Source organism: Procambarus clarkii, chromosome 53, assembly GCF_040958095.1.
Source record: "Procambarus clarkii isolate CNS0578487 chromosome 53, FALCON_Pclarkii_2.0, whole genome shotgun sequence".
Lineage (NCBI taxonomy): Eukaryota > Metazoa > Arthropoda > Malacostraca > Decapoda > Cambaridae > Procambarus > Procambarus clarkii.
Genome location: NC_091202.1, coordinates 11797072 through 11869160, shown reverse-complemented (window position 1 = coordinate 11869160; position 72089 = coordinate 11797072). Strand labels below are relative to the sequence as shown.

The 72089-nt window shown below is 41.7% G+C and overlaps 1 protein-coding gene across 1 annotated transcript; it reads right to left on the bottom strand.

Moving 5' to 3' along the window:
* Nucleotides 1-43959: 43959 nt before the first annotated feature.
* On the bottom strand, nt 43960-66699 carry LOC138352323 (uncharacterized). The gene is made up of 3 exons (XM_069304704.1): nt 66694-66699; nt 64619-64878; nt 43960-44260 (listed from the first exon to the last, which is right to left on the bottom strand). The coding sequence occupies exons 1-3, from the start codon at nt 66697-66699 to the stop codon at nt 43960-43962; spliced, it is 567 nt and encodes a 188-aa protein (XP_069160805.1).
* Nucleotides 66700-72089: the final 5390 nt, after the last annotated feature.

Sequence of the window (72089 nt, the reverse complement as noted above, 5' to 3'; positions counted from 1 at the left end):
GAAGTAGAGAATCTACACATGTAGAGTGCTGCAAGGTGCGAGATGTTTATAGCGTAATTTCACCAGCGTCTCAAGTGGATGCAACCTTGCCCACTACCCAACTCCAAGTAAAGAATAAAGGGACCAAGATCACCACTCGTTGACTATTTGATCAAGGTTCCCAGAGAACTTTCATTACTCAGAAAGCAGCATAGGCACTCAACTCAAAACCTATCAGACAGGTAAAATTAAACCTGTCAGGGTTCATGATAAATTGATTACCCTAAGAATATTCAGTAGTACAATCCAGCATATATATCCTATCTTAAAAAATTAAAAATTTTTAAGAGTCTCGTCGTGGACGTGGTGGTGAGCAGACGTGTTTTGATTCGCTCTGCTACTGGCGTCTGGTGGGTGGACGTGTTTGTCGTCGCTGTTGGCCGGCGTGTTGACGGATGGGCGGATAACGTCACGCTGGGGGTGGTATATGTGCCATCATGGGCTCCTACACACCTGCACTAAAGCGGAAGGAGTCTATAGGACTCAAGTTTAGTTGTCATGCTGATCCCGACCTTGTATCCACGACGATCTTCGATGTGTTACAGATCAAGTAGAAAGAAATATTTGGTTACCAACCACTGCCAGGGAACAAGGTGGTGTTGAAATTTGAAAACAATGTGGCGTTTTCAGAGTTTCTTAAGAAGTATGATGATGACATTCTAAGTTTACCTAATTGGAAAGGATCAGTACAAGTGATTAATTTGAGCAAAACGTTTACATACGTTTCTGTGAGGGATGCGCCATTTGAAATGTTGAATGGAAGTATTATACACATACTGGAACAATATGGGAAAGTGGACAATGTTCGTTTTAATAAATATACTTATGGCCCAGGGAAAGGGTGTTTTAATGGAACACGAACAGTAAAAATGGAACTTCACCGTAATATTCCTTTATCAATGTCAGTAGCAGGTCATTATATTAATTTTTTTTTTTTTTTTTTTTTAGATATATACAAGAGTTGTTACATTCTTGTACAGCCACTAGTACGCGTAGCGTTTCAGGCAGGTCCCTGGAATACGATCCCCTGCCGCGAAGAATCGTTTTTTCATCCAAGTACACATTTTACTGTTGCGTTAAACAGAGGCTACAGTTAAGGAATTGTGCCTAGTAAATCCTCCCCAGCCAGGATACGAACCCATGACATAGCGCTCGCGGAACGCCAGGCGAGTGTCTTACCACTACACCACGGAGACTGTTAATTTTTATACAATTTATATACAATGGCCAAATGCAAACTTGTTTTAAGTGTGGGCGTACTGGTCACATGGCTGCTGCCTGCCAGGTGGAGGCATCAGAACGGATCAACATTTTTCATGAACATGACTTTCCGCCATTAATAGAGGATAGTGTATCAGGAAATGAACCCACTGTTGCAAATACTGTAGTTCCAGGTGAGGTAGATGAAGTAACCCACAACTCTGTAAGTGAAACGTCTGTGGGAGTGACTCCCTGTGCGAATGAGGCCGGTGAAAGTAACTTAGATCAGGACGATAAAGGTAATGCAGACAAGGAGGGTGCAGATGACACTGCTCAGGACGCTTTACCGGCTGTTGTTCAACCTGGTGAGGGTGAGGTAAGTCTGGACAATATACATGTGGACGCCCATAACATAGGCGCTGACGCAGCGAAGAGCGGCGAGGCTGACGGTGGTGCTGACCTTGGTGAGATGACGATGGAACAAGTAATTGGTTGTCAACTGGATGTAGAGAATGACACCATGGAGGATAGTGATGTAGAAATGTCTGTGCAGAGAGCAACTCCACCCTCTTCAGTAAGGTATGATAGAAAGGGTAAGGGTAGTGTGAAGGCTGGGGGTGTGAAGGCTATGGGTGTGAAGGCTGGTTCTGTAACCAGTCATGTGAAGAAACGAAAAAAATTTACTCGGAGTATTGATCTGGAACATATGAAGGACTACGCCGCTAAATTAAAAGTCTCTGAAATAATTGAGCAGGTTATTGCCGTTGAAGTTCACCGTGACCAAGGCCCCGAAGAGTCACCGAAACGTAGCGAGGGCACAGTACAACCGTTGAGTGGGGATCATGGTAAAGAGAACAGTGATAAGACATGGTGGGATCTTGTGGAACATGAACAGAATTGAGACGTGAGTGCAAATATTAAACTTAGATTTCGAAAAGGGAAAGATGACACTAAGATAGTGTCAAGTGAGATAATGACGGATAAAGAGTAATTTTAGTTTCTCTTAAAATTACATTTGGGAAGCCTATTAATTTTAATTGTGCTACTTTGAACATTAATGGGCTCAATTGTAGAAATAAACAGTTGCAGCTGTTATCATTGTTTAAATATCATAATTTTGATGTACTTTTCGTGCAAGAACACAATGTACAAGATGTTTAGAAACTTGATGTGCTGCTTCATTTTTTGAAATATTAATAAATCCAACGAACTTGTTGAAAGGTGGTACGATGATATTGATTGCTAAGCGAGCCCACATCAAGGTTCTTAATACTGAAATGGATGATAATGGTAATGTTTTATATGCGAGGATTTCCTTTTTTGACACAATAATTCCTCTGCTTAATGTGTATGCTCCCTCTGGCACCCGCAGGAAGAAAGAGAGGGAGGACTTGTTCTCTAACGAGTTATTGTATTTTTTCAGAAATGATACACGTAACGTTATTTTTGGTGGCGACTTTAATTGTGTCACTTCTGTGAGAGATTGTAGCATTCAGTCGAACGCATGTGTATCTCCTGCTTTAATTACACTTTTGAAATGTATTGGTCTCAAGGATGCAAATAGCATTAACGGAGGTGTATATGAATACACGTATGTTCGCCAGAATTATGGTTCTAGGCTTGACAGAATATATATGCACTCGTTACATGATAAAACTAGTTCTTGCAGTACTGTTCCGGTCAGCTTTTCAGATCACTGTATGGTTGTGGTGAAGCTTGTTATTGACGATCAGGTTAAAGTGGGGACAGGGTCATGGAAGCTCAATTGCAGTCTGTTGCAGAGTAGAGATGTTGATAATTTTCAAGTATTGTGGGAACATTTGGTTGGGCAAAAACATAAGTTCAGATGTCTGTTGGAGTGGTGGGACATTTGTAAAGTTGCAAGCAAAAGTTTCTTCGTGAAAGTATCCAAACGAAAGGCTGCTGAAAAATATGGTCTGTTAAACTTATTCCAACACAGACTAAAACAACTTTATGTAAAGGTCAATATGGGATTAGACAAGTATGAAGAAATTACCATTTTAAAAGACAGAATTAACAAATTGAGGGATGAAATATCTGAAGGAGTCAATGTTCGCCTCCAGATTAATGATAGGATGTATGGTGAAAAACTCTTTCCTTATTTGTTAAGAAAAGTCAAGAATAACAAGGGTACAGCACTTGTGACTAGTATTAAAGCAGGTGATGGGACGGATATGACAAATACGGATGGGATTGTATGTTATGTTCGGGGTGAATTAGAGAAATTGTACAAAAAAGTGAACGTAGACCAAGGTATGCGGGAGTATTTCCTTGGAAAATGTACACGGGTTTTAACCCAGAATGACAACACGTCATTATTGGCAGATATAGATAAGCAGGAAGTGTGGAGTGTGGTCAAGAGTTTAAAGAAAGGTAAATCACCTGGCTGTGACGGGTTCCCGGCGGAATTTTATTTCTATCTATGGGATGTCATTGGTAAAGACTTTGTACAAGTGGTGCAGTATAGCATACAGCATAGAAAGATTAGCATATCGCAATCTCATGGGATTATTAAGATGATACCTAAAACGGGTGATTTGCATATTCTGACGAACTGGAGGCCACTTTCCTTACTAAACCAGGATTATAAAATAGTATCGAAACTGCTGGCAAATAGACTTAGGATTGCAATGGATAAAATTATATCAAAGGAACAGTTTTGTGGTGTGCCTGGAAGATCCATAATCAATTGTAATAATGTAATTAGGGATGTTGTGTATTATGTGTCTGAGAATAATGTTCCTTTCTCCATGATAAACCTCGACTGGTCGAAAGCCTTTGACCGTGCTGATGTTCAGTTTGTATTAGAAATATTGGATAGGGTAGGAGTTGCACAAGAATTTATTGATTGGATCCGTATGTTTTATAAACAGTGTCGGAGCAGCGTCTGTATCAATGGAGTCTTAAGTAAACCTTTTTTCAGTTGAACGATCTGTACGTCAGGGATGTCCCCTTTCAATGATTTTGTATGTTATATTTCAAGAGCCACTGTACTTGGCAATAAAAAGCAATGACTTTATTGTTCCACCTCGTCTTCCTAATGCTATGACACTTCCTGTTGTTGGTTATGCAGACGATACAACTATTTTTGTGTCGACGGAAGACTCGGTGGTGAATGTTTAGAATGAGTTAGACAACTTTGAAAGAGCGACAGGTGCTATTATTAACAAGAACAAAACGTGTATGATGGGGCTTGGCAGTTGGTGTAATAAGGTTAACTGGAGAGGTTCATGGTTCAAGGTGGTGGAATCTATTAAAGCTCTTGGCATTTGCTGGTGTAAGACATATGAAACAACATTGGTTACGAATTGGCAAGTACTATGTGGGAATATAATAGTTGCAACGAATATGTTGTCAAATAGGAAATTGACCCTGTTTCAAAAGGCTGTAATAATCAATTGCAAAATTTTGTCTAAAGTGTGGTATTTGTCTCACAGCTTTCCCATAGACAAGAAAAGTGCTATAGAGATTGACAAAACTATTTTTAGATATGTATGGTATGGTAGATACCAACCAATTAAACGAACTAACCTATGTAAAGGTAAGAAAAACGGTGGAATAGGAATACTGAATGTGTACCGTAAGTCATTGGCAATCTTATGTGTTACTTTTAGAAAGGAGATAATACAGAGGAATAGTGTAAATGCACTAGGACATTACTATTGTAAATTACGTGTTAGCTATTTGGTACATATGCCAGAGTATACTGACCTTGCCTTTCTTTCACCGCACTTTTATTCATGTGCAATTGATGTTCTCAGGCGGATTTGTAATATTGAAGGTTTTTTAATGATGAACAGTAAACAAGTGTATGATGTTATACTGCCAAATATAGTTCCTAGAGTAGAGGAGGCATATCCACTCTTTAGCTGGCAAGTAATATGGGCAAACCTTCATGTTAAATTTATTGCCGCAAAACAACGTGAGCTATTGTATCGCTATATTCATGAGACCCTTCCTAATAATGATAGGTTGTTGATGTTGGGCATTAAGGACAACAATAGGTGTGACCAATGTACTGAAATTGAGAATAATATGCATATATTTTATTTCTGTAAGCAGAAAGTTGTTTTTGTAAACTGGATTAGAGGCACTCTTAAATCTTTATGTGGACCAAGTATTAGAATGGAGTTAATGAGGTTTTTAATGTTTCATATTGACATAAAATGCAAGAAAATTAGGAATACCATAATTATGTTAATTTCTGATTAAATTTTTTGTGTGTGGATAGGCAGGCAGGAAGGTTACTCAGTAGACAAAATATTGAAATTCTTGTGAGGCAGGATCAGGTATAACATTTGGGGTTTAAGGCTCATGCTCGGTGATGATATGGAAAATTTGTTTACTGAGAATTATATAAAATATATATATATATATATATATATATATATATATATATATATATATATATATATATATATATATATATATATATATATATATATATATATATATATATATATATATATATATATATATATATATATATATATATATATATATGTAATAATTTTCCTTGTATTTTAATGTAAATTTATTCTCCAGTTTTTGTAAATCGTTTATAGGTAAATAAGTATAACATTCAGGTTTTTTTTTTTAAAGATCTTGTTCTGTACTACTGAAACACTTGTTCACTAAGAATTGTAATGTATAATTGCCTTGTAAAACTTATGTATATGTAATTTATATTTTATTTTCTTAAATAAAGATAAAAAAAAGTAGTACAATAGTTCGTACGTATAGGTGGTTATGCCAAGGCTATCCAAGCCATAGTTGTAGATCAAATACCATTTGACCTGAATTTTAAGGGTCTGGGGTATACCGCCATATTCCTGCAGGAACATGAAATTAAATTGACTGACAACCAGTTAACGTCTGACCGCCTTAACAATGTAAATTTTCTATTAGGAGCAAACTACTACTACCAGTTCATCACAGGACATGTAAAACGATTGGGCATGAATATGCTCCAATCTGCAGGTGGCTACTTACTGAGAGGTAAACTTTTAAACCAAAAGAAGCCTATGCCAGCCAACAACAACATAAATTAATCAGCAACATTTAATTATCTAGCAACAAGCTAAAGGAGAAACCCAGCTGAGTAATAAACCCAGATTGAGTCTGGTACAATTAATATTTGCCGAGATGTTTCATGGTTCTCAGAGGACAATCAGTGGTATGTTGCCAAAAGAGGTACATGTCATAGCGACCAAGCCATTAAACCCACTTCAGATCCAGAATTATTCTCGACAGTAAAAATTGACCACACTCAGTCTCACTATGTAAATTAATAATAATAATAGGCTAGAGAATCATGCACCCAGCATTTTATGAATTTAGCAGTAACATGAAGTCATCAAGCAGCTTCCACACCTGTAAATTCACTAGGACCAAGGTCCATTATATCTGCACTTAAGGTCTGCCAAGAAAACCTTATAATTGTCTTAACTAGACTACAACATATACTAGTCTTAAACAGACTACAACATTTATTCAACGTTTTCTGCACTAGGATCTAGTGAGTTATTTGCATTAAGTTTTGTTTGAACTGTTTTTCTTTCGTTTCTGCTTATTATTGTAGAAGCGCAGCACAAACAAAATTGCAAACTTACAAATATGTAAGTGAACATACAAACTTACAAATATGTAAGTGAACATACAAACTTACAAATATGTAAGTGAACATACAACAGAGAACTTTTAAACTGGGAAACGTATAGGTTGGGATAAACGTTACAAATTATCTTCTAAACAAGTTTAGTGATAGTAACTATTAATTTTCCAGCAACCTTAGGTTTCCCCTCACTTAATGTATTAACATTCAACCTTAAGCATTGTAATCCAACATGCTTAATGAGCATACCACTGCTCACCCTTGAACCGAGCACACCACTGCTCACCCTGTTGAACTGAGCATACCACTGCTCACCCTGTTAATCCGACCATACCACTGCTCACCATGATAACCCTGCAATTATTATTGCTCACTTTGTTAAACCGAGTAGGACCTACTACTCATTAATGTAAAATAATGTTGATTACAATTTATACAGTATTTCATTCTGCCTTATTGCAGACCATAATCATTTGTTTTAAAAACATTTTTTGAGTTTGCAGATCAGTTCAGCGACTAAGTTATTCAACCATTACACGTCACAGCGTCACTAGTCATTGAATCTGCTGTAAGCTTTAGATTATTCTTGATTATAGATGAATTCAACATTTAATTTACGTTCCCATGTTGACTTAGTCATATTTGTGCTACAGATTCGGGACATTCGTTAGGTACGTACTAACTTCTTAACCCATGAATTTAATTTCAGGATAGAGAAACAGGTGTACGTTAGTATTAAGACCTGAACTATGACCCAAGTTTTCGCCTCCCGGAGTTATGTTGGAAATAACCAACAGTTTCATACATCTTGATTCCTGGCTGCGACACCAGAGGGTGCAGACGTCGAGCTCTGGCTGTCAGTGGTCTTCTGCCGTTGCTGAGTGGCGGTTGCTGTGGGGGGTGTGGAGCTCCCGCTGGTCGGGTCCCCACCTGCCAGTATGGACAGGGCTGGTACTAGCCGTATTAGAAGAATAGACACAGTGCGGCTGGATTTTTCTGCTGATGTGGATTGGCCCGTTGTAGAAGTTGCCCTCCTCGACATCCTCCGTGTTGACGTCCCCGAGCTCCTGGGCCTAGAGAAGTTGTCGCCCGCCCGTGTTGCGGTGTCATTCGCCACGTCACATGTATACCGGGAGTTTGTGGCCCACTGGAATGGCCGCACGCTTCCTCTTCCGGCTTCGGCTGTGTCTGTGGAGATCTCGGATCCCTGGGGGCCACTGACGTTTGTGAGTATTCACGGCGTGCCGGTGTCCTTCCCCGAGGCGGCCCTCATGGCCTTGTTTACGCGGTTTGGGTCGGTGGTGAAGCACCGGTTCAACACTTTGAGTGCGGGCCGACTGAAGGGGGTCCGGCTGGGTTCACGCACGCTTGTCATGCGGCTCACTAGCCCTATACCATCCAGAGTCTCGTATCGTGGGCTGTCTCTGAGGACTTTCTATCAGGGGCAGACCAGAACGTGTTTCCGGTGTGGTGCTGAGGGCCACGTCGTGGCTGGTTGTGACGCTCCTCATACAGATGCCCCTTCTGTCTTCCTAGAGGATGATTTTCCTCGCTTATCTGTGCGTGTGGACTCCCCGGCGGATTCTCGCTCTGTGCTAGTGCCTGGTGTGGATCCCGCGGCGGCTCCGGATGTCGCTACGTCTGGACCGGATGTGTCTGCCCCGCCGGTGAGCTCAGGGGACCTGGAGGCGCCTGTTTTGGACCTTCCTCATTCGATGACTTTGGAGGTGCATCCGCGTCCAATGGCCTTGGGGGATGCTGTAGGGGTGGTGCCTGCATCTCCTGCTGGGGGCCATATGTGCTTCCCGGGGCTGACGGTGCGGTGGTATGTGTGTCTCCACCCACGTCCTCTGCCTCGTCGCCTCTGGGAGTTTCCTCGTTGCCGAGTACCATTCTGCATGTTCCGTCGCCCTTCCTGGATACCTCACGTGTGCTGACGTCTTCCCTTCCGCCTGTTGTGTGTCTTCCTTCTCCGACTCCGGTTTCCGTTCCTGGTGGTGGCTTTTTGCCCGGCGTTGTTGAGGCTGCTGTTCTGCGTGAACGTGCTGCCCCGATTTTGGGGCCGCCTGTCGATGGTTCTTCTGGGACACCGCTTGTTGGGGGGTGACAGCTCCGATGATCAGCAGCCTCTTTTTAAGCGCCGTCGCTCGGCTCGGGGTGCGTCGCCTCGCCGGTCGTGGGCAGAGGAGCGTGATGCAATGGAGGATGATGATGTGGCCGACGCTGAGTTGCCTCCTGTGGTGCCTTCTGAGTTGGATGCTGTGCCTCCTGCTGGTGGCTCCCCTCAGTGGGCTGTTGCCCCTGGTAAGAGCGACCTTGTGGTGGTGTTGACGAAGGATGTGAAGCGGAGGGCCTCTGCTCCTGTTCCGGTTGGTGGGGGCTCTGGGGCCCCTGCGGAGCCACCCTCCGCGGGTCTCGGTGCGGTTCCTGACACCGAACGGTGTGCACGCCCTAGTGGGCGGGCCGGTGTGCGGCCTGCCGTGCAGTCAGATGTGATTCCCAGTGTGCGCCCGTGTGTCCAGCGTCCTCGGGAGAAACCCATCCCTTTTGTCCTCTCGACCGGCGAGGTGCTCCACGGATCTACAGCAACTGCGACTTTTAAGTGTACTGACTTGGTGCGTCCTGTTCCCTGGTGCCCATCTACCATCTGGGTTCCACACGCGCAGTGTTTTGTCTCGGGAGTGCCAAATTCGATGCCTCGGCCTACTGCAGCTCCTGGGTGTCCGATTCCTGAAAGTGACCAACTTGTTTGGGAGGCTTATTGTTTACGGTTTCCTGCTCGGGAGTACCCAGAGAAGTACGAGTGATTGGTCATTGATGTGTTTGGTTTCTGTCTGTGTTGTGCGTGATGTTTCCCCGGTGCCTGCGTGCACAGGTGGGTGTCCTTGTCTGTGCGTGTGGGTGTTGTTCTTGCCCCTGCGTAGCATGTTTTCTTGGATGTTTTGTGCTTTGCATTTGGTGTGTGTTTGTGTTGTGGTTGTGTGCGGTTGTGGGTGTCTGGTGTTATTTCTTTCATGTCGTTGCACTCGCCCTGTGTATTGTGTTGGGGTGGCGGGCGGTGTGGTTGGGTATGTCGCTTGTGTGCGTGTGTTTATTATCTTGTCCTTGTGACATTGCTTTATTAGGCGTGCGGCATTGTTGTGTTTATGTTATCTCTGTATTTCCCTGTTTATGTCTTTACATGTTTTTTGTTTTTATTTTTTGTTGTTTCCTGTAGCTCTGTACTTATGCCTCTGTGTCGGTGGTTTATGAGGCCTGTTGTTGTTATGTACTAATCTGCACCTGAGTTTGGGTTGTTGGGATGGGCTTGTTTTGTGTTTACTGTCTGTATTTCTGTACTTCCGTTTTTTGTGGATGTGACTGTTTTATGTTATTTATTTGTAACATACTGTTTTTTGTTTGTTTGTGTGTGTGTGTGTACCCTCCAGTGCCCGTTTCGGGGTTTTCTCATTGTGCCATATTTTATGTGCTTTATTTCTTGGTTTTTGTTGTGTATGTTTAGTTTGCATCCGTGTTTCCGTACTTTGTTATGTTTGTCCTGTATGTATGTAAGTTTGTTTTCTAGTGTCTGGTTTGTATATTGTGTATTTCTTTTATAAAACTAAAATTTTGTATATGTGTGAGTGGTTTATTCTGTGTATGTTTGTTGAGTCTTTCCATGTCCGTAATGCGTCCGTTTGTTGTATGTCCATTATTATGTTTCATTTTGTATTCGGACTGATGTCCCTGGAGTTTCTAGGGTCTTGTACTGCAATGTTCTCTTTTATGCCTGTGTTTCTGCTTGTGTTTCTGCTTATGTTTTGTTGTAATGTTCTTGTTCTTCTGTTCATGTATATTGTACTATACTTTGTATATTTCTTTTATAACAAAAAAAGTTTCATACATCTCTTGTATTTTTATACAACATTTGCATTAACCACAAGTAGTTACTAAAATTATTAACTTGAAGAATGAATCATCATGATTTATAATAGCCTTATATTTGCCAGATTTTTCCTAGTCAGTGTGACGACGTGAGGAACGACAGGCTAAAACATGAATCTTTCAACATTTAGTTGCACCTAAACAGAGTTTAGTTAATTATATTCCTTTACTAAGGATAATCGTTTACTTAATTCATTATTTTTATAGCATATTATTGCTTACTGAACTCGTTCATTTAGGTGTATTAATAACTACAATGGAAATTATTATAGTATAAAACGATTTATATAAAATTTCTTAATGCAGTCTTAAAAAGCTGATTTGTATTGTTCAAAAATATATTGCACCTTAATACATTTAGTAGTGACATAAGCACTTGTCACCATTCCTTACCTCCCTGATTAGTAATTACAAATAAATACTTTAAGCTCGAGAATACTTTAAGCGTTCTGCGCATGCTTATCTCAGCTAGAGAGGAAGGAGACGCCACTCGGTGTGGACGACGCCATAACTTACCAACGTGCTTGCAGAGAGAGACGCCATAGCAAAGAATTTGCTCAGTTTCTGTTCGTTATTACATTGGTAAGAACGTTGCTACATTAAATTGGCAATCAACAGGCATGTCCCAGAACTAGTATAACTGCAATTCCATAGTCAACGCCTTTCACGCAGCAGCTGGAGGACGAAGGATTGCACAGTTCTCTCATAAATTTCATGTTGAGCAAGCAACATGATGAATGTGATGTTCCATATACAGATTATGAATTGGATGCAGCCCTCTCCAGGGGCAGTAGCACTGCTCCTGGTGAGTACGGCATCACCTATGATATTCTAAGACTCCTACATCGTGTACCCGGTAACCCATTATTAGAATTGTTTAATGCTAGCTATGTCACTGGGCAGTTGCCTGTATCATGGACCACCAGTCTTACGGTACCTGTACCAAAGCCTGGCTAACCTGATGCTTTCCGTCCCATCTCACTGACCAGTTGCATGTGCAAAACCTTTGAGAGAATGGTGCTTAATAGATTATTGTATAGAGTTAAAGAGCACATGTTGCTACGTACCTCTAATAAGCTACGTAATTAAATAAATTAATATGTACCTTTATAATTGTGTGTAAATTACAAGTATGTATATTGATATACTTATATGTTATATGTGAAGTAATTTCATGTTACATTGTTGGCGTTAGGCCCAACGTATCGTGGGAATGAATGTTTTATTTCTTTGTGTGCTCAGTTTTCCCATGGGAACTAATGATTTATATGTGATCATATGTGGGTAACAGAGGTGAATAATAATTGAGTGAACTGTATCTGGCAAATTGTCGTGGGATAGTCCGTTGCTGGGTGAGCATGCCATTATTCCCCTCTGTATGCGTATTTTAATTACTATGTAAAGAAATAATTACCTTATTTTTGTATATCAATATGTATTAATTATTCATTAAGTTAGTTTAAGATTACTCTTGTCACAATGCATTGCTCCATTGTAGAAATAATAAATATTGTAACTTTGGCAAATTGTTCGCGGGGCAAGGCAATGTTTTTGACTCCCGCGTTATTGTAATTCAGTAGCTGATACGGACCAGGACAGATCACATCTTTGTAGAGTTAAGTCTGTAACATTCATGTTGTGCCATATTTTTATTATATTATATTATGAGAGAGACAATATTTTCTGTTTGTTGTATAAGTTAACTTTACCATCTGTGTTTTTATATTATACTGTTTGAATATATATATTATAAGTTATATGTATAATTTTTCAGTCCTAAAGGAAGATTTTTAATAACGTGCTCATTACTTATCAAGGGGTTATACTGGTGACCCGCTCTGGTGAACAGCAGTTTTTTAGTAACCCTAGACTTCTTTTAAAGTTGGCTGTTGTAGGGTCACGAGCCTTAACGTACGGTAGGTAACAAAGAGTTATGGGGGCCTGTCCGGGATATATTGTTCCCATTTAAACTTAACTGTGCTAATCTAACCTTGCCTTCCTAGGTACCAATGTGTCAAGTGTCTGTGTGTTTCTTAAGAACTATTCCATGTGCCAAGCAAGCCTTCCTGTGTGTCGAGTAACAACGTTTCACGATTTTGAGGTAAGTCATCCTATATGTTTTGTTTGTGCAGTGAGGCCAAGCGAATTTTCAGTGTGGTGACAATTTTACAGTGAAGTGTAGTGCAGTGCCATTGTTTTAATTATTGTTGTGAATCAAGTGCCAAGTGTTAGTAACGATGGAGGAGAAAGTTGTAGCGTTGGTGGCTCACCCAGACTTTGAAGGGATTCAGAGCCTTAAAAAGACTGAGTTAATACAAATGGCAAATCATTTGGATTTGACCGCCAACAATAGAATGGTTAAAGCCCAAATATTGAAAGTCATTGTGACGCATTTTGTTGAGAATGGAGAGTTAGAGGAAGAAGTTCTAGAGGAGTTAAGAGAGGAGTCGAGTGATCAGATGACGTTAAAGCGTCTTGAGTTAGAAGCGCAAATAGCATATGCTAAGCTTGATGCTCAAAAGGAACAGAAAAAATTAGAGGCTGAAGCTCGTCAAAGAGAGATTGAAGCTCAACAGAGACAGCATATATTAGAGGCTGAAGCTCAGCAGAGGGAGCTTGAGACTAGGCGTTTAGAAATTGCGGCACAGTTGCAACTAGAAGCCACAAAAAAGCAACAATTAGAGATTCAACAACAAATGGCTGACACTAACTTCAGGCTTGAATCACAGCGTATGGCAGCTGGGCATGGAAATACTAGTAATGTTTCAACAAATAGTGATAATAGTCCCATCAGGATGAATAAGTATATAGAGTTACCAAAGTTCAATGAGGAGGATCCTGAGGTTTTCTTTGCCCATTTTTATAAAATTGCCATCAGTATGAACTGGCCAAGGGATCAGTGGGTATCCATTATGCAGTCTCAATTTAAGGGGCGTAGTCAGGAGGTTTTTATATCCCTACCTGACGCTCATAGCTTTGATTACGAATTTGTAAAGAAAAGCATCTTAAATGCGTATCAATTAAATCCAGAGGCACACAGGCAGAAGTTTCGAAACCTAAGGAGGGTAAGTGAACAGACAATAGCAAATTTTACTCGTCAGAAGACAAATTTTTGCAACAGATGGTTAAAGTCACTTTCAGTAACTGAGTTTGATGCTCTAAAGAATCTTCTTATAATGGAAGAAGTATTGTCATGTCTCCCAGACAAGTTGTCTACTTTTATGTCAGAACAAAAGAATGTAACAGACATTTATGAGCTGTCAAAGCTCGCGGATGAGCATGAGTTGTTGACTAAGGCCCAGTTTACGGTCACTTCACCTAAGTCTAGTCGTAGAGTAAATTATAATGCTCACCGAACTCCGTATCAGAATCCATCCAGTCCTAGTGCTCCAGTTACTCCCATGAGCTCTTCTCTTACAAAACCTAACCCTGCTACTTCATTGTCAGGAATGTCAAATAATAATAAGGTTATTTCTAAACCTACAGTTGGTTCTACCAGTGTGTCCACTGTAAGGTCTTGTTCCCATTGTAAGAGAAAAGGCCATGGAATTAATTCCTGTTTTATATTGCACCCTGAGTTACGACCAACTGGTCTCATTTATTGCAGAGGTGTGCAAAATAAACTTACTAATAAACATGTAACTGTAAACCCCAATTGGGTGAAACAGTATTCACCATATATGTATTCAGGTGAAGTTTTGTGTATTAATGGGAAGTGGAAGCCAGTGGTTATTCTTCGTGATACAGGTGCTTCCCAAACCATAATTTCATCCAGTATTCTTTCTGATGTTGAACAGAGAGAGACTGGAAAGTTTGTTGTTCTTCAGAGTGTTGCAGGATGTAAAACTGTACCTCTAATAGACATTAATTTCAGATCCACCATTACACCAAGTTTATGCACTGTGGGTGTTAGTACACAGTTGCCCATCCCAGGTGTGGATGTTATATTGGGTAATGATGTGGCCATAAATCATGTTGTGGGTGAAATTGATCCCCGTTTGTGTAAACAGCCAGTTGCAGACCATGTTTATTCTGCCTGTGCTGAAATTTGTTCCATGAATGAACAACCTGCTGTAGAAGATGGTTTTGTCCATTCTACCTGTGCTGATGTCAGTACTAATATAAATCCAGTTGTCAGTTCTGATGTTGTTACTCAAGCATTTGTTTCAGTAACCAGTACCCCTTCAGTGGAGAAGTGGGATGTGGTTGTTCCAGATTCCTGTGTGGCCGACTTAGTTGTTGAGAGTAAGCCTGATACTATGACTCTGCTTTATTCCAATAAATTGGGAAAGGATCTCCATGTACCATTGTCTTGCCCGCTCACTACGAACGTTGTGCCAGGAGTTGAGAGAAACTTAAAAGCCACGACTCTATTGTATTCCAGCCAAGTGAATGGTTTAGGACAAGATGTCGGGTTGGCAGAAGTATTCCCGCTCACTCCAAGTTTAGAATCAGTTGTCGAGAGTAAGTCTGTTGTAGAGGCCCCGCCTCATCCTAGTCAAGGTGATATAATAGGGGAGGAGGTCAAACTACCTGTTACTTGCCCGCTCGTTTCAGATTCCCTTAATTTAAGTGCATTGAGTAGAACTGACCCTAAGATTTCAGAGAGAAGCAAGGAGACAGTCTGTACTGTTGATCCAGTTTTGGAGAGTGTGGGAAAGCAGCCAGAGGATCAGCTTTTGTTGAGTAGATGGAGACCCATTGAGCCTCCCTCTTCAGTTGTCTGTGAGGATGTGCCCCAGCTTGGTAGTGATATTATTGATTGTGAGCAGACAGTACTCCAAGCAGCTCCAGAAGTCATGGGAGGAAATTTTGGTAAAACAATTAAGAGTGGTAAAGTAGCATTTGGATCTAAGTTGCGGAGTTGTGATTCTTATTCTATGTGGAGTAAGTATTTCTCATTGTGTACATTGAGTCAGAGTGTGTGTAGGATGTTGAAATCTACTTTTATTCTGCAGGAGCCATTTTCTTGTGAAGTAATGGACTGTGGGACATCTTTGTCAAGCCTTGTGATTGAGCAGAGAGAGTTTACTCAAGTAGGTTGTGCACCCCGCAGTTCTGAGGAAGTGGTGAGTTATGCTAGAGCAGTGTCTCTATATTCAGATCCAGTTAATTTTGATGCACGAGTGATAAAAGTGTATGTTCCACTCAAGGGTGGTGTTGACTTTCAGAGTCATATTAGAGTTGACTTTCAGAGTCATATTGTGGGTGAAGGATTAAATCATACTGGGGAGCAGATGTTTGAGGCTCCAGGTGTGAATTTCAAGTTGGGGGATAAGGTTATCCTACCTAGTGTTAATCATTGTGAAGGGTTTCAGATTGTCCTTGGGCGTTTCTCAGGTAATCTGCTGTGCATCTTCAAGATGTTAAGACCCTTAAACCTCTCGGTTGATTGGTTGTCATCAGACGTAAATCACTAGGGAAGTGATGGTGAGGGTTGTCAAGTTTTCGGTATGTTAGTCTTTTGGAAGACTAGACGGTTGATGAAAGTGTGTGTTGTGTTCAAGTTCACCATCAGGGGGTGTGAACTTGTCTTCGGAGTTATGATTGAGATATGGTGCCTAGGTATATGCCTGTTTTCTTTCACTGATCGTTATGACAGAGTTATGAGGCAATTGATTTCTGTGTTCCTTATGGATCATCTGAGTCAGTTCGATCAGGTAGTCTTTGCACTTATCTTGGGTTGTATTTCTTGGTTTGAAGGTCAGCGGTTTGCTAAGTCGGTGTCTTGTGTTTCGGAAGGTTCTATGAATGGGAAAGTCTTATGCATAATTGTGAGGTTTAATGCTAATTTTTCTAATTTTAGTATCCATTGGGCGAGAGTATGTGTTCCACAGAGGATCAAGAGTGATGAAGAGCAGATGTCTGTGTCGGAGCATACCCAGGAGAAGTCCCAAATCTACTCAACATCCAGTCAGCTTCAATTAAGCAGTTCAGTTCCAGAAAAGGGGAGTAATGGAAAATGGAGGCTGTCTTGGAAAAATTCACCATGTGGAAAAGGAATCACATGGAAATATGGGACTGATCTTAGAGAAAGAGTAGAAACAAATAGAAAGATAAATTGCCATGATAACTGTGTGAAAGCAGCTACCTTTATTGACAATTCTATTCATGCTACTAATGATACTGTTGTAGATAGGCGTATGAAATATGATCTGAAACAAAGTGAAATAAATGAAATAGTACCTTGGAGAGATAAATTTGCACGCTCCAGTGACACATATGTAGAACATAGTCATAAGACTGAAATTTCTGGGTTTCCTGTAAGAATATATTTGGAATGTTTTCATTTTTGTCCAGAGATGTGTTCTTATTACTTTACATGTTTGGTGTAATTAATACCATAAATCTCAAGTGTCATACATTTTACTTTGAAAAAATGCCATTGATCTTCAATCTATTGCATTTTTTTTTCTTGGTGGTGGAAGTGTTACGTACCTCTAATAAGCTACGTAATTAAATAAATTAATATGTACCTTTATAATTGTGTGTAAATTACAAGTATGTATATTGATATACTTATCTGTTATATGTGAAGTAATTTCATGTTACATTGTTGGCGTTAGGCCCAACGTATCGTGGGAATGATTGTTTTATTTCTTTGTGTGCTCAGTTTTCCCACGGGAACTAATGATTTATATGTGATCATATGTGGGTAACAGAGGTGAATAATAATTGAGTGAACTGTATCTGGCAAATTGTCGTGGGATAGTCCGTTGCTGGGTGAGCATGCCATTATTCCCCTCTGTATGCGTATTTTAATTACTATGTAAAGAAATAATTACCTTATTTTTGTATATCAATATGTATTAATTATTCATTAAGTTAGTTTAAGATTACTCTTGTCACAATGCATTGCTCCATTGTAGAAATAATAAATATTGTAACTTTGGCAAATTGTTCGCGGGGCAAGGCAATGTTTTTGACTCCCGGGTTATTGTAATTCAATAGCTGATACGGACCAGGACAGATCACATCTTTGTAGAGTTAAGTCTGTAACATTCATGTTGTGCCATATTTTTATTATATTATATTATGAGAGAGACAATATTTTCTGTTTGTTGTATAAGTTAACTTTACCATCTGTGTTTTTATATTATACTGTTTGAATATATATATTATAAGTTATATGTATAATTTTTCAGTCCTAAAGGAAGATTTTTAATAACGTGCTCATTACTTATCAAGGGGTTATACTGGTGACCCGCTCTGGTGAACAGCAGTTTTTTAGTAACCCTAGACTTCTTTTAAAGTTGGCTGTTGTAGGGTCACGAGCCTTAACGTACGGTAGGTAACACATGTCACCTGATATCAATGGTTTCACACATGGTAAAAGTGTACACAACTGTATCACAACCTTTCTTACTGTTCATGGAGATAAAAGGCACAAGTACACAACATTTCTTGATTTAAAAAATGCCTTTGATATTGCTAATAGGGAAGTGATTATGTATGAATTAGCGAGAATGGATATAGGGGGACATTTATTACAATGGATACGAGGCTATCTTACCAACCGGAAGTCCTCTGCACTGTTCCAAGGCTACAAGAGTGAAACTAAAGTAATGCAACTAGGCACCCCACAAGGAGGAGTACTTAGTCCTACCTTGTTTAATGTTCTAATTAATGCTTTACTAAAATCAATCCCAACTAGTCCGGCAAACATCACTATCAGCTATGCAGATGACATCCTTGTGCATACTAAAACCCACCGCGAAATGCAAACAGTCTTAAATTGTATACCTACAGCTTGTGAGAGCCTTGGTCTTGTAATCAACGCTGCTAAAACTAAGGTATTTAACAGACAAATTGGCAACCGCAAAAGTGGACCGCGAAAACTTAAGATAGACAACATACCAATAGACTATGTCTCTTCTTTCAAATACCTTGGAGTCTCTGTCCCTTGTACCTCAACTGCAGTCAATAAGTTACATCAACAATGTAGAGACAGACTCAAGGCTCTCAGAACTGTAGTGGGGTACAGCCCGAAATATGGTGTTAATATTAGAATAGCAAGAATGATGTATTTAGCGTATATAAGGTCTCTGATAGACTATCATGCACCAGCTTTGGTCCTGCAGAATGGCAAAAGTATTGATAGACTGGAAAAAATGCAAAATGAAGCACTCAGAATTATACTTGGCTGTCCTATAACTACCAAAGTTCTCAACATGCGGAAAGAATTAAATATACTTAGCATTCGAGATAGAATATTTGAAATTAATCTTATGATGGGACTAAAGCTGCTGCGTGATAACAAAAACAACATTGTGTCAGTTGCACTGTTAGAACACATACGAAATGGAACTAGCGAGTCTAAATGGATTCAAAGAACTGCCACTCATATCAAAATGATGGGACTGCACGATGTATATACAGATGAAAGAGTACAGCACTTCCTTCCACCCTGGCAGATAGTACCTTTTGACATCCTGACCCCTGCATACCCCACCAAGAAACTAATCACAAGCAACCCTCATGCTCAGCTTGCTGCTAAATTAAGCACCATAGAACACATTCACAATATACAAGCTGAAAACAACATTGCACAGACCATATACACTGACGGATCACTCAATACAGCTACAGGGAGGGCAGGAAGTGCTGTTATTGCTCATCAGCCCGATGGCAGCAAAATTCAAAGAAATATCCGAATTAGTAACTGGGCGTCCACAATGCAAGCCGAGTTGGTAGCGATACTGGTAGCACTCGAAATTATTGACAACACTGAAGTAGACAGTTTAATTATTTCTGACTCCCTATCCTCACTACGAGCAATAAACAGTTTGCAATCAAGTAATAACGTGCTTGTCTTGGAAGCTAGACGTAGATATGTAAGAATACTTAGCAAGAGGGTAAATATAAAAATGTTGTGGATTCCTTTTCACATTGGCATGCAGGAACATGACAAAGTTGACGCCCTTGCTAAGGCTGCAGTAAATAAAGACAGTATTGAATGGAATCTTAAGTTATCAAATAGGTCCCTTAAAAGTGTCATTAGACGAGAACTCCTAGATGGATTTGAAGAAAGTAGAACAGTGCAAACTGGAACTAGTAGGTCCATTGTTCATCACAATGAAATGTGTGAAGTAAAACATGTGTATGGGGCAAGTAACAAAGTCAGTAGACTAACAGATGTTGTCACAGCTCTTATAAGACTTGGCTACAAGTATCTCTGGCAGTTCGGCTTATATAGGGATCTAGATGAAGTAAAGTGTAAAGTGTGTGGATATAGGCAGGGACACACACTCGAACACTATATCTTGGATTGTTGTAAAATTGAGCCTTTTAGAGATGAATCTAAGCTCACTCTGTATGATATGGCAACCTATCTTATTACCATGGATAAATTACCTGAAATCCTTGCACTGTACCCACATTTTGCTTCCAGTAGATGAACGACATATGAGATTCAGAAACAAGTAGTGTATTGTGAGGACTAATAATAAACAGAAGCTCCCCTATGACTCTGTAATATCCCCATTGGCCAAACTATTATGTATTAACGACAAGACCTACCATTAATGTATGATGACTTACTGTAAATATGTAGCTCTTGTAATAGCACTTTCTCTGTAACTAGCTGACATTGTATCTATAAGGTGTGAAGGATTGAAGAAATTGTCTATGTAATAATCTAAGATGAGGTCTGATAAAGACCTTTTGTGCCCTCTGTAATGCTTTTGCGCTACCGCTCACAGGATGAGTATGGGGTGCACAATAAACTAGCCGCCTTCGGCCCAACAATCAATCAACAAAAATCTCCATCAACGGACACATAGTCCGGCAACTATTAATTACCTATATTATAACAATGTGCACATGTTTATATTTAGGCTAGTTGTCGTTAGGCTGTATAGTTACCATCAAAATCTCGTACGTTTCTCCTCTTTAACAGTTTTTGTAACTTAGGTGATTATATTCATTATTTCTGAAGAAGAAATTTACAGTGCTTGATATACATATGCATTAATTATACAGTGCCGAAGAACTCCTTTAACTATTATGTAACTGTAGTTCATTATGTAGAAGATTTCTACAATGTAATTGCCTTATCTTGAGGTTATCTTGAGATGATTTCAGGGCTTTTTTTTTTAGTGTCCCCGCGGCCCGGTCCTCGACCAGGCCTACACCCCCAGGAAGCAGCCCGTGACAGCTGACTAACACCCAGGTACCTATTTTACTGCTAGGTAACAGGGGCAGAGGGTGAAAGAAACTCTGCCCATTGTTTCTCGCCGGCGCCTGGGATCGAACCCAGGACCACAGGATCACAAGTAAAGCGTGCTGTCCGCTCGGCCGACCGGCTCCCCGGTCGCAGCCCTACAGCTCCTTAGTACATGTTAACCGAAGTGTTAGGCTTCCCAACCTACACTTGCAACAATTTTCCTGATGCAATACATCGTCGGTGGAGCGTGGCAGTCGATTACACCTTTCTAGTTTTACAGCTAAGCTGGTCATGTTTATCCGTAGAAATAACTCTGTAGTTATATTAATGATCGCCTAAGGAGATCAATTATACTAACCCATCGATTTACCATATATTATTCAATATTAAAGCAGTATATTTAGGTACATTTACCTCTAATTATTATTATTATTTAGTCAACCTTTTTTACTTTCATGTTATGATTACTGAGGTAAAGGAAAATCATTGCCAGACATGTGGCTTTATTGAGCAAATAATTACAGTACAGTTAAATCCTGCAATAACACAAGCCATATAATATACATTACTTATAATGAATAAACAGTGCTTAAACTATATATAATAATAAGCAAACTGCACATGACTAACGCTAGAACAAATGAAAATTAAACTAGGAGTTAACATTCAACTAACCTGTACACAGGCACGAAACAGTTGATCTGAGAACATAAAAACAGTCAAGCGAGCATCCAAACAAAACAGTCAAGCGAGCATCCATCCGGGTAAAATAATATAATAACACTATTACTACAATTACTCTGGCGAAGAACCAGTGCCAGAATAATGTTAGGGATGGATTATTCTTTTAGCCTAGTAACTCCCCAATTTGGGTGAGTAAATTTGACTCATAATACAGTCCCTTTAATATTCAATGTAATATTAATTTCAACATCCATAGGACATAGGGGAGCCGGTTGGCCGAGCGGACAGCACGCTGGACTTGTGATCCTGTCATCCTGGGTTCAATCCCAGGCCCCGGCGAGAAACAATGGGCAGAGTTTCTTTCACTCTATGCCCCTATTACCTAGCAGTAAAATAGGTACCTGGGTGTGAGTCAGCTGTAACGGGCTGCTTCCTGGGGTTGGAGGCCTGGTCGAGGACCGGGCCGCGGAAAATTAAAAAGCCCCGAAATCATCTCAAGATAACCTCAAGAAGAGAACCACTAGTTCACGGAGTAAAATATTTAAGCACTTGCTCTACCCTTGTTTTCCACTTTTTCTCAAAAAGTGGTGGTCCTTTGTAGCAATCGAAATAATATCAATTTATATGATTTACATGAGTCAAGTTTTCCCACACCTGGTACACGTCTCAAGTTACTCCCCTGGTACATGTCTCAAGTTACTCCCCTGGACCACGTCTCAAGTTACACCCTTGGTACACGTCTCAAGTTACACCCCTGGTACACGTCTCAAGTTACACCCCTGGTACACGTCTCAAGTTACACCCCAGGTACACGTCTCAAGTTACACCCCTGGTACATGTCTCAAGTTACACCCTTGGTACATGTCTCAAGTTACACCCTTGGTACATGTCTCAAGTTACACCCTTGGTACACGTCTCAAGTTACAGCCCTGGTACATGTCTCAAGTTACACCCCTGGTACATGTCTCAAGTTACACCCTTGGTACATGTCTCAAGTTACAGCCCTGGTACATGTCTCAAGTTACACCCCTGGTACACGTCTCAAGTTACAGCCCTGGTACATGTCTCAAGTTACAGCCCTGGTACATGTCTCAAGTTACACCCTTGGTACACGTCTCAAGTTACACCCCTGGTACTCGTCTCAAGTTACACCCCTGGTACACGTCTCAAGTTACACCCTCGGTACACGTCTCAAGTTACAGCCCTGGTACATGTCTCAAGTTACACTCCTGGTACACGTCTCAAGTTACACCCCTGGTACACATCTCAAGTTACACCCCTGGTACATGTCTCAAGTTACAGCCCTGGTACATGTCTCAAGTTACTCCCCTGGTACATGTCTCAAGTTACTCCCCTGGTACATGTCTCAAGTTACAGCCCTGGTACACGTCTCAAGTTACACCCCTGGTACACGTCTCAAGTTACAGCCCTGGTACACGTCTCAAGTTACACCCCTGGTACACGTCTCAAGTTACACCCTCGGTACACGTCTCAAGTTACTCCCCTGGTACATGTCTCAAGTTACTCCCCTGCACCACGTCTCAAGTTACACCCTTGGTACACGTCTCAAGTTACACCCCTGGTACACGTCTCAAGTTACACCCCTGGTACACGTCTCAAGTTACACCCCAGGTACACGTCTCAAGTTACACCCCTGGTACATGTCTCAAGTTACACCCTTGGTACATGTCTCAAGTTACACCCTTGGTACACGTCTCAAGTTACAGCCCTGGTACATGTCTCAAGTTACACCCCTGGTACATGTCTCAAGTTACACCCTTGGTACATGTCTCAAGTTACAGCCCTGGTACACGTCTCAAGTTACAGCCCTGGTACATGTCTCAAGTTACACCCCTGGTACATGTCTCAAGTTACACCCTTGGTACATGTCTCAAGTTACAGCCCTGGTACATGTCTCAAGTTACACCCCTGGTACACGTTTCAAGCTACAGCCCTGGTACATGTCTCAAGTTACACCCCTGGTACATGTCTCAAGTTACACCCTTGGTACATGTCTCAAGTTACAGCCCTGGTACATGTATCAAGTTACACCCCTGGTACACGTCTCAAGTTACACCCCAGGTACACGTCTCAAGTTACACCCCTGGTACATGTCTCAAGTTACACCCTTGGTACATGTCTCAAGTTACACCCTTGGTACACGTCTCAAGTTACAGCCCTGGTACATGTCTCAAGTTACACCCCTGGTACATGTCTCAAGTTACACCCTTGGTACATGTCTCAAGTTACAGCCCTGGTACACGTCTCAAGTTACAGCCCTGGTACATGTCTCAAGTTACACCCCTGGTACATGTCTCAAGTTACACCCTTGGTACATGTCTCAAGTTACAGCCCTGGTACATGTCTCAAGTTACACCCCTGGTACACGTCTCAAGTTACAGCCCTGGTACATGTCTCAAGTTACAGCCCTGGTACATGTCTCAAGTTACACCCTTGGTACACGTCTCAAGTTACACCCCTGGTACTCGTCTCAAGTTACACCCCTGGTACACGTCTCAAGTTACACCCTCGGTACACGTCTCAAGTTACAGCCCTGGTACATGTCTCAAGTTACACTCCTGGTACACGTCTCAAGTTACACCCCTGGTACACATCTCAAGTTACACCCCTGGTACATGTCTCAAGTTACAGCCCTGGTACATGTCTCAAGTTACTCCCCTGGTACATGTCTCAAGTTACTCCCCTGGTACATGTCTCAAGTTACACCCCTGGTACACGTCTCAACTTACACCCCTGGTACACGTCTCAAGTTACAGCCCTGGTACACGTCTCAAGTTACACCCCTGGTACACGTCTCAAGTTACACCCCTGGTACACGTCTCAAGTTACACCCTCGGTACACGTCTCAAGTTACACCCCTGGTACATGTCTCAAGTTACAGCCCTGGTACACATCTCAAGTTACACCCCTGGTACACGTCTCAAGTTACAGCCCTGGTACATGTCTCAAGTTACAGCCCTGGTACATGTCTCAAGTTACAGCCCTGGTACATGTCTCAAGTTACTCCCCTGGTACATGTCTCAAGTTACAGCCCTGGTACATGTCTCAAGTTACTCCCCTGGTACACGTCTCAAGTTACAGCCCTGGTACACGTCTCAAGTTACAGCCCTGGTACACGTCTCAAGTTACAGCCCTGGTACACGTCTCAAGTTACAGCCCTGGTACACGTCTCAAGTTACAGCCCTGGTACACGTCTCAAGTTACAGCCCTGGTACACGTCTCAAGTTACAGCCCTGGTACACGTCTCAAGTTACAGCCCTGGTACACGTCTCAAGTTACAGCCCTGGTACACGTCTCAAGTTACAGCCCTGGTACACGTCTCAAGTTACAGCCCTGGTACACGTCTCAAGTTACAGCCCTGGTACACGTCTCAAGTTACAGCCCTGGTACACGTCTCAAGTTACAGCCCTGGTACACGTCTCAAGTTACAGCCCTGGTACACGTCTCAAGTTACAGCCCTGGTACACGTCTCAAGTTACAGCCCTGGTACATGTCTCAAGTTACAGCCCTGGTACACGTCTCAAGTTACAGCCCTGGTACACGTCTCAAGTTACAGCCCTGGTACACGTCTCAAGTTACAGCCCTGGTACACGTCTCAAGTTACAGCCCTGGTACATGTCTCAAGTTACAGCCCTGGTACACGTCTCAAGTTACAGCCCTGGTACACGTCTCAAGTTACAGCCCTGGTACACGTCTCAAGTTACAGCCCTGGTACACGTCTCAAGTTACAGCCCTGGTACACGTCTCAAGTTACAGCCCTGGTACACGTCTCAAGTTACAGCCCTGGTACACGTCTCAAGTTACAGCCCTGGTACACGTCTCAAGTTACAGCCCTGGTACACGTCTCAAGTTACAGCCCTGGTACACGTCTCAAGTTACAGCCCTGGTACACGTCTCAAGTTACAGCCCTGGTACACGTCTCAAGTTACAGCCCTGGTACACGTCTCAAGTTACAGCCCAGGTACACGTCTCAAGTTACAGCCCTGGTACACGTCTCAAGTTACAGCCCTGGTACACGTCTCAAGTTACAGCCCTGGTACACGTCTCAAGTTACAGCCCATGGCTCACAATTCAAATTAATCTGCAAAATATATATAAACAAATAGCCTCTTTAATCGTATTGTCATTTTTTTGTTTTTTACTTCTCAGTGAATACTCATGAATAAATGTTTGAGACTTATTCAGGAAATAAGATATTGCCAGGTATATAGTGATCCTGAAGATGGTTCCAGGTGTATAGTGGTCCTGTTAAATGGAGCCAGTTATATAATGGACCTGGAAGATGGCGCCAGGTTTATAATGGTCCTGGAAGACAGTGCCAGGTCATTAGTGGTCCTGGAAGATGGTGCCAGGTTTATAATGGTCCTGAAGGATGGTGTCAGGTGAATAGTGGTCCTGGAAGATGATGCCAGTTTTATCCTGGAAGATGGTGCAAGGTGTATAGTGATCCTGAAGTATCATGCTGACCTTTCCAAGCCCCCTACAATGATGTCAAAATATTTGTGGTTGTGAAACTAAGCAAGAAAGATCAACGAAGAGTTCAGCTGTTTGTTCCAGACCGCCTTGACACCATAATCAAGACCATACAGCGGATCCCTCCTTCACAGACTATGGCGCTCGAGGTGCAAGATGGCGGGTGCATCGGGTGTCCTGTGCAACACAACACAGGAGTTGTGTTGCGTGCTATGGAGAGCCTCTTAGGGAAGCCCATGACCCGCCGTAATAACTGAAAATCATCAACACCTATGAACCAAACAAAATAAAACATGTTCCTTTGTCATCGTCAACTCACAGAATCTGAAACGTTGAGAAAACATTGCCTGAGCCTGTAATATTCACATATGGCATTCACGTGGACACCTCTTACAGTTTATCGAGAGAATCTTTGCCAGAATTGGTAAAACGCAGATTATAATGAAAATTAAAAATACATCAGTTTATTTAGTACAAATTATGAGAATAAATTTCCAGCAATATATAACGTTTGAACACTAACTTCACCTTGTAATAAATTGTTTATTTTTAATGCTTAATATGTTTTGTTGCTTGGCCTGTGACTTACTCGTGTGACCTGATCCTGGTGGTTACTGACCACATGTTATCATGGTTTGTCCTGCAGATCTTCACACCTGGTGGAGAAGAGATTGGCAACATCAGCTACGGCCACAAAGGCAAGCACAGGCTTCAGTTCCCCTTGGACCTACAAGTACAACACAAGATCCTGCTATTGTGTCTTGCTGTTAGTCTAGTAATTTTTGTGTTCTGTGCTTGGATCACAGACCAGGTGCCAGTTGGGTTTATCGTGTCTGACAGAGAAACAAAACTGAAAACATTTGGAAAGGTTTAAAGTCTCAGCTTCATTAACAATTAAGTATTTTAGAGGCTCTTCCTTTCTGTGACCTTCCTGGCCTGATTGCTAGGATGACGGTCTCTTAACTTTTATGCCATAATTTGAGTCCCCAATGACACACACACGCACACACACACACACACACACACACACACACACACACACACACACACACACACACACACACACACACACACACACACACACACACACACACACACACACACACACACAGCAGTAGTAGTAGGCCAGCGACGGTAGGAGAGACGCGCGATTAGCGAGGTCCGCGGAAATTCGTCAATTTCTCGGGACATTGAAGGATTATTGAGGCTAGATCATAGTATTTGGCCTCTCGCAATGTGTAGCTAGCAGGGTGCTACATAGCATAGTCATATCGCTTGCGATAGTGCGAAAAAAACAAAGTGTAGCTAGTGGAATCACCGGTGCATACAGTGTGGAGGACCGAGTAGTGACCTGACCTGACCTGACGGCCAGGTGGGACGGCCCGCCGTGGAACTGTGACTGTGTTTGTTGGGTGGTGACTGTGACTCCAGAGATTTGTGAAGAAAAGAATCGACATCGTCAATCTACTAGCACTTAGAGAATCACCAAGTGGAAAGGCGACGATGGAGCACCATCGTCAACCATACATCATCATTACTCATCTAGTTGTGTGAGCGGGAAACAGACTGGTATGTACCCCCTCTCTGGTCAAGTAATCAGGTGTACAGTGTGAGGTAAAATATTATTAAATTCTTGTTCAGGATAGTATATATATTTAAAATCTCGGTGTGGCTCATTCTGGGTAGAAGTTACCACTTCCGTGAACTAGTGACACATGCACGCGCTCGCACGCACGCACACGCACGCACGCACGCACGCACTCAAGCCCACGTACGTATGCACGCACACACACACACACACAGGCTAAAAGGGATTAACACCTTTCGTGGAAAGGAGATAAAACCTCTCATAATCCACCACCCTTCTTACCTGCTGTAAGCTGAACACCTCACCTCCTAGTAACCCCATCCCAAGAGCACACACGTTCTCGCTCTCTCTCTCTCTCTCTCTCTCTCTCTCTCTCTCTCTCTCTCTCTCTCTCTCTCTCTCTCTCTCTCTCTCTCTCTCTCTCTCTCTCTCTCTCTCTCTCTCTCTTGCTCTCTCTCTCTCTTGCTCTCTCTCTCTCTTGCTCTCTCTCTCTCTTGCTCTCTCTCTCTTGCTCTCTCTCTCTCTTGTTTGCTCTCTCTTGCTCTCTCTCTCTCTCTTGCTCTCTCTCTCTCTCTTGCTCTCTCTCTCTCTTGACAAGGGACAAAATGGCAGGAGGCCGCAACAGGGACAAGGAAAGCAACCAGGGAGATCAAACAAAGGAATTGCTAACCCAAGTTCTGGAGGTATTCAGGAGGGAGATGAATGAAATGAGGATTACAATTAACAATCTGCAAAGTGAGCTAGCATCAGCAAGGGAGGAGATCAAATCTCTCACAGAGAAAAATAAGAGACCGAGCATCAGATTATCATCCAAAGGGAAGGTGGGAATGTTACATTGGAAGGAAATGCCTCTGTACCTGATACATTTGCGGATATACTGAAAAAGAGCTCAGAAGCAATGGACACAGTGAGGGAGGTAGCGATGCAAGGAGCTACGTCACAGGAAGCAGCAAGGTGCACCACTCAACTGCTGGAGAGAAAAAGATTGTTGTAGGCATCAAAGAACAGGAAGGATCCAACAGGCAAGAATGGAATGGCAAGGATAGAGAGGCAGTACATGGGCTACTGAAGGGGTTACAGATGGAAGGGGCTGCACATAACATAGAGAAGGTTTTCAGGTTGGGCTGGTACAACAAGGACAGAAACAGACTTGTAAAGGTGGTGTTTACAAACGAAACCACGAAGGAGGACATTCTCGGAAGGAAGAGTCGTCTGCAGCATATGGAGGGATACAAAAAAAGTATTCCTGCAGAGGGACAGGACGAAGGAGGAGAGAGCCAGGGCAGCAGAGGCAAGGAGGAAGCGCAGGGAGAGAGGAGCAAACCAGGAAATCACAGCCCTCAACACAACAGTCCCAGAGACAAGAGGAGAACCCAAAACCAGCATCCCAGCAACACCAGAGGGGGGGGGGGGGGCCACACCACCACCCCCCTCTGCATAGAAACCCTCCCTTCCCCTCACCCTACCTGCCCCCACCCATCCCTCCCTCCCACCCCACCCCATTCTGACCCTGACACCCCTTCCCCATTCCCATCATGTCCCCCCTCCCACCTTTTCCCCCTGTCCCCCCTCCCCCTTCATCCCAGACCCTCCCTATCCCTCCTCCCCCCTCACTGCGTATCCTCCATGTCCCCCATACCTCCTTAACCCACACCCTACCTGTCCCCCCTTCCCTTCAACTCCCACCCCCCACCCCAAAATCCTCTGAGAGCCTGCAAACCACCTCACAGATCCTCTCACCCACGGAACAGCTTCCCACACCTGCAGAATGCTTGCCAAGAAAGGGACATGAAAATGAACAGAAGAAAGTGAGCTTCAAGGCGATGTACACTAACATAGATGGGATTTCAAATAAAACAAGTGAACTTGGAGAATGGGCACTAGAAGAAAACCCAGACATAATAGCACTCACAGAAACAAAGTTAACGAAAATCATAACAAACACAGTGTTTCCACAGGGCTACTATGTAGTGAGGAAAGAGAGAGAAGGGAGAGGAGGAGGTGGTGTAGCTCTGCTACTAAGAGAAGGTTGGAGTTTCGAAGAGATGGTAATTCAGAACTGTGAAGGTTTCAGTGACTACATTTCAGGCACCATAGCAACTGGAGGACAGAAAATTATAGTAGTAGTCATATATAACCCCCCACCAAATGACAGAAGACCCAGACAGGAATATGATAGAAACAACTTGGCCACCATCAATATAATCGAGAGGGCAGCTTCTGTGGCTAGCAGGAACGGATCCAGACTTCTAATTATGGGAGACTTCAACCATGGGAAGATAGATTGGGGGAACAGAGACCCACATGGAGGCCCAGACACATGGAGAACTAAGCTGCTGGATGTGGAAACAAGAAACTTTCTAAGTCAACACGTCAAGGGACCAACAAGAATGAGAGGAGGGGATGAACCAGCCTTGCTTGATCTGATATTTACCCTAAATGAGTCGGATATAAGGGGAAATTAAGTTGGAAGCCCCCTTGGGAAGGAGTGATCATAGTGTATTGAGCTTTGAGTACCTGGTTGAGCTGGGAATTATCACCCCCAAAAAAGAACTGGGAACCAAAGGGCTGGCGTACCGAAAGGGAAACTATGAGGAAATGAATAAATTCCTATGGGATATACATTGGGACACAGAACTCGGAACCAAGTCCGTACAAGACATGATGGACTATGTCACCCAAAAATGTCAGGAGGCTGTAAGCAGGTTTGTCCCAGCCCGACAGGAAAAAACAGAGAAGCAAAGGAAGAATCCGTGGTTTAATAAGGAATGTATGAAAGCAAAGGAGCAGAACAAAAGGGCATGGAGGAACTTCCGTAATAACAGAACACCAGAAAGTAGAGAGAGATACCAGAGAACCAGGAACGAGTATGTCAGTGTGAGAAGAGCAGCTGAGAAAAGGTATGAAAATGATATAGCTAATAAAGCCAAGACCGAACCCAAGCTACTACACAGTCACATCAGGAGGAAGACAACAGTGAAGGAACAGGTGATGAAACTTAGGGTGGGCGATGACAGGTACACAGAGAATGACAAAGAGGTGTGTGAAGAACTTAACAAAAGGTTCCAGGAGGTCTTTACAATAGAACAGGTCTTTACAATAGAACATGTCACGGCGCTAGAAGAGGTGGCAGCAAACCAGATGACCTTGGATAGGTTCGAAATTACAAGAGATGAGGTCAAGAAGCACCTATTGGAGCTGGATGTGAGAAAAGCTGTTGGGCCGGATGGAATCTCGCCATGGGTATTGAAAGAGTGTGCAGGAGCACTTTGCCTACCACTCTCCATAGTGTATAGTAGGTCACTGGAAACGGGGGACCAACCAGAAATATGGAAGACTGCTAATGTAGTACCAATATACAAAAAGAGTGACAGACAAGAGGCACTGAACTACAGGCCAGTGTCCTTAACTTGTATACCATGCAAGGTGATGGAGAAGATTGTGAGAAAAAACCTAGTAACACATCTGGAGAGAAGACTTCGTGACAACCCATCAACATGGGTTTAGGGAGGGTAAATCTTGCCTTACAGGATTGATAGAATTCTACGATCAGGTGACAAAGATTAAACAAGAAAGAGAAGGGTGGACGGACTGCATTTTTTGGACTGTCGGAAAGCCTTTGACACAGTACCTTATAAAAGGTTGATGCATAAGCTAGAGAAACAGGCAGGAGTAACTGGTAGGGTGCTCCAGTGGATAAGGGAGTACCTAAACAATAGGAAGCAGAGAGTTACTGTGAGGGGTGAGACCTCAGACTGGCGTGAAGTCACCAGTGGAGTCCCACAGGGCTCTGTACTTGGACCTATCCTGTTTCTGATATACGTAAATGATCTCCCAGAGGGTATAGACTCATTCCTCTCAATGTTTGCTGACGACGCCAAAATTATGAGAAGGATTAAGACAGAGGAGGACAGCTTGAGGCTTCAAGAAGACCTGGACAAGCTGCAGGAATGGTCGAACAAATGGCTGTTAGAGTTTAATCCAAGCAAATGTAATGTAATGAAGATAGGGGTAGGAAGCAGGAGACCAGATACAAGGTATCACTTGGGAGATGAAATACTTCAAGAGTCCGAGAGAGAGAAAGACCTGGGGGTTGATATCACGCCAGACCTGTCCCCTGATGCTCATATCAAGAGGATAAAAGCAGCAGCATATGCCAGGTTGGCTAACATAAGAACGGCCTTTAGAAACTTGTGTAAGGAATCTTTCAGAACATTATATACCACATATGTCAGACCAATCCTGGAGTATGCGGCACCAGCATGGAGTCCATATCTAGTCAAGCATAAGATTAAAATGGAAAAGGTTCAAAGGTTTGCCACCAGACTAGTACCCGAGCTGAGAGGTATGAGCTACGAGGAGAGACTACGGGAATTAAACCTTACTTCGTTGGAAGACAGAAGAGTTAGGGGGGACATGATCACCACATTCAAGATCCTCAAGGGAATTGACAGGGTTGATAAAGACAGGCTGTTTAACACAAGGGGCACACGCACTAGGGGACACAGGTGGAAACTGAGTGTCCAAATGAGCCACAGAGATATTAGAAAGAACTTTTTTAGTGTCAGAGTGGTTGACAAATGGAATGCATTAGGAAGTGATGTGGTGGAGGCTGACTCCATACACAGTTTCAAGTGTAGATATGATAGAGCCCAATAGGCTCAGGAACCAGTACACCTGTTGATTGACAGTTGAGAGGCGGGACCAAAGAGCCAGAGCTCAACCCCCACAAGCACAACTAGGTGAGTACACACACACACACTAATATAATATGTAATATAATATATAATATGTAATATATAATACTATATCTAATATATGTAAACGATCTTCCGAAGGGTATAGACTCGTTCCTCTAAATGTTTGCTGATGATGCAAAAATTATGAGAAGAATCAAGACGGATGAAGATAGACAGAGACTACAGCATGACCTGGACCAACTGGAGGAATGGTCTAGAAAAGGGCTGCTAAAGTTCACCTCAGGAAAGTGTAAGGTAATGAAATTAGGCGAAGGGAGAAGAGGCCGAACACCAGGTACCATCTGGGAGGTGAAATCCTGCAAGAGTCAAATAGAGAGAAAGATCTGGGGGTTGATATCACACCGAACCTGTCCCCAGAGGCCCACATCAAAAGGATTTCATCAGCGGCATATGTTAGACTGGCCAACATAAGAACTGCCTTTAGAAACTTGTGTAAGGAATCGTTCAGGACCCTGTATACCACTTATGTCAAACCAATTCTGGAATATGCAGCTCCAGCCTGGAATCCATATTTAGTTAAACACAAGACAAAGTTAGAGAAGATTCAGCGGTATGAAAACAAGGCTCGTCCCGGAACTGAGAGGTATGAGCTACGAGGAAAGGCTAAAGGAGCTGAACCTCACGTCCCTGGAAAACAGAAGAGTAAGGGGAGACATGATAGCCACCTACAAAATTCTCAGGGGAATTGACAGGGTGGACAAAGGCAAACTCTTCAGCACGGGTGGAACACGAGCAAGGAGACACAGGTGGAAACTCAGTACCCAGATGAGCTACAGAGACGTTAAAAAGATTTTTTTTTAGTGTCAGAGTAGTTAATAAATGGAATGCACTAGGCAGTGATGTGGTGGAGGACTCCATACACAGTTTCAAATGTAGATATGATAGAGCCCAGAAGGCTCAGGAATCTGTACACCAGGTGATTGACAGTTGAGAGGCGGGAACAAAGAGACAAAGCTCAACCCCCGCAAGCAAAATTAGGTGAGTACACACACACACACACACACACACACACACACACACACACACACACACACACACACACACACACACACACACACACACACACACACACACACACACACACACACACACACACACACACACACACACACACACACACACACACACACACACACACACACACACACACACACACAGGATGAACCCACAAGGATGAGAGGCAATGACGAACCAGCGAGACTCGACCTAGTCTTCACTCTGAACGACTCCGACATAAGAGAAATCGGTTTTGTGGACCCAGTAGGAATGAGCGACCACAGTGTATTGGTGTTTGAGTACTTGATTGAAAAAGAGTTATTGAACTCGAGGAGGGATACCGAAACCAAAAGGTTAGCATACCGAAAGGGAAACTATGAGGGGATAAGAAAATTCCTAACAAATATAGCATGGGAAACAGAGCTCAGGGGAAAGACGGCCCAAGATATGATGGATTACATCACGCAGCAGTGCAAGGACGCAGCAAACAAGTTTGTCCCAGTCCAAAAGGAAAACAGAGAAATGAAGATGAGAAACCCATGGTTTAATCAGAGATGTAGGCTAGCTAAGCAGCAAAGTAAAAGGGCATGGAGAAACTAAATAAATAACAGGACACTGGAGAGCAGAGAAAGATACCAGAATGCCAAGAATGAATATGTCAGGATGAGAAGAGAGGCAGAAAGACAATACGAAAATGACATCGCAAGCAAGGCAAAGACTCAGCCTAAATTGTTGCATAGCCACATCAGGAGAAAAACAACAGTAAATGAACAGGTTATGAAATTAAGGATAGAGGCAGAAGGATTCACTACAAATGACAAGGAAGTGTGTGAGGAACTGAATAAGAAATTCCAGGAGGTTTTCACCTTAGAGCAAGGAGAAATTCCAGAGATAAGTGAGGGAATAGCTAACCAGGAACCACTGGAAGACTTTGAGATTACCAGCAGGGAAGTAAGGAAGTGTTTACTAGAGTTGGATGTGACAAAGGCTATAGGCCCAGATGGAATCTCCCCTTGGGTACTAAAGGAAGGAGCAAGATAACTGTGCCTACCACTCTCCATAGTGTATAGCAAATCACTGGCAACAGGGGAACTGCCATATATTTGGAAAGCAGCTAACGTAGTCCCGATATACAAGAAAGGGGATAGACAGGAGGCACTGAACTACAGGCCAGTGTCCCTAACCTGCATACCATGCAAGCTGATGGAGAAGATTGTGCGAAAAAAACTAGTGGAGCATCTGGAGCGAAGGAACTTTGTAACACATCATCAACATCGGTTCAGGTATGGCAGGTCCTGCCTCACAGGGTTACTTGAATTCTACGACCAGGCAACAAAAATAAGGCAAGAAAGAGAAGGGTGGGCAGACTGCATATTTTTGGATTGCCAGAAAGCCTTTGATACAGTGCCACAGAAGAGGCCGGTGGATAGAGGAGTACCTAAGCAACAGGAGACAACGAGTCTGTGTGAGGGGTGAGGTCTCAGATTGGCGAGACGTTACAAGCGGAGTCCCGCAGGGGTCAGTCCGTGGACCTATACTGTTTCTGGTATATGTAAATGATTTCCCAGAGGGTATAGATTCGTTCCTCTCAATGTTTGCCGACGATGCAAAAATTATGAGGAGGATTGAAACAGAGGATGATAGTAGGAGGCTACAAGATGACCTAGATAGATTGAGTGAATGGTTCAACAAATGGCTGTTGAAGTTAACCCGAGTAAATGCAAAGTAATGAAACTAGGCAGTGGAAACAGGAGGCCAGACACAGGATACAGAATAGGAGATGAAGTACTTAATGAAACAGACAGAGAGAAAGATCTAGGAGTTGATATCACACCAAACCTGTCTCCTGAAGCCCACATAAAGAGAATAACGATTGCGGCATATGCGAGGCTGGCTAACATCAGAACGGCTTTCAAGAACCTGTGTAAGGAATCATTAAGAATCTTGTACACCACATATCTAAGACCAATCCTGGAGTATGCGGCCCCAGCATGGAGCCCGTACCTTGTCCAGCACATGACAAAGCTGGAAAAAGTACAAAGGTATGCTACTAAACTAGTCCCAGAACTAAGAGGCATTAGTTATGAGGAAAGGCTGCGGGAAATGCACCTTACGACACTGGAAGACAGAAGAGTAAGGAGGGATATGATCACAACCTACAAAATCCTCAGGGGAATCGACTGGATAAACAAGGATGAACTATTCAACACTGGAGGGACGCGAACAACGGGACACAGGTGGAAGCTGAGTACCCAAATGAGCCACAGAGACATTAGAAAGAACTTTTTCAGTGTCAGAGTAGTTGGTAAATGGAATGCACTAGGAAGTGATGTGGTGGAGGCTGACTCCATACACTGTTTCAAATGTAGATATGACAGAGCCCGGTAGGCTCTGGAATCTGTACATCAGTTGATTGACGGTTGAGAGGCGGGACCAAAGAACCAGAGCTCAACCACCGCAAACACAACTAGGTGAGTACACACACACACACACACACACACAGGTAGTAGTGGGGAACGACTCATAGAAGGACCGTTTTGCTTTTTTCGACGGTCCTTCTATGAGTCGTGTGTTTTTCGTTACCCCGCTGTCCGTTCAAAAACTGGAGATGGGAGACCTACCAGAAATATGGAGGACGGCGAATGTGGTCCCAATATACAAAAAGGGCGACAGGCAAGAGGCACTGAACTACAGGCCAGTGTCCTTGCCTTGTATACCATGCAAGGTGATGGAGAAGATCGTAAGAAAAAACCTGGTAACATATCAGGAGAGAAGGGACTTCGTGACAAAATCGCCAACATGGGTTCAGGGAGGGTAAATCTTGCCTTACAGGCTTGATAGAATTCTACGATCAGGTGACAAAGATTACGCAAGAAAGAGAGGGCTGGGCGGACTGCATTTTCTTGGATTGTCGGAAAGCCTTTGACACAGTACCGCATAAGAGGCTGGTACATAAGCTGGACAGACAGGCAGGTGTAGCTGATAAGGTGCTCCAGTGGATAAGGGAGTACCTAAGCTATAGGAAGCAGAGTTACGGTGAGGGGTGAGACCTCCGATTGGCGTGAAGTCACCAGTGGAGTCCCACAGAGCTCTGTACTCGGTCCTATCTTGTTTCTGATATATGTAAATGATCTCCCGGAGGGTATTGATTCATTTCTCTCAATGTTTGCGGACGATGCTAAAATTATGAGAAGGATTAAAACAGAAGAGGACTGTTTGAGGCTTCAAGAAGACCTAGACAAGCAGAAGGAATGGTCGAACAAATGGTTGTTAGAGTTTAACCCAACCAAAGGTAATGTAATGAAGATAGGTGTAAGGAGCAGGAGGCCAGATACAAGGTATCATCTGGGAGAGGAAATTCTTCAGGAGTCAGAGAAAGAAAAAGACTTGGGGGTTGATATCACGCTAGACCTGTCTCCTGCAGCAGATATCAAGAGGATAACATCAGCGGCATATGCCAGGCTGGCCAACATACGAACGGCATTCAGAAACTTGTGTAAAGAATCATTCAGAACTTTGTATACCACATATGTCAGGCCAATCCTGGAGTATGCAGCTCCAGCATGGAGTCCATATCTCGTCAAGGATAAGACTAAACTGGGAAAAGTTCAAAGGTTTGCCACCAGACTAGTACCCGAGCTGAGAGGTATGAGCTACGAGGAGAGACTACGGGAATTAAACCTCACTTCGCTGGAAGACAGAAGAGTTAGGGGGACATGATCACCACATTCAAGATTCTGAAGGGAATTGATAGGGTAGATAAAGACAGGCTATTTAACACAAGGGGCACACGCACAAGGGGACACAGGTGGAAACTGAGTGCCCAAATGAACCACAGAGATATTAGAAAGAACATTTTTAGTGTCAGAGTGGTTGACAAATGGAATGCATTAGGAAGTGATGTGGTGGAGGCTGACTCCATACACAGTTTCAAGTGTAGATATGATAGAGCCCAATAGGCTCAGGAATCTGAATTCCGCTGTTACCTAAGAGTAAATAGGTACCTGGGAGTTAGTCAGCTTTCACGGGCTGCTTCCTGGGGTGTGTGTGTGTGTGTGTGGTGTGGAAAAAAATGTAGTTAATAAACAGTTGATTGACAGTTGAGAGGCGGGCCGAAAGAGCAAAGCTCAACCCCCGCAAACACAACTAGGTGAATACAACTAGATGAATACACACACACACACACACACACACACACACACACACACACACACACACACACACACACACACACACACACACACACACACACACACACACACACACACACAGGCCGAGAAGTGCATTCTGGCTATGTGTGTGTGTGTATGTCGTACTTAGTAGCCAGAACGCACTTCTCGGACTACTATGCAAGGCCCGATTTGCCTAATAGGCCGAGTGATTTTCTTTATTTTCAATAAATTGTTTCCAATTAGTTTATTTGATTTATTATTATTACATTATATTAGGAACATAAATTACTGACGTAGTTGTGTTAGTTTAGGTTAGGTTTAGATAGGTTAGGTTAGGTTAGGTAGGGTTGGTTAGGTTCGGTCATATATCTACGTTAGTTTTAACTCAAATTTAAACAAATTAACTTATACATAATGAAATGGGCAGATTTATCATTAACAAGAAAACAATTAGAAAAATATTTAAATTCAGGAAACCTTGGCTTATTAGGCAGATTTGGCCTTGCATAGTAGGCCGAGTACGACGTTCTGGCTACTAGGTACAACATGTATATATTAAACGTGCACCTCTAGGTCCCTGCCTATGGGTCCTTGCACCTATGGGTTCCTGCACTTGCACCTCTGGTGCAAGTGCAGGGACCCATAACCTCGGAGAAGAAAATAAAAAATACTCATTAGTATTTTTACTCATTAAAAATATTAGCCAACACCTATGTTGACTTCAGTGCTGCACAGGCAGGAGGTGTTGCCCATCACCGGGAAGCAGCCAAGTCACGTAAATACAGAGACCTTGATCACTATTACAATTATGTCCCCATTTTCTCAGAAACACTTGGTGCCAGGGTTAAAAGTGTTGCAAGTTCTTTGAAGGAGCTGGGATCCAAGCTAATTGAAATAACTAGAGACCCTAGAGCCGCCAGTTTTCTCTTCCAGAGCCTTAGTGTGGCGATCCAGAGAGGAAATTCTCACTGCATCCATGGTTCCTGGCTGCCATCTGAGGAGCTGGAGGAACTCTACAACTTGTGACAAGTAGTCTTGTAACCTGCATGTACCCAATGTTGTAAACCTTTTTCTGCAATGAAATTTTAAAATAAAGTTATATATATATATATATATATATATATATATATATATATATATATATATATATATATATATATATATATATGTATATATATATATATATATATATATATATATAAATATATATATATATATATATATATATATATATATATATATATAAATATATATATATATATATATATATATATATATATATATATATATATATATACATATATATATATATATATATATATATATATATATATATATATATATATATATATATATATATATATATATTATTAAATATGACCGAAAAAGTAAGATTAATAATTCTAGCACGAATTTTCTCAATCTTTCGTACATTACGCTTCACTGTTGGAGGTAAATCAAAAATCACTTCTCCAAAATTCATTTTTATTTCTAGTCTGACGCGACACGGGCGCGTTTCGTAAAACTTATTACATTTTCAAAGACTTCACAAATACACAACTGATTAGAACTTACGTATCTCTGATTTTATATCTACATTTGAGTGAGGTGGGAGGGGTGATGTGGCATTAACACAAGACAGAACAAGAGGGGATATTAATAGGGTATTAAAAGTATCAACACAAGACAGAACAGAAACAATGGGTATTGAATAGAAGTGTTTGTAGAAAGCCTATTGGTCCATATTTCTTGATGCTTCTATATTGGAGCGGAGTCTTGAGGTGGGTAGAATATAGTTGTGCAATAATTGGCTGTTGATTGCTGGTGTTGACTTCTTGATGTGTAGTGCCTCGCAAACGTCAAGCCGCCTGCTATCGCTGTATTGCTGATACAGCGATAGCAGGCGGCTTGACGGAGAAGGAGAAGGGAAGGGGGAGGATATATAGGCCGACACCTGACCCAACCCATCCCTAGGGAAGGAATTAACCAAAAACAGGTATAGCTTAGCTTAGAATGGTCAAAGAGGATTAAGCGGTCAGAGAATAAGGATGAAAGTTTAAAGAAAAGCCTCATGAACACACAATATATGAATATACAATTATAATGAGACATTGTAAGCCTCTCTATCAGAGTTGTTTCTTAAACTGTTGTGCAATATTATAACTTAAAAATGGAACAAGTTTATACATACCAATACTAACATTAAGAAGATTTGGACACTGACTGATTAGCGCAGACTCAATCAAATTCCGTTCCACGAAATCCCCACAATTGGTAATGCTTTTTGCCCCATTCCAGTTAATATTGAGATCGCATAAACTCGTATGTAGATACAATGCATTAGACGTTTGGGCAGTTCTAATACTATAAGCATGTTGTGACAACCGCAATTGTAAGGACTTTCCTGTTTGTCCAAGGTACACAGAATCACAATCATTGCAGGGAATCGAATACACACAACCTGCTGTATCAGGGGAGTTTTTTATTAAATTGGATTTGATCGTACTATTAGTGAACACCAAATTTATATTCAGTTTCTTAAAAATCAGAGACAATTTTTCAAGTCCACTCGCATAAGGAACCACCAATGAGTTAATCATTTTTGGTTTCGCCTTAGGGACGTGATTATAAAACGTACGCTTGGCTTGTACAAACGAGAAATCCAAAAACCTCTTAGGATATTGTAAACTCTTTCCAATTTCATATATTTTAGCAATCTCTTCATCAAAAAACTCAGGGCTGCAAACCCTCAAAGCTCTTAGAAACATTCCTGAAAATACTGCCTGTTTAACTTTACTATGATGATTCGAATAAAAATGAACATACGACCCCACGTTGGTAGGTTTCCTATACACATTAAATTTGAACTTTCTAGTGACTCTATGAATCATAATGTCCAAAAACGGAAGAGTACCATTCTCCTCAGTCTCACAAGTGAATTTTATTGAAGGTACCAAAGAATTGAGTTCATTAAGAAAAACTATCTGGTCTTTGTTGCACGGCCATAAGCACAAAATATCATCAACATCAGGTTGATGTAATATCATTAATATCATTAGTAATATCATTACAGCAGGTTGTGTGTATTCGATTCCCTGCAATGATTGTGATTCTGTGTACCTTGGACAAACAGGAAAGTCCTTACAATTGCGGTTGTCACAACATGCTTATAGTATTAGAACTGCCCAAACGTCTAATGCATTGTATCTACATACGAGTTTATGCGATCTCAATATTAACTGGAATGGGGCAAAAAGCATTACCAATTGTGGGGATTTCGTGGAACGGAATTTGATTGAGTCTGCGCTAATCAGTCAGTGTCCAAATCTTCTTAATGTTAGTACTGGTATGTATAAACTTGATCCATTTTTAAGTTATAATATTGCACAACAGTTTAAGAAACAACTCTGATAGAGAGGCTTACAATGTCTCATTATAATTGTATATTCATATATTGTGTGTTCATGAGGCTTTTCTTTAAACTTTCATCCTTATTCTCTGACCGCTTAATCCTCTTTGACCATTCTAAGCTAAGCTATACCTGTTTTTGGTTAATTCCTTCCCTAGGGATGGGTTGGGTCAGGTGTCGGCCTATATATCCTCCCCCTTCCCTTCTCCTTAGTCAGTCTGGTGTTGACAAAGGCTTTAACAAAGCCGAAACGTTCACCTCATTTCATATTTCTCTGTGGATTTTCCGCATAAAATGATCAGTGTTTTGTGATCGTCAATTGCATATATATATATATATATATATATATATATATATATATATATATATATATATATATATATATATATATATATATATATATATATATATATACATATATATATACATATATATATATATATATATATATATATATATATATATATATATATCTATATATCTATATATATATATATATATATATATATATATATATATATATATATATATATATATATATATATATATGTCGTACCTAATAGCCAGAACGCACTTCTCAGCCTACTATTCAAGGCCCGATTTGCCTAATAAGCCAAGTTTTCATGAATTAATGTTTTTTCGTCTACCTAACCTACCTAACCTAACCTAACCTAGCTTTTTTTGGCTACCTAACCTAACCTTACCTATAAATATAGGTTAGGTTAGGTTAGGTAGGGTTGGTTAGGTTCGGTCATATATCTACTTTAATTTTAACTCCAATAAAAAAAAATTTACCTCATACATAGAGAAAAGGGTTGCTTTATCATTTCATAAGAAAAAAATTATAGTAAATATATTAATTCAGGAAAACTTGGCTTATTAGGCAAATCGGGCCTTGAATAGTAGGCTGAGAAGTGAGTTCTGGCTACTAGGTACGACATATATATATATATATATATATATATATATATATATATATATATATATATATATATATATATATATATATATATATATATATATATATATATATATATATATGTCGTACCTAGTAGCCAGAATGCACTTCTAGGCCTACTATGCAAGGCCCAATTTGCCTAATAAGCCACGTTTTCATGAATTAATTGTTTTTCGACTACCTAACCTAACCTAACCTAACTTTTTCGGCTACCTAACCTAACCTAACCTATAGAGATAGGTTAGGTTAGGTTAGGTAGCGTTGGTTAGGTTCGGTCATATACCTATGTTAATTTTAACTCCAATAACAAAAAAAGGACCTTATACATAATGAAATGGGTAGCTTTATTATTTCATAAGAAAAAAATTAGAGAAAATATATTAATTCATGAAAACTTGGCTTATTAGGCAAATTGGGCCTTGCATAGTATGCTGAGAAGTGCGTTCTGGCTACTAGGTACGACATATATATATATATATATATATATATATATATATATATATATATATATATATATATATGTCGTATCTAGTAGCCAGAACGCACTTCTCAGCCTACTATGCAAGGCTCGATTTGCCTAATAAGCCAAGTTTTCCTGAATTAATATATTATCTCTAATTTTTTTCTTATGAAATGATAAAGCTACCCATTTCATTATGTATAAGGTCAATTTTTTTTTATTGGAGTTAAATTAACGTAGATATATGATCGAACCTAACCAACCCTACCTAACCTAACCTAACCTATCTTTGTAGGTTAGGTTAGGTTAGGTAGCCGGAAAAGTTAGGTTAGGTTAGGTTAGGTAGGTTAGGTAGTCGAAAAAATATTAATTCATGAAAACTTGGCTTATTAGGCAAATCGGGCCTTGCATAGTAGGCTGAGAAGTGCGTTCTGGCTACTAGGTACGACATATATATATATATATATATATATATATATATATATATATATATATATATATATATATATATATATATATATATATATATATATATACATATATATATATATACCAAATGATAAGCCAGAATAGTACACAGACCTCATTTCAAATACTTGAAAATTTCAAATGCACTTACTGGACATTTGGTTAAATATGACCGCATTGCTGGCATTATTGATCTTATAGTATAAACTTCCTATATTTCTTGCTCTCGGAATTAAGAAGAGTAATCACGTTATCGAAATTCATGGTAAAGAAACTCAAATTATTATTGAAGCGTATATTTTCTACAACGTTTCGTTTCACTCTGGAGCATGTTCAGGTAAGAAATGAATATGCAACACTGATTAAGATTAAGCCAACAAATAGGTGGCACAGGCATGAATAGCCCGTAAGAGGTGGATTTTTATCTGTTTTTGAGGGAATGCATACTCTGGGCTGATGGCTTCAGGGTGGTTACTGAGAAAATCAGGGGTTCTTAAAGTTCTTCTAAGGACGTTGGTTGCTTCACATTCCAGGAGATTGTGAAGTAGTGGCTTTTCTGTGATTGTTTAGCAGAAGATGCATTCTCTCTGTCTGGGTTCACCAATCTCCCAGTCGCATCTGTAACCTAGACTTAGTCTATATAACCGAACTGCTATTTACCTGTGGATTGCTTTTGGGATATTTAACCTTTTTAACTTGATTGCCTGAAGGTACCATATTGCAGAGGGCGAACCTTCAGCTACTCTCTGGTGTAGATGGGCTTTGTTGAGGTGTGAGTGTTTTTTTATGATGATTTTTTTATGTACTCAAAGCTGGGTTGGATTGTATTATGTATCACTGGATGACGAGTTGCCAACTTAGCAATTTCAACAGCTTCCTTATTTAATTGTATTTCAACATGGAATAGTATCCAGTTTAGGGTTATGTTGAGTTTTTTGCCTTTAGCGACTGCTCAAAGGTACAAAATGATGTTAATTATTTTCACGCAGTCTTTCCGCTGCTTTCCGCTATTTTCCTAATATTTGAAGTGCATCTTTTGAGTCTCTGTGAATGATTGCATTTTGAGTGTTTTGTGCAATCACATATGCTAAAGCCTGTTGTATGGCAAACAGCTCAGTTTGAGTTGATAATACTGCTCCTTCCAGTCTCCAATAGGCCTGTTCGCTGGCCGTGCAAAGAGCAGCGCCAGCACTCTCATATTCTGTGTCCACTGATCCGTCTGTGAAGATGTGGGTGGCTTCTGCTACTGCAATGCTGCTCATTTTCTTTTCTATTGTGAGCCTTAGGATTGTTGGAGCATAGGCAGCCCTTTTCACAGGAAGACCTTCTATTACTCTTTTTTAAGTAGACTCCTTCCACGGTGGGGGAACTGGTGTAGTTTTGGTGTGGATCAAGAATCATGCTTTTTAATTGCAGTCTTTTAGGACTTCTCCCGCTTTGGCAGCGTGAGAAGTTTTCGTCTAAAGAGTTTTCGTCGTTTTGGCCAATTCCAACAAAAAAAGGCCTGTCATACTGGGACTGGATCAGGGGAAACAATTTTCTTACTGATAATCGTAGCTGTTCATTGAGATATTCTTACTTGAAGTGAGGGAAACCCGTTTTCAGTCTTAGAGGTTCAAGCCTGGTTCCATAGGGGCTCCCAGAAAGGCTCTCAAAGCATTGCATTGGGCTAGTTCAAGTTTTTTCAACTGTTGTTGTGATAGGCTTGTGAGTGCAAGTGCGACATAGTTGATCCCTGATCTGACTGCCTGTACATAGTATGGACGAAGGACTTGCAGATTGGCTCCTCCAGAGAGGGAGGTTAGCGACCTGAGGATTGGTATCCTGGCCGCAGTTCTATCTCCCAAGTAAGTGACCTCAGCATTAAAATTTATGTGTGTGTGTCAAAGATTATTCCTAGATACTGATAACTGTCCACGCACTCAATTGGTTGACGCTGAACTTTGAGTTGTTCATCGGAATTTATTATTTTTATGAGGATGGCTTTTGTCGTGGTGTTGTTGAGTTTGATACCAATCTGCTTTGCCTCTTCCCTGATGCTGTCTAATCATTTAGGTGCAAGGCGCGCTGCATCCTTTCCTTTTATAATGATGACAGAGTCGTCTGCATAGTTTAGCAGCCTTCAGTGATGCGGGAGTTTCAGCCTCATTAATCATTCCATTAAACAGTTGAAGAGAAGAGGGCTGAGAATGCCTCCTTGCGGTGTACTATTTTAATGTCTTTTGTACTCAGAGACTGTGCCATGAAGTTTCACTCTTGCTTCTCTGTTTATGAGACAGTTTTGGGTCCAGGAGAGAAGGTTGTTTTTGACCTCTTTGTCGATGAAGCAGCAAAGAATAGCTGGCGCGATACCCAGTTCAAAGGTTTTCTTGAGGTCCAGGAATATCAGAATTCCTGGTCTGTCATTCAAGTGGGCTAATAGATTGGTAATATATTCCACTGTACCAACCCCTTTTATATAGGCATACATATCATGGTGCAGTTCAGGCATTTTCCACTGAAATCTGTTGAGTGCCATTCTGTCTGCGGTCTTGGCTGCACAGCTTTGGAAACAGATAGGCCTTGGAATAGCTGGATCTTTGGGTTTCGGGATCGGCACTATGTCTGCCTTATTCCAAGCTGTAGGTCTAGTTTAAGAAGTCCAGGCTAAATTAATTAAAGTAACGTATGTAGCGTCTCCCTCTGGGCCGAGGTTCTTAATCATTTTATTGGTTATTTTGTTGTGTCCAGGAGATATATCTTTGGAGTTTTTCCTGATCTTTCTGCAAATTTGGCTGTCAGTACTTCGGCTTCCTATTGAGAATCCTTAAGGTAGAAAACTTTTAGTGTTTATTTCCTTTGGTCCGGTGGAATTTCTGCCACATCTCTCCAAGAGAGGTGTGTGTTCATTCAGATGTAAATACCTTTCCAGCCACTTTCGTTCTTTGATTATCGTGGTCTCTTGATGCAAATGTTCCTTGATCTCACAATGTTAGGTCCTGTTGCGTTCATTTGGCTGCTTTTTGTATAGCTTCCTTATGCTGTTGAGTCTATGATTGAATTCTTTGACACGTTCGCATTAGTACTAGTGATCTTTGTGGTGTCTGGTGGACTTCAACCACTCAATTTCAATTTCATTGAAATTGATAGGTTGGCTGCACTTCGAATTGCTTTGATAAAATCTTGTTCTGCCTGATTAATGTCTTCGGGAACAACATAGTTTCTATGCCACTGGGAAATGAGGTTTTGAAAGTGGTCTCATTTTCTAGAGCGAAGTTCCAGGCTTTTGGCGGTTGTGGAGGTGGTGTGGGTAGATCCAACTTTGGACCAATTTGGACCCCCATAGTGGTCGCTTGTGAGTGTGGGCTCAACTCACCATGTTGCTGCATCTTTGAGGGGGGCTGAAATGAAGATAAGGTTTAATCTCCCTTCAATGATGTGGATGGGTTCAGTCTTTTATAAGACTTGGATTTCTGGTAATTGGTCTAGTAGATGTGCTATGTGAGTGCCAGCCTCATTTGTTGTGTTCGAGCCCAGTGTCAAACAATGGGCATTGAAATTACCCCAAATTCTAGTGTTTGAGGTGGTCGCATGTCCAAATAACACTGAGAGATCCATTTAAGCACGTGGAGATCTATAAACGTTAAACACTTCAAGTTCTTTGTATCTTAGCTGTGCTGGAGCCTGTTTACTCTGTGGCGCTTATCAGTGGAAACTCGGACACTCTTGCCATCATTGCCCTGAGTGTGTTTATTGGATTCAATAGGCGGGAATATTCAAGGTGCAAATTTATCTTAAATACACATGTGAAAGAGAAGTTGTGTGGGGGTAAGGTGAAGTAATCACACATAGGTGAAGAAATAGGAGAATAATGGGGATTAATGCTAATCAGACACTGGGTAAGGCGATGGGCGGGGAGATCTCGGTAGAGGTGTCGTTATCCGGTGTTGTATGGTAAGGTTATACGGTATGCTGTATTTCTGTATTTTAAGAGTGGATCTTTTTTTATGAGTATAATTTCCAGGATTTTCAGTCTTCTCTGGTCAGTGGTGGATGCAAGGATTTTTGTATTTTTTACTAGCATGTTTATAGTGAATGTTGAGTATGTACACTTTGAATATGGTTTCTAGGGGCGCCAGCTTGTAGAGGGCAGATCAGTCTTCTCGAAGCTTTATGGTGGTCATACCAATATAAGTAGAACGAAGATTAAAGCCCTCATTGGGGCATGTAAATTTATTTACCAAGTTTGCCTTTTAGAGATGGTTGTATTGTTTATTGGGGCTGTTCTTAAGTATTAAATCATCAGACCTTTTTGGAATTCATCATTTACTACAAAACAAAATGAACTGCTGATTTAATACTGAGTAACGACTTCGGTACCTTGCTTACGCTCAGATCCAGACTTCACCATACATCACCGGACAACGACATCCCTACAGAGTTCTACCCGTCCCCGCCATTCCTAGTATATATATATATATATATATATATATATATATATATATATATATATATATATATATATATATATATATATATATATATATATATATATATTATTAAATATGACCGAAAAAGTAAGATTAATAATTCTAACACGAATTTTCTCGATCTTTCGTACATTTTTTTTCACTGTTGGTGGTAATTCAAAAATCAATTCTCCAAAATTCATTTTTATTTCTAGTCTGACGCGACACTTGAGCGCGTTTCGTAAAACTTATTACATTTTCAAAGACTTTACACATACACAACTGAATAGAACTTACACATCTCCGATTTGTTTATATCTACATTTGAGTGAGGTGGATAGGGTGAGGTGGTATTAATAGGGTATTAATTTCATCAACACAAGACAGAACACGAAACAATGGGTATTGAATGGAAGTGATTGTAAAAAGCCTATTGGTCCATATTTCTTGATGCTTCTATATTGGAGCGGAGTCTTGAGGTGAGTAGAATACAGTTGTGCATTAATTGGCTGTTGATTGTTGGTGTTGACTTCTTAATGTGTAGTGCCTCGCAAACGTCAAGCCGCCTGCTATCGCTGTATCTATCGATGATTTCTGTGTTGTTTACTAGGATTTCTCTGGCGATGGTTTGGTTGTGGGAAGAGATTATATTTTCCTTAATGGAGCCCTGTTGCTTATGCATCGTTAAACGCCTAGAAAGAGATGTTGTTGTCTTGCCTATATACTGGGTTTTTTGGAGCTCACAGTCCCCAATAGGGCATTTGAAGGCATAGACGACGTTGGTCTCTTTTAAAGCGTTCTGCTTTGTGTCTGGAGAGTTTCTCATGAGTAGGCTGGCCGTTTTTCTGGTTTTGTAGTAAATCGTCAGTTGTATCCTCTGATTTTTGTCTGTAGGGATAACGTTTCTATTAACAATATCTTTCAGGACCCTTTCCTCCGTTTTATGAGCTGTGGAAAAGAAGTTCCTGTAAAATAGTCTAATAGGGGGTATAGGTGTTGTGTTAGTTGTCTTTTCAGAGGTTGCATGGCGTTTCACTTTCCTTCTTATGATGTCTTCGACCAAACCATTGGAGAAGCCGTTGTTGACTAGGACCTGCCTTACCCTACAGAGTTCTTCGTCGACTTGCTTCCATTCTGAGCTGTGGCTGAGAGCACGATCGACATATGCGTTAACAACACTCCTCTTGTACCTGTCTGGGCAGTCGCTGTTGGCATTTAGGCACATTCCTATGTTCGTTTCCTTAGTGTAGACTGCAGTGTGGAAACCTCCGCTCTTTTCCATGACTGTTACATCTAGAAAGGGCAGCTTCCCATCCTTTTCCATCTCGTAAGTGAAGCGCAGCACGGAACTCTGCTCAAATGCCTCCTTCAGCTCCTGCAGATGTCTGACATCAGGTACCTGTGTAAAAATGTCGTCAACATACCTGCAGTATATGGCCGGTTTCAAGTTCATGTCGACTAAGACTTTTTGCTTGATGGTACCCATGTAGAAGTTTGCAAACAGGACACCTAGGGGAGAACCCATGGCGACCCCATCTACTTGCTTATACATGTGCCCATCCGGGCTCAAGAAGGGTGCCTCTTTAGTACAAGCTTCTAGTAGTTTCCTTAGAATATTTTCTGGTATGTCAAGAGGTGTACAGGCTGGATCACGGTACACTCTGTCGGCTATCATCCCGATTGTCTCGTCCACAGGTACGTTGGTAAACAGCGATTCTACGTCCAACGAGGCTCTTATCCCTGTGGCCCGTGTGCCCCGCAGTAAGTCAACAAATTCCTTTGGAGACTTCAGGCTGAAGGCGCAAGGAACATAAGGAGTCAGCAGGCCGTTGAGTCGCTTCGCCAGTCTGTACGTGGGTGTGGGTATCTAGCTAATGATTGGCCGAAGTGGGTTTCCAGGCTTGTGTGTCTTGACATTTCCATACACATATCCAGGTTTATATTCCCCAATGATCTTTTGCAGGTGGAGTCCGGATTTCTTGGCGTTCACAGTTTCGATCAGTTTGTTGACCTTTGCTTTCAATTCGGCTGTAGTGTCCTTCGTTACCCTTTGGAACTTAGTTTGGTCAGAGAGTATGAGGTTCATTTTCGTCAGATATTCGTCTTTTTTAAGAATGACGTATATTGGCGACTTGTCGCCTCTCCTGACAACTATCTCCTTGTTCTCACGAAGAATCGAGGCAATTACAGAAGCACCATACTGTCCCCTGACCTCAAAGCGGCAGCTAAAAGCCTTCGTGAGAACAAGGAGATAGTTGTCAGGAGAGGCGACAAGTCGCCAATATACGTCATTCTTAAAAAAGACGAATATATGGCGAAAATGAACCTCATACTCTCTGACCAAACTAAGTTCCAAAGGGTAACAAAGGACACTACAGCCGAATTGAAAGCAAAGGTCAACAAATTGATCGAAACTGTGAACGCCAAGAAATCCGGACTCCACCTGCAAAAGATCATTGGGGAATATAAACCTTGATATGCGTATGAAAATGTCAAGACACACAAGCCTGGAAACCCACTTCGGCCAATCATTAGCCAGATACCCACACCCACGTACAGACTGGCGAAGCGACTCAACGGCCTGCTGACTCCTTATGTTCCTTGCGCCTTCAGCCTGAAGTCTCCAAAGGAATTTGTTGACTTACTGCGGGGCACACGGGCCACAGGGATAAGAGCCTCGTTGGACGTAGAATCGCTGTTTACCACCGTACCTGTGGACGAGACAATCGGGATGATAGCCGACAGAGTGTATTGTGATCCAGCCTGTACTCCTCTTGACATACCAGAAAATATTCTAAGGAAACTACTCCAAGCTTGTACTAAAGAGGCACCCTTCTTGAGCCCGGATGGGCACATGTATAAGCAAGTAGATGGGGTCGCCATGGGTTCTCCCCTAGGTGTCCTGTTTGCAAACTTCTACATGGGTACCATCGAGCAAAAAGTCTTAGTCGACATGAACTTGAAACCGGCCATATACTGCAGGTATGTTGACGACATTTTTACACAGGTACCTGATGTCAGACATCTGCAGGATCTGCAGGAGGCATTTGAGCAGAGTTCCGTGCTGCGCTTCACTTACGAGATGGGAAAGGATGGGAAGCTGCCCTTTCTAGATGTAACAGTCATGGAGAAGAGCGGAGGTTTCCACACTGCAGTCTACACTAAGGAAACGAACATAGGAATGTGCCTAAATGCCAACAGCGACTGCCCAGACAGGTACAAGAGTAGTGTTGTTAACGCATATGTCGACCGTGCTCTCAGCCACAGCTCAGAATGGAAGCAAGTCGACGAAGAACTCTGTAGGGTAAGGCAGGTCCTAGTCAACAACGGCTTCTCCAATGGTTTCGTCGAAGACATCATAAGAAGGAAAGTGAAACGCCATGCAACCTCTGAAAAGACAACTAACACAACACCTATACCCCCTATTAGACTATTTTACAGGAACTTCTTTTCCACAGCTCATAAAACGGAGGAAAGGGTCCTGAAAGATATTGTTAATAGAAACGTTATCCCTACAGACAAAAATCAGAGGATACAACTGACGATTTACTACAAAACCAGAAAAACGGCCAGCCTACTCATGAGAAACTCTCCAGACACAAAGCAGAACGCTTTAAAAGAGACCAACGTCGTCTATGCCTTCAAATGCCCTCTTGGGGACTGTAAGCTCCAAAAAAACCAGTATATAGGCAAGACAACAACATCTCTTTCTAGGCGTTTAACGATGCATAAGCAACAGGGCTCCATTAAGGAACATATAATCTCTTCCCACAACCAAACCATCGCCAGAGAAATCCTAGTAAACAACACAGAAATCATCGATAGATACAGCGATAGCAGGCGGCTTGACGTTTGCGAGGCACTACACATTAAGAAGTCAACACCAGCAATCAACAGCCAATTAATGCACAACTATATTCTACCCACCTCAAGACTCCGCTCCAATATAGAAGCATCAAGAAATATGGACCAATAGGCCTTCTACAATCACTTCCATTCAATACCCATTGTTTCGTGTTCTGTCTTGTGTTGATGAAATTAATACCCTATTAATACCACCTCACCCTATCCACCTCACTCAAATGTAGATATAAACAAATAGGAGATGTGTAAGTTCTATTCAGTTGTGTATGTGTAAAGTCTTTGAAAATGTAATAAGTTTTACGAAACGCGCTCAAGTGTCGCGTCAGACTAGAAATAAAAATGAATTTTGGAGAATTGATTTTTGAATTACCACCAACAGTGAAAAGAAATGTACGAAAGATCGAGAAAATTCGTGTTAGAATTATTAATCTTACTTTTTCGGTCATATTTAATAATATATGTCTACAGGAAAGACTGCTACCAAAATATACTAATATATATATATATATATATGTAAACGCACAATTAAGTTTACAGGGAGCCGGTCGGCCGAGCGGACAGCACGCTGCACTTGTGATCCTGTGGTCCTGGGGTCGATCCCGGGCGCCGGCGAGAAACAATTGGCAGAGTTTCATTCACCCTATGCCCCTGTTACCTAGCAGTAAAATAGGTACCTGGGTGTTAGTCAGCTGTCACGGGCTGCTTCCTGGGGGTGGAGGTCTGGTCGAAGACCGGTCCGCGGGGACACTAAAGCCCCGAAATCATCTCAAGATAACCTCAAGATGCATACTGCATACAGGAGATAAAAATGAAAATATTCCGAGGGCTTTCGTATTTTAACACATTTTCATCGAGCACATAATAACAGTAATGAGTCATTTGCCTCGTTTTTGTAATAACCAAATTTTAAGTTTCATTTTGACCTTTAACAGTTACATATAATAGTGTAACCTATATTTTACGAATACGTTTTGCTCATTTAGTAGCTAATAGTATATTGTGAAAGAGACTAACAACGTATTTTGATAGACATTCTACAAACACTTGCAATGACTTTTACGTGAAGGGAGGAATTTCACGTGAAGGAAGAAGGAAGGGAGGGAGGGAGGGAGGGAGGGAGGAGCTACACCTGACATGAAAATGGATTAGTAAAAGTATATGTGAGATTCACTTCGCCAATGATGATATAAAATACAGTTTTTCTTTCTTATCTTACAGCAAGATGATGCAGACGAAACAAGACATAAGAGCTCAAGTTAACGAAGGGCATTATCTAACTTTTTTGGCGTCATTTACTTCGTGTTTGCTCAAAGTCTCTCTTGGGAGGAAGCAGAAGAATGTTGTTAATTAGTCGGTTAGTGTATCAGTAGAAACTGTACTGAATGTAAACTCATTAGGCAATTCATATATATATATATATATATATATATATATATATATATATATATATATATATATATATATATATATATATATACATGTAAAAGGAGCTCAGTAACATTAAAGCTCAGTATGTGGTTATATACATATCTACACACATTCCTCGAGAGCCAGGAAGGTTAAGACGTTTATCCAGAGAGAGCATTTCTGTCAAACCAAGCATTAAAGACATTCATATTTAAATAGTAACAAACAATAGTAATGTATCTTCTGTGCTTGTATAGTTCTATGTTACAAGGAAGTATTGAGCTAGTAGGGAGCTTCACAGGGTAGACATTTGAAATTATAATAATTATACCAACTGTCTGGGGCTTCCCCAAAGGTGGTAAACATTACTAAGAATTACTTAAATCTAAATGAGTTTGGCTAAATAATAAAGAGGTACGTTTACTAGGAAATATATATTTTGTCTTAAATAGTTTTATAGTTACAAAAAGTGTTAAATATGTTTTATATAAGATGAAAATTATGAGAAAATAAATATTGGGCCTCAAAACTATATTTTTTTTTTCTTACAAAAGGTGGAGTATTGCTTGTAAATATATGAAATATTGAGCAGTAGTATAAAGTAGTGTGGAGCCAGCAGAAACTCGAGACGGATGGCACACTGACAAACAAAGGTGTACCCAGCTTCTCAATGTATGTACACCCAGAACTTTAATACCAATAGATATTGAGTAGTAAAGTATACTTTCCTGGTTGGTTAGTAATTTATTGTCTTGGCTTTAAAGCTTATATATATATATATATATATATATATATATATATATATATATATATATATATATATATATATATATATATATATATATATATATATATATATATATATATATATATATATATATATATAAATATATATATATATATATATATATATATATATATATATATATATATATATATATATATATATATATATATATATATATATATATATATTTGTGAGGCTACCACCTCTGGTGCCAATGTTGGGACCCATAGCCTCGGAGAAGAAAATAAAAAGTATTCAGAGGAGACCTTGTGGTTTCTCACTGAACACTAATATTATCTTCTCCTACCACCCCCATTCTTTTGTATGTACACATATATATTTGCTTTATTTGAACTTTGTTACAAAAAAGGAGTTACATATAGGTTACAAAGATGGTTATCATAGGTTGTCGAGTTCCTCCAGCTCCTCAGATGGCGGTCAGAAACACTGGATGCAGTGCGCATTTTCCCTCTGTATCGCCACGCTGAGGCGCTGGAAAAGAAAGCTGGCAGCTCTAGGGTCCCTTGTTGTTTCAATGAGCCTAGAACCCAGTTCCTTCAAAAAACTGGTAGCATTTTTACCCCAGGCGCCGAATGTCTCAGAAGCAATGGGGACAAAATTGTAGTGGTGATCCAGTTCTCTATACTTACGGGATTTGGCTGCTTCCCTGTGGGTGGCAGCGCCACCTGGTTGTGCAACAGTGAGGTTAATGTAGGTGTTAGCCAGGGTTGATACGCATATGTAGTCCCATACCAACTGCTTGCCATTCTTCCAGGGGTTCACTGTGATACCATCCGGGCGACCAATAAGAGCATCAGTTACGGGGCGTTAGGTAACGGGGCTCTCTTTCAGCTGGGCATCCAGCTGTGGTGAGGCTCCTCTTGATGATGTCGTTAACTTCACTGTGCTTCGAGTGCCATCCCCCTGTGCTTTGGCAGAGTAGCCCATGGTGGCCGTACCTGTCAGCCACCACCTCGCCGCAAATACACCTATATCTGGTGTGGATCGGGGCAGCAAGGCGGAGGGCCACAGCAATTCGGAGGGCGTGTGGTGTGAGACGCGTGCCAGTTGCCGACATTGAGGTTGCTAACAGGAAATCCCCTGCATGTGGGGCTGCTACTGCTGTGAGGCGAGCAATGTCGTGTTGTGTTGTTGCAGCACCCTGGCACTCTGCAGCAATTTGGTCTGCAATAGGGCCATCCCAGCTGGATTGCATGTGGGCTTTCGGGGATGGTGGTTGAGGTGATGGGCATGCACGCGAGGCCCACTCTGTGGCACAGCGTGTAAAAATGAGATCATGTACACCTGCCAGCTGATGTAAGTGGGCAGGTAGAATTTCCTTCACAAGGTCGTCGGATGCCGATAAGGAGGACAGGAAGGCTGGCACAGCGATTTGCGTTGCTGTTCGAACTCCGAGGCCCCCAAGTCTTACGGGAAGAGAGGCTTGTTTCCACTGTAGGTCATCAAGAGAGAGGTTAAGGGCTTTTTCTAGCATTGATTTCAGTAACCGGTCATACTCACCTAGTTTTTGGCTACTGTAAGATGGTGAAAACCTCAGAAAGTAGGTTAACCTGGGGAGAGACAGACATCTGGTGATGAGGTAGAGTGCATCATGAGCATCAATATCCTCAATCCTCCCATCCATCCTCTTAAGGTCGGCGATTTTCTTATCAAGGACCTCATCGATGGCTTTCAACCCCAGGGGAGCTCCTAGGAGTGTGCTGTCTTCAGGTTTAGTTTTGTGGATATTTGGCAGAAGACCCTCTATTCTCTCTACGATGCCCTGGTTGGAACATATTATTTCACATTTAGAAGGGTTCAGGGTGAGGCCTGAAACTGCACCTTGCTCCTGGATTTTTCTGATGTCCTCCAGGAGGGAGTCTTGGGAACCAGCTAGGGTACCATCATCCAAGAACCAGATGTTAAGCTCGCTGGACAGGACCTCTGTGATTTGTTTGATGACTAAGCAGAAAAGGAGAGGAGCAAGGGGGTCACCCTGTTGGACGCCTTCTCGCGAGTCAATTTCATGTTCGCCAGAAAGTAGCTTTAGATCCATACTGTAGCATGAATGTACAAAAGGGTAGAGGGAAGGGAAATGACTATGAACCGCACGGAGTACAGCATCCCTCCGCACCAAATTAAAGGCATTTTTGAAATCTAGCCTGATAAGGGCCTTTTCGTCTGTGATGTTGTCGATGAAGGCTCGAGCTGCATGGGCTGCCGCCTCACACCCTTGTGGAATGCCGAACCCGAGCTGTTTTGGTTTCAACATGTTGGTCGCTGCATCACTAACTGTTCTTGCGGCTGCCTTTGCGACGAGACGCCGGAGAGAATTGCCCACAGCTATTGGCCTGATCCCTCCATCCTTTTTCTTTAGAGCACAGAGAGATGCTCCAAAAAAGATAGGTCTTATGGTCGCTAGTATGTTGCCAGCTAGACATGTGTTGGTAAATCTGGTTAGTTCCACCAAGAGGTTCTTAGCAATGTCACCCAGTGCAGGGTTGAGCATTTGCTTGAGGTGGTTGGGTTTTAGTCCTGTGAACCCACCTGCTGATCCTGTTGGGAAGGACAAGGCTGCTTTATGGACCACAGATTCAGCCACCCAGAGAGGTTCTGCTCCGGTAGCCTCCACTTGTACAATGTCGTCCTCACACGGAGCCCTGGGTGGGTGTTTATCCCTTAGGGCTTTAGCTGTTGCGGCATCTCTGTCGGCAATTGAGTCCTCACTGGTGATGACTCTTATTGCGCCAATTGTGTTTCCTTCTTCTATTTTCTTGGTGACTGATGTTCTGATTTTTGATGTCTCGGATATGCTACTGTTGCTCTTCCTGCCGTGGGTGTTTCTCGCGCGAGTGGGAAGGCGCACCAGGTTGTCCTCCCAGGGAAAATCATTTATAGCTTTGATGACTGAGGCAGCTAAGGTTTTGTCTCTCCTTGCAGGGGTGGCTAGACATATGTTGCCAAACATTAGAAGGTTGTGCCATGCTTGGGTCGTTCCAGGAGAGTCGTTGACCTTTCTCAGGAGGACAGATAATTTGGCTGCTGCATGGGGGTGGGCTGCTTTAGGGATGTGTTGCAAGGTTCTGGCCGATGTTGCTTTGATAGCTTCTAATAAATTTTCTGTGGGAATGAGGGTCTGGGAGGTGTTTTGCCTGACGGGCGGTGTGGGCTGTTGATTGGTGTTCTCCCTGGGAGGGCGCCCAGAACCCAAACACCTGGCTCTGTTGTGGTAATGATTGCGCACATTACCGTCACTCGACCGGATATAGCATACCTTATCACACGTCTGACATCTGCCTTGTCTACCCCTGCTTGATGGCTCATCTTGGTTTGGAGAAGCCTGGCTGTCTGTTGAGAGCTGCGACATGGGCGGGCGCTGGGTGGGCGCTGGGCGGGCACTGGGCGGGAGGGTGGACGGCGGGTGGAGACTGGAGGGTGGGCGGCGGTGTCAGCTGGCCGTGGCATTAACTACTCAGATGAGTGGTAATACATATACCACCCCTATACGAAGTGTGGGTATACACCCACTACACAATATGTGGGTATACATTGGGTGGGTGGGTGGCGTAGACACACATGGGAGCCTCCCGGGTTCTATGGGCGGGTGGCAAGGTGGCCTCGTGGGTGGGGAGGCGACGTGGTGGGGTGGGGAAGGAGGGGGAGAGCAGGTACTTCCCGGCCTGCGGGATGGGTGGGGGCTGGGGTCAGGGCGACACTAACACTGGTATAATTCCCCGTATATCACTGCACAATGATGAAAGAATCACACACTTGTAATCTGACTCACTGCACGTGTGATGTACTCACAATATGATAGATATGTTGCACCAATTATCGCTGACGACGTAACTTGTTCAACAAAACTTTCAGAAAAGAAATATATATATATATATATATATATATATATATATATATATATATATATATATATATATATATATATATATATATATATGTACCTAGTAGCCAGAACGCACTTCTCAGCCTACTATGCAAGGCCCGATTTGCCTAATAAGCCAAGTTTTCATGAATTAATTGTTTTTCGACTACCTAACCTACCTAACCTAACCTAACCTAACTTTTTCGGCTACCTAACCTATAAAGATAGGTTAGGTTAGGTTAGGTAGGGTTGGTTAGGTTCGGTCATATATCTACGTTAATTTTAACTCCAATAAAAAAAAATAGACCTCATACATAATGAAATAGGTAGCTTTATCATTTCATAAGAAAACAATTAGAGAAAATATATTAATTCAGGAAAACTTGGCTTATTAGGCAAATCGGGCCTTGCATAGTAGGCTGAGGAGTGCGTTCTGACTACTAGGTACGACATATATATATATATATATATATATATATATATATATATATATATATATATATATATATATATATATTTCATTGAATATGACCGCATATTCTGTATTTATTATTTTCTGGTTTAGGGCTTCTATCCCTCTAACTATTTTCTTAGCATCAGGGCTTAATTGAAATAGGAGTTCTCCAAAACTCATTTTCGTACTTTTAAGGTGAAGAAAAGAAGTGATTTACTATAGAGTGTATTACACTTATTTGTATAATTTGCACGACGTTTCGAACCTCCATGGTTCATTCTCAAGTGAACAGATCTTACAATACTAGTTGATTTTATACCCGCATTAGGTCAGGTGATAATACAATGAAGGTGAAAACATGGGGGGATACATAAGGGATAAACATAGGGGCTGCAGAAGGCTTATTGGCCCATACGAGGCATCTCCTATCTAAACACAAAGATTAATCCAGTGTAATTGGCCTGTTATGTTGGACATTGTCTTCTGTGTTGGCATCGATATGTTCTTGTCTTGTCCTTACTCTCATGGTGGGTAGAGTAAATAGTTCCGTGATTTGGGTGTTCATGGTAGGTCGCTCTATTCTTATGTGAATTGCCTCAAGAATTTGTAAACTTCTTGAATCTTGGGTTTTGTCTATTATGCAAGTATTCTTGTTCAACATTTCTCTTGTTAGAGTAATGTCATGGGCTTGTCTCATGTGATTCCTAGGGGCACCAGATTGAAGATGGCATGTCAAACGCCTCGTCAGCTTGGTCGACGTCATACCTATGTACTTACATTGAAGGTTACATCCTTCGTGGGGGCAAGTGTACATGTATACAACGCTTGACTGCTGTAGAGGGTTCTCCGTCGGCTTCGGGCTGTTTTTGATAAGGAGTTCGGAAGTCTTCTTGGTTTTGTAGAATATTATCAGGTTTATGTTTTGGTTAGGAGTAGTGCTTTTTACTCCTTTACGGATTATTTCTTTCATTATTCTTTCCTCTTTTATATGTTCACTGTGCATGGTTGATTTGTAATATAATTTTATTGGGGGTGTTGTGGTTTCTGTTCTAGGTTCTGAATTATACCAACGGTCCAAGTGTCTTCTTATAGCAGCGTTTATTTCCGCGTTGCTATATCCGTTGTTCACCAATACCTGAGTTACTCTTTCAAACTCTCTAATCACGTTGCTCCATTCAGAGCAGTGGGTAAGCGCTCGACGAATATAAGCATTGAGAACACTGGCTTTGTATCTTTGGGGGCACTCACTTCTACCGTTCAGGCATAATCCTATGTTGGTGGGCTTGGTATATACGTTGGTTCTTAAAGAGGTTCCTGTTTTTGTTATTAGTACATCCAAGAATGGCAGACTGTTATTTTCACTATTTTCATGTGTAAATCGGAGTACTGACTCTCTCTCTAGGTGTCTTTTTAGGTCAATTAGTTCATCTGAGTCTTTTACTATTACGAATATGTCATCTACATAACGGCAGTATACAGTTGGTTTTTGTCTGCTACTGAAGACCCTATCTTCGATGGTTCCCATATAAAAATTAGCAAATAAAACTCCTAAGGGGGAGCCCATTGCTACTCCGTCTATTTGTAAATACATGTCTCCTTGTGGACTGATGAAAGGGGCTTCCTTTGTACATGCTTCGAGAAGACTTTTCAAGTGTGGCTCAGGTATGTCTAATTTGGGGGTGCTCTCGTCTCTGTATACTCTGTCCAGTATCATTCCTATGGTTGTGTCGACTGGGACGTTGGTAAAAAGAGATTCAACGTCCAGGGAAGCGATGATTCCATCGGGCTGGGTAGATTTGATCAATTCTAGGAAATCTGCTGATGATTGTAGACTAAACTTACTTGGAGTGTATGGAGTTAGGAGTTCATTGAGTTTCTTTGCCAGGTGATAAGTTGGGGTTGGTATTTGGCTGATTATAGGGCGTAGTGGGTTACCTGGTTTATGCGTCTTAACATTGCCGTAGGCATATCCTAAGCCATAGTCGCCTTGAAGTTTATTGAAATGCACACTACCTTTCTTTGCGTTGATTGCTGTAATTGTTTTGTTTACTTTCCGCTTAAGGTCTTCTACGGGGTTCCTCGTGATTCGTTGAAATTTGGAGTCGTCACTTAGGATGTCGCTGATTTTGTTCATGTATTCATGGGTAGGAATCAATACATATGCTGCTGTTTTGTCGGTTTTTCTTATTGTTACGTCTTTCAGATTTTTTAGTTGTTTCGCTGCTTCTTTGAGTCGTGGGGTTAAGATTGTAGATGAATATGTTCCTCGTTTTTTCCCTGCTTCTGCAAGTAGTTCAGCTTGAAGTGTGTCAGTGGTGATGACTTTTTTGTTGTCTTCTAGCTTATGGATATCGTCCAGAAGCATTTCGATTTCCAGGCGTTTTTGATGCATCTTTGGTTTAGATAAGAATTGACAATTTAGACCAAGATTTAAGAGGTCTCGTTGGTCCTGGGTAAGATCATAAGAAGTCAGGTTAAAGTAGCCATCTTTAGGACGAGGGATTTTTAGCTGTCCACCGTTTAGGGATGTTAACTTACGGAGTGTCTTTGTTTCTACAAGAGTTTTATGTTGTTGTTTCAGGTTAAATAGTTCACTGTTGATGGTTTGCTTGAGTTGGATAGGGATGTCGTACTGGGTCCATTTGTTTAACAGATGCTCCGCCTGCTCTATAAAGGTTTGGAGGGCTTCCTTCTTCTTGTTTAGTTGATGCCGAATGAGCTCTTGCCTATACCTATAGGTAAACTCTGTATTGCGGACTGCTGGGTCATGTGGGTTTATATTGGTGTATACTGGCAGCAGGTTTTCTTTCAAACATGTTTCATTGAATATGACCGCATATTCTGTATTTATTATTTTCTGGTTTAGGGCTTCTATCCCTCTAACTATTTTCTTAGCATCAGGGCTTAATTGAAATAGGAGTTCTCCAAAACTCACATATATATATATATATATATATGTTATATATATATATATATATATATATATATATATATATATATATATATATATATATATATATATATATATATATATATATATATATATATGTTAACGCATATGTCGACCGTGCTCTCAGCCACAGTTCAGAATGGAAGCAAGTCGACGAAGAACTCTGTAGGGTAAGGCAGGTCCTAGTTAACAACGGCTTCTCCAATGGTTTCGTCGAAGACATCATAAGAAGGAAAGTGAAACGCCATGCAACCTCTGAAGAGACAACCAACACAACACCTATACCCCCTATTAGACTATTTTACAGGAACTTCTTTTCCACAGCTCATAAAACGGAGGAAAGGGTCCTGAAAGATATTGTTAATAGGAACGTTATCCCTACAGACAAAAATCAGAGGATACAACTGACGATTTACTATAAAACCAGAAAAACGGCCAGCTTACTCATGAGAAACTCTCCAGACACAAAACAGAACGCTTTAAAAGAGACTAACGTCGTCTATGCCTTCAAATGCCCTCTTGGGGACTGTAAGCTCCAAAAAACCCAGTATATAGGCAAGACAACAACATCTCTTTCTAGGCGTTTAACGATGCATAAGCAACAGGGCTCCATTAAGGAACATATAATCTCTTCCCACAACCAAACCATCGCCAGAGAAATCCTAGTAAACAACACAGAAATCATCGATAGATACAGCGATAGCAGGCGGCTTGACGTTTGCGAGGCATTACACATCAAGAAGTCAACACCAGCAATCAACAGCCAATTAATGCACAACTATATTCTACCCACCTCAAGACTCCGCTCCAATATAGAAGCATCAAGAAATATGGACCAATAGGCTTTCTACAATCACTTCTATTCAATACCCATTGTTTCATGTTCTGGCTTGTGTTGATGAAATTAATACCTTATTAAATACCACCTCACCCCATCCACCTCACTCAAATGTAGATATATACAAAATCGGAGATGTGTAAGTTCTATTCAGTTGTGTATGTGTTAACTAAAGTCTTTGAAAATGCAATAAGTTTTACGAAACGCGATCAAGTGTCGCGTCAGACTAGAAATAAAAATGAATTTTGGAGAATTGATTTTTCAATTACCACCAACAGTGAAAAGAAATGTACGAAAGATTGAGAAAATTCGTGTTAGAATTATTAATCTTACTTTTTCGGTAATATTTAATAATATATGTCTACAGGAAAGACTGCTACCAAAATATACTAATATATATATATATATATATATATATATATATATATATATATATATATATATATATATATATATATATATATATATATATATATATATATATATATATATATTTATTTATATATATATATATATATATATATGCGATGGCAGACCAATATGGTCGTCATGGTCTGGTATGTCGTAAATCACAGGGTAAAATTGCAAGACATGAAGAAGTCAACGACATCATCAGGAGGAGCCTCGCAGCCCGCTGCCCGGCACAAAGAGAACCACACTTATCCAGACCTAACGACCCTCAGAAGCGCCCTGATGGGGTCACCTTGCTACCTTGGAAGGATGGTAAGCAAGCGGTATGGGACTACACGTGCGCTGCCACACTGGCCAGTACCTACCTCCACTACAGCACACGTGAAAGCGGTGGTGCTGCTTCTTTCAGGGAATCGCAGAAAATTATTAAATACAGAGGTCTAGCACACTGCTACAGCTTTGTTCCGATCGGCTCGGAGACCCTCGGTTCGTGGGGAAAATGTGCATTGAAGTTCCTGAAGGAATTGGGGAACAAATTGATCAGCGCTACAAAAGACCAGAGAGCAAAAAGTTTCTTGTTCCAGCGCCTCAGTGTTGCGATTCAGAGGGGAAATGCCTGTGGCGTCTTGGGCACTAGTCCAACTTCAGAGGAATTCGAAGAAGTGTTTGACTTGCAACAATGATCGAACCCGTCTGTGACATTCATCAATGTTTCCCATTGTTGTGTTTTTCAAGAGATCCATAACTTTTAAGCACCTTTTTGCATTATTATTTTTGTATCAACCCATGTATATCTTGTAACCATCAAATGCATAATAAAGCACAAAAAATAAAAAAGGAAGGGGGTGGTAGGAGAAAAGCACACAGAAACTGTATTGGAGGGGATCTAAACATTCCCTCTAATGCGTTATGCGTGGTTGCCTCCGAGGCTATGGGTCCCCCTTCTTCCAGCTAGAGGTGGTACTCCCTTCCATATTTAAAAAAAAAAATATATATATATATATATATATATATATATATATATATATATATATATATATATATATATATATATATATATATATAACTGAAAACTCACACCCCAGAAGTGACTCGAACCCATACTCCCAGAAGCAACGCAACTGGTATGTACAAGACGCCTTAATCCACTTGACCATCACGACCGGACAAAATGAGGTGATAGCCGAGGCTATTTGAACCACCCCACCGCCGGCACTCGGATAGTAATCTTGGGCATAGCATTTTACCATTGCGTTGCTTCTGGGAGTATGGGTTCGAGTCACTTCTGGGGTGTGAGTTTTCAGTTGCATATTGTCCTGGGGACCATTCAGGCTTGTTCGCATTTGTGTTCCTCACGTGTGCCCCAAAGAATGAGGTGATTTGGTAAAATGCTATGCCCAAGATTACTATCCGAGTGCCGGCGGTGGGGTGGTTCAAATAGCCTCGGCTATCACCTCATTTTGTCCGGTCGTGATGGTCAAGTGGATTAAGGCGTCTTGTACATACCAGTTGCGTTGCTTCTGGGAGTATGGGTTCGAGTCACTTCTGGGGTGTGAGTTTTCAGTTGCATATTGTCCTGGGGACCATTCAGGCTTGTTCGCATTTGTGTTCCTCACGTGTGCCCCAAAGAATGAGGTGATTTGGTAAAATGCTATGCCCAAGATTACTATCCGAGTGCCGGCGGTGGGGTGGTTCAAATAGCCTCGGCTATCACCTCATTTTGTCCGGTCGTGATGGTCAAGTGGATTAAGGCGTCTTGTACATACCAGTTGCGTTGCTTCTGGGAGTATGGGTTCGAGTCACTTCTGGGGTGTGAGTTTTCAGTTGCATATTGTCCTGGGGACCATTCAGGCTTGTTCGCATTTGTGTTCCTCACGTGTGCCCCAAAGAATGAGGTGATTTGGTAAAATGCTATGCCCAAGATTACTATCCGAGTGCCGGCGGTGGGGTGGTTCAAATAGCCTCGGCTATCACCTCATTTTGTCCGGTCGTGATGGTCAAGTGGATTAAGGCGTCTTGTACATACCAGTTGCGTTGCTTCTGGGAGTATGGGTTCGAGTCACTTCTGGGGTGTGAGTTTTCAGTTGCATATTGTTCTGGGGACCATTCAGGCTTGTTCGCATATATATATATATATTTATATATATATATATATATATATATATATATATATATATATATATATATATATATATATATATATATATATATATATATATATATATATATATATATATATATATATATATTATGCTCCACACCAAACACAGTGCTATCCACGTCCCTTCCTGAGGGACTCTAGCCACACGTGACTTGTATACATGAGGCTGAGGGCTCAGACAACCTTAAAGTCAGTTGTGTGAGTCTTTACCTTGGCTGCTCAAGGTGTGTGACAGAAGGAGCAGGCACGAGGGAAGTCAGAGCAGGAATATGAGACACAGGGCCGTGGCTTGCAAAATGTAAAAAATCATCATATATCAAACACTTCAACCCATTGTCTAAATTAATACTGTACATAATAAATATAATTATTTACTTGCATCACCACCCTGACCTGCTACACCTTCAACACCCTGACCTGCTAAACCTTCACCACTTTAATCTCGCTACACCTTCACTACCCTGACCTCGTTACACCTTTACCACCCTGACCTGCTACACCTTTACCACCCCAACCTGCTACACCTTCACCACCCTGACCTGCTACACCTTCACCACCCCAACCTGCTACACCTTCACCACCCTGACCTGCTACACCTTCACCACCCTGACCTGCTACACCTTCACCACCCTGACCTGCTACACCTTCACTACCTTGTCCTGCTACACCTTCACCACCCTGACCTGCTACACCTTCACCACCCTGACCTGCTACACCTTCATCACTCTGACCTGATACACCTTCACAACCCTGACCTCACTACACTGTCACCACCCTGACCTCGCTGCTCCTTCACCACCCTGACCTGCTACACCTTCACCACCCTGACCTGCTACACATTCACCGCCCTGACCTGCTACACCTTCACAACCCTGACCTGCTACACTTTAACCAACCTGACCTGCTACACCTTCACCACCCTGACCTGCTACACTTTAACCAACCTGACCTGCTACACCTTCAGCACATTGACTTGCTACACCTTCACCACCCTGACCTCGCTACACCTTCTCTACCCTGACCTGCTACACCTTCACCACCCTGACCTGCTACACCTTCACCACCCTGACCTGCTACACCTTCTCTACCCTGACCTGGTACACCTTCACCACTATGACCTGCTACACCTTCACCACCCTGACCTGCTACACCCTTACCACCCTGATTTGCTACACCTTCACCACCCTGACCTGCTACACCTTCTCCAAACTGACCTCACTACATCTTCACCACCCCAACCTGCTACACCTTCACCACCCTGACCTGCTACACCTTCACCACCCTGACCTGCTACACCTTCACCACCCTGACCTGCTACACCTTCACTACCTTGTCCTGCTACACCTTCACCACCCTGACCTCGCTACACCTTCACTACCCTGACCTGCTACACCTTCACCACCCTGACCTGCTACACCTTCACCACCCTGACCTGCTACAACTTCACCACCCTGACCCACTACACCTTCTCCAAACTGACCTCACTACATCTTCACCACCCTGACCTGCTACACCTTCTTCACCCTGCCGTACTACACCTTCACTACCCTAACCTGCTACATCTTCACCACCCTGACCCGCTACACGTTCACCATATTGACCTGCTACACCTTCACCACCATCACCTAGCAACACCTCCACCACCCTGACCTGTTACAACTTCACTACCCTAACCTGCTACACCTTCACCACTCTTACCTGTTATTCCTTCACCACTCTGTCCTGTACACCTTCACCACCTTGACCTGCTACACCTTCACCACCCTGTCCTGCTATACTTTCACCATCCTGACCTGCTATACTTTCACCACCCTGACCTGCTACACCTTCACCACCCTGACTTGCTACACCTTAACTACCCTGACCTGCTATACCTTCACCACCCTGACCTGCTACACCTTCACTACCCTGACTTGCTACACCTTAACTACCCTGACCTGCTATACCTTCACCACCCTGACCTGCTACACCTTCACCACCCTGACTTGCTACACCTTAACTACCCTGACCTGCTACACCTTCACCACCCTTACTTGCTACACCTTAACTACCCTGACCTGCTATACCTTCACCACCCTGACCTGCTACACCTTAACTACCCTGACCTGCTATACCTTCACCACCCTGACTTGCTACACCTTAACTACCCTGACCTGCTACACCTTCACCACCCTCACTTGCTACACCTTAACTACCCTGACCTGCTACACCTTCACCACCCTGACTTGCTACACCTTAACTACCCTGACCTGCTATACCTTCCCCCCCCCCTGACCTGCTATACCTTCACCACCCTGACCTGCTATACCTTCACCACCCTTGCCTGATGTAATATCTATCCAAGACGCCCTATGACGTCACTTTCCTCAGTGGGACAGTTTCCGGGAAACGAGTGGCCAAACACATGATGGTAAGCAAATACTTGTGGCCTTTCCTGGTCCGGGGCAACGGACCTACACAATCCACTAGGACCCACTGGAAAGGCTCACCTAAAGCTGGGAAGCTTCAAAGGCGCTCTAGGTAAAGCTTGTGCCGACTTACCTGCATGCTGGTATGACAAACATGTTTTACAATACTTCTTCACATCTTTTCATACTCTGGGCCAATAAAAATGCTTTTGTACCTTCCTCAACGTCTTCTTAACGTCCAAGTGTCCTGCCATGTCCACGGAATGGGCTAGTTCCATTACTACTGCCCTAATCTCTCTAGGCATCAACACTTGGTGTTTCTCCATCCACACTTTGTCTTCGCCTGCTCCATCCGGTCGCCATGTCCTCATCAGTGTATCGTTTTCCTTATAATAGTGAACCGGGGACTCTGGGCACGAGTTTCCCCCTTTCGCCTCTGATCAGAGCTGTTGTGTTGATGCTCCATTTCTCTGGCAGGGTCATATTCACTTCTGACCTCACCATGCCTTCATTTTCACGAGATAGACCTTCACTAAACAGCCCTGCTACCTCCACGTTGGTCTCTTCTTTTAGTGGAGTCTACACTCTCACATCATCTCTGGTGTTTCCCTCGTCGACAATCTCTGACCTTGTCACTACACAGGCAGGGAATGTAATGACTTTGCTATTCTCTGTCTCATCCTCTAGGATGCCAGCCAGATCTATTCGGTCAAGTGTCCCATCAGTACCGTGACCCTTATGGCACTCCTCCGACACAGCTTCCACTATGAGCTCCGGTAACACCTTCGACCCGCACAGGTGTCGAAGGTGTTACCCAGGATCAATTGTATCCCTGGAACAGGTATGTTAGGACATACTCCCAACATCACCTCCAACGACAAAAATTCTGACTTCAGCCTGACAGCACATATGGGCATGTCACTCTTCGACAATAACTCTTGCACCTTTATTTTCCGACTGCCAGCTAAAAGTCGATCATCCCAGGTCAGGCTTCTTAGAATCAAACTCTGATTCGCTCCTGAATGTATGAGTATACTAACTTCCACTTCAGGTTGGTCTTCTATGCTTTACTAGTGAACAGATTATATCTCTCTCGTTCACTAAGTTCAGTTTCTGAAGTTTGTCCTTTATTAAATTCACACATGAGTTGTGGGGATTATTACCTATCGTTCGTTACGGCTCCTGACCCTACAACAGCCAACTTTAAAAAAGGTCTAGGGTTACTAAACTGCTGTTCACAAGAGCGGGTCACCAGTGTAACCCCTTAATAACTAATGAGCACTTTGTTAAAATTTTCCTTTAGGACTGAAGAATTATACATATAACTTATAATATATATATTCAATAAAGTATAATAATAAAACACAGATGGTAAAGTTAACTTATACAACAAACAAACAGTATTGTCTCTCACAGAATATAATAAAATAAAATATGAATATGGCACAACATGAATGTTACAGAATTAACTCTACAAGATGTGATCTCTCCTGCCCTGTATCAGCTACTGAGCTCTCGCTCTGTCCCTACCCATAATCCTCTCCTCCTCTGCCTCATCCAGGATGAGGGATGGAAACTAGAGCCTTTTTAATAATTAAAACTAATTGAACAACCACTTGTTCTCAAAACACATAAGAATGCAAATTAAATATAATAGTTACTTGCAAAATATATAAGTACAATGCCACCTGCTTAATTACAGTAAATAAACAATTATATATACTAAATAAAAGTGACATCTGGAACTCCCAAACTGAACAGGTCCAGCAATTCTAACTTCCCGAATCTAACAGGTATTAGACGTGTGAAGAGCCACCGCGCTCCTGTCCCCACTGACGCTGCCACACCACACGATAATTTACAAAAACACCATATGTGTACATATACAGGCAATGATATAATGGAACAAAAAAAGTTTTTTTAAATTTATATACGTATTCAGCTAGGAGTACGTAACACTTCCTCCTCCAAGAAAAAAAATGCAATAGATTGAAGATCAATGGCATTTTTTCAAAGTAAAATGTATGACACTTGAGATTTATGGTATTAATTACACCAAACATGTAAAAGTAATAAGAACACATTTCTGGACAAAAATGAAAACACTCCAAATATATTCTTACAGGAAACCCAGAAATTTCAGTCTTATGACTATGTTCTACATATGTGTCACTGGAGTATGCAAATTTATCTCTCCAGGGTACTATTTATTTCACTTTGTTTCAGATCATATTTCACACACCTATCAACAACATTATCATGAATAGAATTGTCAATAAAGGTAGCTGCATTCACACAGTTATCACGGCAATTTATCTTTCTATCTGTTTCTACTATTTATCTAAGATCAGTCCCGTATTTCCATGTGATCCCTTTTCCACATGGTGAAGTTTTCCAAGACAGACTCCATTTCCCATTACTCCCTTTTTCTGGAGCTGAACTGCTTAATTGAAGCTGACTGGATGTTGAGTAGATTTGGGACTTCTCCTGGGTATGCTCTGACACAGACATCTGCTCTTCATCACTCTTGATCCTCTGTGGAACACATACTCTCGCCCAATGGATACTAAAATTAGAGAAATTAGCATTAAACCTCACAATTATGTAAAAAACTTTCCCATTCATACAACCTTCCGAAACACAACACAACAACTTAGCAAACCTTTGACCTTCAAACCAAGAAATACAACCCAAGATAAGTGCAAAGACTACCTGATCGAACTGGCTCAGATGATCCATAAGGAACACAGAAATCAATTGCCTCATAACTCTGTCATAACGATCAGTGAAAGAAAACAGGCATATGCCTAGGCACCATATCTCAATCATAACTCCGAAGACAGGTTCACACCTCCTGATGGTGAACTTGAACACAATACACACTTTCATCAACCGTCTAGTCTTCCAAAAGACTAAATAAAACATGCCAAAAACTTGACAACCCTCACCATCACTTCCCAAGTGATTTACGTCTGATGACAACCAATCAACCAAGAGGTTTAAGGGTCTTAACATCGTGAAGATGAACAGCAGATTACCTGGGAAACACCCAAGGACAATCTGAAACCCTTCACAATGATTAACACTAGGCAGGATAACCTTATCCCCCAACTTGAAATACACACCTGGAGCCTCAAACATCTGCTCCCCAGTATCTGAAAATCAACTCCAATATGACTCTGAAAGTCAACTCCAATATGACTCTGAAAGTCAACTCCAATATGACTCTGAAAGTCAACTCCAATATGACTCTGAAAGTCAACTCCAATATGACTCTGAAAGTCAACTCCAATATGACTCTGAAAGTCAACACCACACTTGAGTGGAACATACACTTTCATCACTCGTGCATCAAAATAAACTGGATCTGAATATAGAGATACTGCTCTAGTATAACTCACGACTTCCTCAGAACTGGATGCACAACCTACTTGAGTAAACTCTCTCTGCTCAACCACAAGGCTGGACAAAGATGTCCCACAGTCCACTACTCACTAGACAATGGCTCCTGCAGAATAAAAGTAGATTTCAACATCCTACACACACTTTGACTCAATGTACCCAATGAGAAATACTTACTCCTCATGGAATAAGAATCACAACTCCGCAACTTAGATCCAAATGACACTTTACCACTCTCAATGATTTTACCAAAATTTCCTCCCATGACTTCTGGAGCTGCTCGGAGTACTGTCTGCTCACAATCAATAACACTACCAAGCTGGGTCACATCCTCACAGACAACTGAAGAGGGAGGCTCAATGGGTTTCCATCTACTCAACAGAAGCTGATCCTCTGGCTGCTTTCCCACACTCTCCAGAACTGGATCTACAGTACAGACTGTCTCCTTGCTTCGCTCTGAAATCTTAGGGTCAGTTCTACTCAATGCACATAAATTAAGGGAATCTGAAACGAGCGGGCAAGTAACAGGTAGTTTGACCTCCTCCCCTATACTATCACCTTGACTAGGGTGAGGCGGGGCCTCTACAACAGATTTACTCTCGACAACTGATTCTAAACTTGGAGTGAGCGGGAATACTTCTGCCAACCCGACATCTTGTCCTAAACCATTCACTTGGCTGGAATACAATAGAATCGTGGCTTTTAAGTTTCTCTCAACTCCTGGCACAACGTTCGTAGTGAGCGGGCAAGACAATGGTACATGTACATCCTTTCCCAATTTATTGGAATAAAGCAGAGTCATAGTATCAGGCTTACTCTCAACAACTAAGTCGGCCACACAGGAATCTGGAACAACCACATCCCACTTCTCCACTGAAGGGGTACTGGTTACTGGAACAAATGCTTGAGTAACAACATCAGAACTGACAACTGGATTTATAATAGTACTGACATCAGCACAGGTAGAATGGACAAAAACATCTTCTACAACAGGTTGTTTATTCATAGAACTAACTTCAGCACAGGCAGAATAAACATGGTCTGCAACTGGCTGTTTACACAAACGGGGATCAATTTCACCCACAACATGATTTATGGCCACATCATTACCCAATATAACATCCACACCTGGGATGGGCAACTGTGTACTAACACCCACAGTGCATAAACTTGGTGTAAGGGTGGATCTGAAATTAATGTCTATTAGAGGTACAGTTTTACATCCTGCAACACTCTGAAGAACAACAAACTTTCCAGTCTCTCTCTTTTCAACATCAGAAAGAATACTGGATGAAATTATGGTTTGGGAAGCACCTGTATCACGAAGAATAACCACTGACTTCCACTTCCCATTAATACACAAAACTTCACCTGAAGACATATATGGTGAATACTGTTTCACCCAATTGGGGTTTACAGTTTCATGTTTATTAGTAAATTTATTTTGCACACCTCTACAATAAATGAGACCAGTTGGTCGTAACTCAGGGTGCAATATAAAACAGGAATTAATTCCATGGCCTTTTCTCTTACAATGGGAACAGGACCTTACAGTGGACACACCTGTGGAACAAACTGTAGGTTTAGAAATAACCTTATTATTATTTGACATTCCTGACAATGAAGTAGCAGGGTTAGGTTTTGTAAGAGAAGAGCTCATGGGAGTAACTGGAGCACTAGGACTGGATGGAATCTGATAAGGAGTTCGGTGAGCATTATAATTTATTCTACGACTAGACTTAGGTGAAGTGGCCGTAAACTGGGCCTTAGTCAACAAATCATGCTCATCCGCGAGCTTTGACAGCTCATAAATGTCTGTTACATTCTTTTGTTCTGCCATAAAAGTAGACAACTTGTCTGGGAGACATGACAATACATCTTCCATTATAAGAAGATTCTTTAGAGCATCAAACTCAGTTACTGAAAGTGACTTTAACCATCTGTTGCAAAAATTCGTCTTCTGACGAGTAAAATCTGCTATTGTCTGATCGCTTACCCTCCTTAGGTTCCGAAACTTCTGCCTGTGTGCCTCTAGATTTAATTGATACGCATTTAAATCACATAAAGGAAAAGGGGATGATAAAGGTCAAAATATTGCTAAGTTCAATGATTTTTAGTACAAAACAA

What these genes read in the sequence shown, in the direction of transcription:
- LOC138352323 (XM_069304704.1), bottom strand. An exon ending in GGTGGTAAAGGTGTAACGAG is followed by an intron (nt 44,261 to 64,618) that starts GTCAGGGTAGTG and finishes TCCTGTGAAAAG; the next exon opens with GGCTGCCTATGCTCCAACAA.